At 39.1% G+C, this 54,024-nt stretch overlaps 3 protein-coding genes across 4 annotated transcripts; 2 read left to right on the plus strand and 1 right to left on the minus strand.

The window, feature by feature from the left end:
• Window positions 1–4,689: 4,689 nt before the first annotated feature.
• Window positions 4,690–22,986, plus strand: LOC307126214 (scavenger receptor cysteine-rich domain-containing protein DMBT1-like). Its single transcript, XM_079816643.1, has 7 exons — window positions 4,690–4,727; window positions 5,114–5,163; window positions 5,269–5,610; window positions 5,706–6,014; window positions 20,921–21,022; window positions 22,077–22,213; window positions 22,306–22,986. Exons 1-7 carry the CDS (start codon window positions 4,711–4,713, stop codon window positions 22,414–22,416), a joined length of 1,068 nt encoding a protein of 355 aa, XP_079672769.1. The 5' UTR covers window positions 4,690–4,710; the 3' UTR covers window positions 22,417–22,986.
• Window positions 22,987–29,616: 6,630 nt separating this feature from the next.
• On the plus strand, window positions 29,617–34,026 carry smkr1 (small lysine rich protein 1; the record flags this gene model as incomplete). Its single annotated transcript, XM_079818377.1, has 2 exons — window positions 29,617–29,694; window positions 33,769–34,026. The coding sequence occupies 2 exons, from the start codon at window positions 29,617–29,619 to the stop codon at window positions 34,024–34,026; spliced, it is 336 nt and encodes a 111-aa protein (XP_079674503.1).
• A 4,671-nt stretch (window positions 34,027–38,697) lies between these two features.
• cd9b (CD9 molecule b) lies at window positions 38,698–50,728 on the minus strand. 2 transcript variants are annotated; one of them, XM_079817975.1, is made up of 8 exons: window positions 50,285–50,728; window positions 44,494–44,596; window positions 42,732–42,829; window positions 41,538–41,612; window positions 41,359–41,460; window positions 39,402–39,491; window positions 39,225–39,308; window positions 38,698–39,145 (listed from the first exon to the last, which is right to left on the minus strand). In XM_079817975.1, exons 1-8 carry the CDS (start codon window positions 50,360–50,362, stop codon window positions 39,080–39,082), a joined length of 696 nt encoding a protein of 231 aa, XP_079674101.1. In that variant the 5' UTR covers window positions 50,363–50,728; the 3' UTR covers window positions 38,698–39,079. The 2 variants fall into 2 exon arrangements, with proteins under 2 accessions (XP_079674101.1, XP_079674102.1); XM_079817976.1 differs by lacking the exon at window positions 50,285–50,728 and adding an exon at window positions 46,139–46,640.
• Window positions 50,729–54,024: the final 3,296 nt, after the last annotated feature.

Consider the following 54,024-nt stretch of genomic DNA (forward strand, 5'->3'; position numbering starts at 1 on the left):
TTGGATGTGTGAACTGTACTGGCTCATTCCCTGGGATAAAGGTTTCAATGGGCCATTTGTGTGTACAATAAAAGGATAAATGTGAAATTTGTGCATTCATGATTTCCATCTGATCTTGGCTCCAAACATCAACACCTGTTCCATAAAATCAGTTGTTCTGTCAGCTTTTCAAATGAGGCCCTCAGGCCCACAGTTGTTAATTTTGCACAAGCTGGCCTGGGACTGATTTGTAACTTTATTGCAAAGATAAAGTAGTTCTTGTCATTAGAAATCCACTTTATTAAAGTTCATATCTGAATGGCTATAATGTGAATGTTTCATCACTAAGAAACCCCTTCAAGGGTGTGTCTTCCTAGAGGAAGGTGGGCAGCATCTGAGTTCCATCTGTGTGGTGATTGGACAAGAAGGGGAGTGGCCATATATTTGGTCAAGATGAAAGGGGGTGTGGCCATATCTGGGCAAGATGAAAGGGGGTCTGGCCAAATAGGGGGTGTGGCTATATCTGGTGAAGAAGAAAAGGGGAGTTGGCAAAAACAGACTACGTTTTTCTGGAAAATTTCCAAGTAATTTTTCAAAAATTTGGCTCCTGCTGTATAACCGCTGCTGGATCTTGTCCCGGAAGCCCCGGGGGGAGCTGTATGGATTTCCACTCCCCCCTTTGTGTCCTGCCGTCTCTTGTCCCACCCATGATCTGATCTGCTCAGAGCTTGTCACAGCTCATGATGGGACTACTGTCACGCAACTGTGCTTTGGTGACCAGGCTGGGGTTTGAACCCAGGATCTTCCCGTACAGGGAGGACACACTCAGACCGCTGAGCCACTGGCACTTGCACACCTACTTCTTACTTTTTGGTAATTTTATCTTTTTTTTTTCATTGAAAAACCAGTGAAACTAAACAAATTTTCCACCAGAAGAGAGATTTGAACCTGGATCATCCACACCAAGATCTGATGTGTAGACCACTGACCCACTGGGGCTTCTACACCTACAACTCACTTTTTGGTAATTTTATCTTTTTTATTAATTGAAAAACCAGTGAAACTAAACAATTTTTCCACCACAAGACAGATTCGAACCCAGATCAACCACGCTAAGATTTGATGTGCAGACCACTGGGCCACTGGACCGCTTGTGCTTGCAGCTATTTAATTTTTTTGGGTGTTGTCTTTTCTCAATTGAAAACCCAGTGAAAATGTATCCCATTTTGAGTGAGATTCGAACCTGGATCGTCCACGCCAAGATCTGACGTTCATTAAACGTCTGGCTCATGCAGTCGTTTCTTTGTTTTGAGTTTTGTCTGATGTATTCAGTCAAAAACAAAGTAAACATGTTTACGAGTGAGATTCATATCACGAGTTTCCACATAACATGAGTGACATTCAAACCAAAGAGCCATTGGTCTTCTATCATGGGTGCTTTTTTTTGGTAGGAGTTTGTCTGAATCTTGTAAAAATTTAAGACTTGGACTGTCTTAAACCCACAACACCTTACAAACACAGAACACAACCACAGCTGACTGAAAGCCTCATGTGATCTTGGTCAGTCGACTAGTTAGTCTCTGTAACAACCAAAAATCCTCAAATAAAAACGTTTATCTGCTTTGAAACTCATGTTTGATGAGCCTTAAAGCTCATTATTTATTAATTGAAGATTCACACTAGACGATGCCATTATCTCAGAAAGACTTTATTCACAAGATGATATATTTGAGTTTCATGCCTTTAACAGTGACACACAAGATGGATATGAAAACAGTAAATAAATGGGAATTTCTTTCAAAAACATTTATGATTTTTCAAACTTTGTTAAATATTCATGATGAAACTGATGAAACATTCCAAAAACCTGAGTTACAGCTTTTAAAAGCACCAAGCATCCATTTAAAAGTATCAGACATATTTAATGACCGTTCTGATACTGAAACAGAAAAGTGAAATATCACAGATGTTTTGATTCTGGTGTGAAGTTCCACCACATATTGACGAGTGGAGCTAAAGGGCACATATAAACCTCAGTGTTTCGCCCTCTGTGGTGATTTTCATAAATTACACCATTACAAATCGAGTGGAATAAACCTCAGTGTTTCGTCCTCCTGTGGTGATTTTCGTAAATTACACCGTTACAAATCGAGTCTTATAAACCTCAGTGTTTCGCCCTCTGTGGTGATTTTCATAAATTACACCATTACAAATCGAGTGGAATAAACCTCAGTGTTTCGCCCTCCTGTGGTGATTTTTGTAAATTACACCGTTACAAATCGAGTCTAATAAACCTCAGTGTTTCGCCCTCCTGTGGGGATTTTTTTAAATTACACCGTTACAAATCGAGTCTAATAAACCTCAGTGTTTCGCCCTCCTGTGGTGATTTTCGTAAATTACACCGTTACAAATCGAGTCTAATAAACCTCAGTGTTTCGTCCTCCTGTGGTGATTTTCGTAAATTACACCATTACAAATCGAGTCTAATAAACCTCAGTGTTTCGTCCTCCTGTGGTGATTTTCGTAAATTACACCATTACAAATCGAGTCTTATAAACCTCAGTGTTTCGTCCTCCTGTGGTGATTTTCGTAAATTACACCATTACAAATCGAGTCTAATAAACCTCAGTGTTTCGTCCTCCTGTGGTGATTTTCGTAAATTACACCGTTACAAATCGAGTCTAATAAACCTGTGTTTCGCCCTCCTGTGGTGAGTTTTGTAAATTACATCGTTACAAATCGAGTCTAATAAACCTCAGCGTTTCGTCCTCCTGTGGTGATTTTCGTGAATTACACCATTACAAATCGAGTCTTATAAACCTCAGTGTTTCGTCCTCCTGTGGTGATTTTCGTAAATTACACCGTTACAAATCGAGTCTAATAAACCTGTGTTTCGCCCTCCTGTGGTGAGTTTTGTAAATTACACCATTACAAATCGAGTCTAATAAACCTCAGTGTTTCGTCCTCCTGTGGTGATTTTCGTAAATTACACCGTTACAAATCGAGTCTAATAAACCTGTGTTTCGCCCTCCTGTGGTGAGTTTTGTAAATTACACCATTACAAATCGAGTCTAATAAACCTCAGTGTTTCGTCCTCCTGTGGTGATTTTCGTAAATTACACCGTTACAAATCGAGTCTAATAAACCTGTGTTTCGCCCTCCTGTGGTGAGTTTTGTAAATTACACCATTACAAATCGAGTCTAATAAACCTGTGTTTCGCCCTCCTGTGGTGAGTTTTGCAAATTACACCATTACAAATCGAGTCTTATAAACCTCAGTGTTTCGTCCTCCTGTGGTGATTTTCGTAAATTACACCATTACAAATCGAGTCTTATAAACCTCAGTGTTTCGTCCTCCTGTGGTGATTTTCGTAAATTACACCGTTACAAATCGAGTCTAATAAACCTCAGTGTTTCGTCCTCCTGTGGTGATTTTCGTAAATTACACCATTACAAATCGAGTCTAATAAACCTCAGTGTTTCGTCCTCCTGTGGTGATTTTCGTAAATTACACCGTTACAAATCGAGTCTAATAAACCTCAGTGTTTCGTCCTCCTGTGGTGATTTTCGTAAATTACACCATTACAAATCGAGTCTAATAAACCTCAGTGTTTCGTCCTCCTGTGGTGATTTTCGTAAATTACACCATTACAAATCGAGTCTAATAAACCTGTGTTTCGCCCTCCTGTGGTGAGTTTTGTAAATTACATCGTTACAAATCGAGTCTAATAAACCTCTGTGTTTCGTCCTCCTGTGGTGATTTTCGTAAATTACATCGTTACAAATCGAGTCTAATAAACCTCAGTGTTTCGCCCTCCTGTGGTGAGTTTTGTAAATTACATTGTTACAAATCGAGTGGAATAAATCTCAGTGTTTCGCCCTCCTGTGGTGATTGCTCAATTACAGAAACCAGACTTTCATTTGAGAGATGGCTTCAGAAGACATGTAATAAAGCACACAAGTCATATTATGGTACTTCTTTATTGTCCCTTTTGGAGTTTTACAGATTGCAGAATAATTTCTGAAAGGTACAGTTGTGCTCAAAAGTTAAATATGTAAAAGATTTTTACACATAGTTCACAAGACAATTTTTTTTTTTTTACCTACCCTTGATTCTTAATACTGTATGTTGTTACCTGGATAATCCATGGCTGTTTTTTGTTTTTTGATGGTTGTCTCGTGTAAACTTTTAAGCATGAGTGTAAATATTCAAAATCTTCACCGTTTGCATCCTGTTAATGGGGCCTGTCAGAGTAATTATGGAGGAACAACTCAATTAAACATCCAAACAAAATGCAAACAGCCTTCTGTGTTATTAGTTTGCAAGAGCACAAGTTTAAACAATTTCTGGGAACACCAAACAATGCAGAAAGTTCCAAAGAATGACCCCTTAAAACCAACATAATGAAAGAGAGAGAAAAAAATGGTAGAATGCAGTTAGTGATAATATCTGAAAGTGATTGTAACTATTGTGATCAACACCTCAGTTTCTTTTATGTCTAACCTGTTTTGCATCCTTAGGTCAGTGTTTCCTCCCGAGTACAAATTGCTAACTACTACACCTGCTCAGTATATGCTGTAATTTACAAATATATGTAAAATAATACACAGAATAGGTGTGATTGTCTGAGTCGTCTGAAGGGAGGAGACATATGCGCTCTAGATAAATGCACTATAAATCGTCAACATACAGACTTATCTTTCAGAGGCAGAAAGAAGACAGAAGCACACATGGGACACGTCAAAAGGTTTAAACCTTTAGTCATATTTTAATCTTTCTGACTTTATTCTGCTGTCTCTAATTGTCTCCTACTCCTAAAGGAATAAATGTTGATGTTTATTAATTTGTCCTATTTTAAAGTGTGATTGATTCTCTTTAAAATATATATCTAGTAGTAATACTAATAATCTTCATTTAGACAATAGAATTAGAGAATGGTTTAAGTATTGAGCTGTCAGTTTAATATGCTTTTTATTTATTTAATTCAGGTCAAAAAGTGGTTCAATTCATAGGCTTTATATTTAGCCATTAGGAAGTCTAGAATAAGAAACTATTACATTATTCAGTGCAAATCCAATGAAGTTATTCATTGTTCTCGGTTACTCTAATATATCTTGTTTTAATTTTTCTTAGTTTCTTTTCAGGAGCAATGCTGTGCGCCATATGGCTCATTTTACTTCAAGGTTAGAGCTCAAACACAACTCATACACACAAACTACCTTTTTGCCTTACATACTGCATAACATATTTGTGATTCTCTTTGTTTTTTTTTCTCTCTTGACAAGCAGTTCTGGGAAATGCCACGTCAAGCGAGGCTGCCGCTTCAGTGAGACTAGTTAATGGCAGCAACTCCTGTTCTGGGAAAGTGCAAGTTCTCTATCTGGGACAATGGTTAACAGTGTGTAACAGATCATGGGGTTTTTTAGAAGCAAATGTGGTGTGTAGAGAATTGGGCTGTGGGGAAGCTGAAGTAGTAGCATATTCTGGGCAGAACTTTGAACTACCATGGATAAAAAGGCCAAATTGTTTAGGCAATGAATCCTCACTTTTAGACTGCCCAATGACTTTACCGGAAAGTTTCACAGAACTCTTATGTCTACAAAATGTTTATGCCGGAGTCATCTGTCAGTGTGAGTACAAAACCTTTTACAGTATGTTTAACCGCATATCTTATCCTGTGCTCAAAGTTATCACACTTTATTTGTTTATTGTTCATGTGTCTTAGACTGGACAACTAGACTGGTGAATGGCAACAGCTCTTGTTCTGGAAGAGTGGAGGTTCTTTATAATGGAATATGGGGAACAGTGTCGGATGATGGCTGGGATCTGTCAGATGCTGCAGTGGTGTGTAGAGAGATTGGCTGTGGAGATGCCGTAGAGGCAAAGACTGCTGCTTATTTTGGACAGGGATCTGGTCCAGTATTAATGAATCTTGTTGACTGTTTTGGGAATGAGACTACACTGAAACAATGTAAGTTAGATCGCCAGGAGCAGAACAATCTCACGCACCTGCAAGATGCTGGAGTCGTCTGCGGTGAGTGCCAATCAAATATATACATGTATGTGTGTGTGTGATATATATTTGTGTTTTATATATCACTGGCATGCTGTGGTTTTCTAAAATGAGGAGATCCGCACAGTTCTTTTTTAATATAAATCATATGTAAATTCATGTCCCACTTAATGGGCCATATTTGAACGATCTGAGTGCAAGAGAGACGCCGCAATTCACTACTCTTCTGAAGATTGAGAGATCGTTTTGAAAATGATCATGTGATTAAATGCGTTTACAAAGCAGGAATAAAAACTGATGCAGCAGAGAAAGTTTGAGAAGGCAGCTGAAAGAATATCTGACTATATCAATGCATGATGTGGATCAATATGCCTAATAATTATAGGTTCACAAAGAGCTCAAATGAATACACGTTGTTTAAAAGAATTATGTGTTATCCAGCTCCTGGGTCAGACCTTACAACCCAGTGTTTGGGTAGTTTATGTGTTACCCAGATCCTGGAATGCATGTATTATATTTATATTAATGTTAGGCTACTTGTCAATTAATATAATAATTATATGAATATATTATATGAATTCAAAGTAATTATAATTCATATCATGTAAATATAATAAATAATTAGCACCAAAAGACAAGCAATTTTGTCACAACATTTTTTCACTATAAACTGCTTTAATTTGGAACGAGAGATACAGGGGGTGTGGTTTTAGTGCATCTTTCCTTGCAGCTGATTGGTCCAGTTTGGGTTTGCAATCTCTAACCCCTAAAAACTCTGCCGTGTAGTCTAAGTTACCATGGTGATGAACACCGCTAAAAAACTCCACATTCTTGAGCCCGAAAAACCAGAGTTTGCTCAAACTAATCTCGAACTTACCTGGGTAGCAACTGAAACCAGGGCTGCAATCAGCCCCGACAAAACGTTTTATAAACAGAAACGGTGGTGCGTTGAACACCCTGTTCTGATGATGCAAGAGTTGCAATTACGGCAGCTGAGAAGGCCATTCTTTGTGTTCTTTTTGAATAATTTTCTGAGCCTGAAGAAATCTATATTTACGTGTTTAATTCTGCAAAACACGCTCGATGCAATCACTGCCCTTGCCATCCAGAATAAAAGAGAACATCCGCATCCCATTGATTTAACTTTTTATTAACTCCTGGTAATCAATTCTAATTTAAATCATTTTATTTCTAGTTCTTACTTTTTTAATACCTTGTATTTTCTTTCTCATTTTTATGTAAAGCACTTAATTACCATTATGTGTAAAATTTCTAAATAAATAAACTTGCCTTGAAATTAAGCTAAAAATATAAACAACTACATCATCATGTTGATATGCTATATTTTTACTATAAAATCGACAATCACGTCTTCTAATATCTTCAATTGTTGCATATACCGACACATTTGTAAACAACTTCACTTGGACCCATTGTACGAGCTGTCTCTTTAACACTGCGTGGTTTATATACATGTTGCTGCTGATTGGGCTGACATATTTGACACACCCAGTCACCCACCAAACGAGATAAAATGCATCTCAAACCCGTTGCACACCGTTTCCAGGAAACATGACGTTCAACCGGAAATCGTAGCAAAACGTTGTGCACCGGTTTGAGCTTTGAAAGTGCCCTAGCTTTGTGCAACAGGCCACCTGTGTGTGTAATAAGCAGAGTGTATGCGCGTTGTCCACCGCCTATCGGCTTATTACTTACGCTCCCTTTAAATAACACTAAAAACACTGCGTCGTTTCAGTTCCTCAAAATAGCAACATGCCAACAATGCGCCTGAACACACCTGGTTTTCAGACCCACACGCCCATGGGCGAACAGACAGGCGCGAGTGTATTTGCCATTACCTTTAATTTCACCAAGCTGATCGCACACTACCAGGGCCGTTTGAAGAAATTTGGGGGCCCCAAGCAAAATGGACATGGAGGCCCCCCCAATACCCGCCCCCACCCCCACCCGCACGCACGCACGCACGCAAAGCCTACAGGAACCGCAGCATAGCCATACAGTTTAAGTTCACCCACACTTTATATAAATAAAAAGGTTTACAGTGCAAATACTGTTGTTGCATATACTGTGCATAGAATTTGAAAACATTTGCAAAAAAAACCACTGTATCATAAAAAAAAAATTGTAAACCTTTAAGTAACCATTTTCTAAACATCTATAAACATTACATTTACATAGATAGACAGACCAGATATTCCTAACACTTTGGGAATATTTAAGGGTTACTAGTTGGTTTGTAAACTGTCTATAACCATTATCTAGATGGTTATTATAAATTTGCAACAGATGACTATAATACCTTGATAAATAGTTAATAAACAGTACCAGTAAAACATGTGGGTTGTCCTGATACTGTACTTCAAAATGTAACAGTGTAAAAATTGCCACAGAATAAAGTAATTGTTCAAGATCCATTGGTAACTTATAAAAAATAATGTCATATTTGCTAACTGTCACTACCGTATATCCCGACACTAGCACATTAAGATAAGCTATGAAAAAAATCATGTTCCTCTGCCTCTTTCTGGTTAAATAATGTTTATAATAATTGTTAATATAGCATGCTATATTAACTATTCCAGGTTATTTACGCATAGCATAAATAATAGTTAGTATAGCATGCTATGCCACTTTCATCAAAACCTATTACAAAGCTATAGCAATCTCATGTCATTCCGTCTGTTCGGGAAAAAAAAGTTGCACTAACTGTTCGTTACAAGCAGCATTTGCAGTCAGGCAGGTAACGATAGCTAACATAAACATATTTTTGCTAGCCTACCTGCTGCAAACTTACACCATTTTTGTACAAGACAAGTAGAGCTATTTTATCCAGTGTCATTTATCACATACCACTATCTTGTTTTTTCTTATCATCCTCTTCCTTTCTCTTTTTTCTTTTCTGGCTTCCTGAAGCATAAAATTCCGCTTCAAATCCGAGGAGGTTTTGTATTTTGCCGGCAGCAGAGATCGCGTGGTTGGCTGGCTGCTGTCAGCGACTACTGAGAGGGGCCCCCTTAAGGGGGATCCCGATAACAGTGTCATTGCACTTTACTGCATTGACTATCAATGGGGCGCTCGCACAGTTTGTCGTTTCATTTTATTCTTAACCTGTTGTTGTCTTGGGGCCCCAGGCCAGCTCGGGGCCCCAAGCAATTGCTTGGTTTGCCTGCCTTGTCGCGACGGGCCTGCACACTACAAAATCCCTACAGTCATATTGTGCGGCCATTTTAAGTTTGATTTTGATGTGACAAAGCGGTGATATCTGAGAGGCTGAGCTATTTTAGTTCCCTTACGAGAGTACTCTCGTATTGCGTTTTGCTAAAATGCTTATGGGGGGAATTCCTTTCCTCGAGATATTGAAGCAAATTTTTATCCAAAAATACCTTTTACACGCAGTGCAGCTGCACAACTCTCAGCAGGAAGCAGCTGCGTGCTGATTGGCTGTGCCGCTGCAACTGCAGCAACCTATAGCGAGACCGCGGGGCGGGACGGACCAATCAGGTCCTTCTAAATTCCCGCCACAAGGGGCAACAGAATTTGCATAGCCAAGGGTATATAAGATCCCGTCTCGCAAGGTTAGTCAGATTAATTCTTCTTCAGCGACTGCTATCGCTGAGCTCCGGATCGAAGCCTGCCGTCGACACGCACCCAGCGGAACTCTGCAGCCTGAGGACGTCGGATTCTCCGCCTTCAGCCTGCCTTCCAGCTGCGCCATCCGGCACATATCCTTTTAAATACCTTCTGTTTTTTACACATTCAAAAAGAGCCGAGACGGTGTTCCAAAGGTCTCATTCCTGCGCCTCGTGCAGAGGTTTTATCGCGGACGAGGATCGGCACATCATCTGTGTGTCATGTCTCGGACGAGACCACACGCAGGCTGCACTCAACCAGGGCGGCTGCCCGGAGTGCGACGAACTGACGCTGCAGACCCTTCGGGCTCGGCTCGCCAGTTTCGACTCGAATCCCGTCCCTTGCTCTCAGCCTCTCGAGCCACGGAAGAAGAAACGTCGCGACCAGAGGCCCCCGGAGCGCTCTGACGAGCACACGCCGGGCATGTCCCCGCGTGCCTCGCCATCGCCCGTATTGTTCGGAGACCGCCTCGGAGCACACCACTTCGGCGCGGACGGCCAGCGGCGCCATAACCTCAGTCGACGCTGAGCTTATGCGTCTGCTCACGAAGGCCGTGGACGACCTCGGCATTGACTGGTCTCAACCCGAGGAGCCCACGAGAAGCCGACGGATGAGTGGTTTTTCGAGAACCGCCGTCAACCGACCGCTCAAAGACCCGCTCCCTTCTTCCCAGAAGTCCACGAGGAACTAACAAAGTCGTGGAAGGCGCCATTTTCTTCTCGCGCCAAATCCTCTTTTTCTTCAGCGCTCTCGGTGGTCGATGGCGCTCAGGAAAAAGGATACCAAGCCCTTCCTCCACTCGAGGAAGCCGTCGCTGCACACCTTTGCCCGCCCTCCGCCAGAGGATGGCAGTCAAAGGCTGTGCACCCTTCCAAGGCCTGCCGCACTACGTCCAGCCTCGCCGGTCGAGCATTCGCCTCCGCCGGCCAGGCGGCGTCAGCGCTACACTCAATGCCGGTGCTTCAGGTCTTCCAGGCCAAACTCCTCCGTTCCCTGGATGAGTCTGTTCCTGACAACGAGGCTCTGAAGGATCTGCGCGGTGCCACTGACTTGGCCCTGCGCGCCACCAAGGCCAACGCTCAGGCGATCGGCAGATGTATGGCCAGCTTGACGGTGTTGGAGCGCCATTTGTGGCTCAACCTGACCGAGATGAAGGACGCGGACAAGACCGCTTTCCTGGATGCGCCCATGTCGCCTTCAGGATTATTTGGTCCCGCCGTGGTTGGGTTCACAGAGCGCTTCACTGAGGCACAGAAGGCTTCGCAGGCAATGCGACATTTCCTGCCTAAGCGTTCCAGCTCCTCCGCTAGCCGTCATGCTAAATCTGGACCAGCCCAGCCCACCAAGGCGGCGCCATCAGCTCACCAGCCTCGCGCGGCTTCTAAGCCCGGACAGCGTTCCCGCTCTACGAGCCGCAGCAGACCGCCGGAGCGTCGAGGTCCCCGACCCAGCAATGTGTCGAAACCTGAGCCTCCGAAGCCGTCCTAGCCAGAGGTGTAAAGAGAAGGTGGACAGCGCCCGCTTCGGCCGGTGTACCACCTCGCTCTCTTCTAAAACGTTCCCTAGCTCCCTTCAAGGTGGCTGGGAACACCACATTTACAGCCAACGAGCCCGCAAGCAAGTGCGCTCGCCTGTGCACAAACGCCGTTTTCACGGCGACCCATATGAGTCACAAAAAGAGCTTTTTCTCTGTAGGCAGTGTGCCAGCATTAAAGCATGTACCCCTACACTCAAGCACTCCCCAATGTTCCCCAGCCCCCTGTACTCAGGTGGCTGGAAACATTATTCTCACAGTCAACGAGCCCATACTAAAACGCGCTCGCCTGTACACAAGCACCAATATTCTATGCCCCCCGGCCCCCTGCACACAGGCGGCGGGAAACATGCCCCTCATAAGCGCCAACTTGGCGCAAAATTATCGGGCCACCGAGTCCCTGTTACTCAGCGACTCGCCCCCCAGATTAATTCAGCCCCTGGCTGCGAAGGCCGAGGCCTGGCAGGCTATTCCCGGCATTTCGAGATGGGTGTTGAACATAATAGAACAAGGTTACTCGCTACACTTTGCTCGCAGACCACCACGCTTCACGCTGTGGAAGAGACAACGGTGAGAAGCGACACAAGTCACATGCTTCGAACCGAGATATCAAAACTGTTAATAAAGGGAGCGGTGGAAGCCGTACACCCCTCACAGAGCGAGTCGGGCTTTTACAGTCGTTACTTCCTTGTACCAAAAAAGGACGGTGGTCTCAGACCCATCCTAGATCTCAGACATCTGAACAAAGCCCTTATGAAGCACCCATTCAGAATGTTGAGAACAAAACAAATCCTCGCGCACATTCGCCCGGGAGATTGGTTTTTCACTGTGGATCTAGAGGATGCCTATTTCCACATTCAAATAGCCCCTCATCACAGGCCATTCTTGAGATTCGCCTTCGGGGAATGAGAATTCTCAACTATCTCGACGACTGGCTCATAATAGCTCAGTCAGAGATACAGTTATTAAACCACAGATCTTGGCTTCTCAACCATTTACAATGCTTGGGACTCAGAATCAACGTGGCAAAGAGTTCATTGTCTCCCACACAGAAAGTTTTGTTTCTGGGAACAGTATTGGACTCACTGCAGATGAGCGCGCGGCTGACGTCACAGCGCGCGCTCTCTGATCAGAACCGAGCGGTTTCCCTCAGGTCCGGTGCATGCATTCCGCTCAAACACTTTCAGAGGATGCTGGGTCTCATGGCCTCGGCGGCGCCAGTTCTCAGACTAGGTCTGTTACACATGCGCCCCCTACAGCACTGGCTGAGTTGCCGCGTTCCAGCTCACGCATGGCTCTCGGGCCGATTGCAAATCAAGGTAGACCACAGCTGTGTGTTGGCTCTGGCTCCTTAGAAAAATCCCGTCTGGTACAAGACGGGCATGAGTTTGGGCACTGTTACGAAGTGGAAAGTTATCTCGACAGATGCATCCAACCTAGGTTGGGGAGCCCTTCACGAGGGCAGGCCAATCTCCGGTCTCTGGTCAGACTCGGAGAAGAGCCTTCACATAAACTGTCTAGAGATGAAAGCGGTCATGCTATCGCTAAGAGCTTTCCTTCCGTACATAAAGCACCACCATGTCCTGGTCCGAATGGACAGCAGGTCGGTGGTAGCCTATATAAATCGCCAAGGCGGTCTGAAATCTATCGATCTGCACACAATGGCGGAAGAAGTCCTAATATGGGCAGAGCACAATCTGAGCTCGCTGAGAGCGACTCACGTGCCAGGCATTCTGAATTTGGGTCCGGACATGCTGTCCAGGGGCAAAGTGTCCCCTGCAGAGTGGTCTCTTCACCCACATACAATTCAGACAATTTGGGGCAGGTTTGGAGAGGCAAAAGTGGATCTTTTCGCCTCACAAGACAATGCTCAATGCCGAATATATTTCTCCAAGCACAAGGATACGTTGGCCCACGAATGGCCCAACCTTCCTCTTTATGCTTTTCCCCCAATCTCAATGTTACCTCAGGTCATAGAGAGGATCAGGGAGAGCGAATCCGCTGTGCTTTTAATAGCCCCGCTTTGGAGAAATCAACCTTGGTTCTCACTACTGAGTCAGATGGCAGATGCAGCTCCTTGGCCGATCCCGCTGAGGAGAGACCTCCTCATGCAGGCGGAACGGCAGATCTGGCATCCCCGTCCCGATCTATGGGCGCTTCATGTCTGGCCCATCAACGGGTACATGAGAACCTCTCTGAAAATGTATTGAATACTATTACTGAAGCTAGAGCCCCCGCGACCAGGCGGCTCTATTCAGGCAAATGGTCAGTCTTTTCGGACTGGTGTAAAGCGCGAAGTCTGACCCCACATGATTGTGAAGTGTCAGAAGTGCTTACATTTTTACAAGAGCTTCTGGACGCGGGTCGTTCCCCCTCCACGCTCAAAGTTTATGTGGCTGCTATAGCAGCGTATAACATTCAAGTGAACGGACTGTCACTGGGAAAGAACGATCTTATTGTTCGCTTCCTTAAAGGGGCTAGAAGGCTTCACCCACCTCGCCCCCCTTCAGTCCCTATATGGGACCTGTCCACGGTCCTGGATGCCATGAAGAGCTCTGCATTTGAGCCTCTGCATTCGGTGAGCTCCTGTCACTAAAGACCGCTTTTCTGTTGGCGATCGCGTCAGTTAAGCGAGTGGGTGATCTGCACACGCTCTCTGTGAGTGCCTCGTGTCTGGAATTTGGGCCAAACGACTCCAAAGCCGTCCTCAAACCAAGACATGGATATGTACCTAAAGTGCTTTCAACTCCGTTCAGCGCACAGGTCATTTCACTCTCAGCACTTTCATCACCGATAGATGAAGAAGATGCTAATTTGCTCTGTCCTGTCAGAGCGCTGAGGATATACATAGAGCGTTCCGCTGCTTACAGGCAAACTGAACAGCTCTTTGTATGCTTTGGTGGCCGCACCCGAGGGTGCGCGGTTACAAAGCAGACCTTGTCACGTTGGATAGTGGATGCTATCTCACTGGCCTATGAGTCTAAAGATCTCAGCTGCCCTTTAGGCATTAAAGCCCATTCTACTAGAGGCATGGCCTCTTCGTGGGCTTGGTCTACTGGCATTTCTCTGAATGATACCTGTGCGCAGGGCCGGTTCTAGCTCTTTGGTTGCCCTAGGCGAGATTGAGTTTTGCGCCCCCCCCCCCTTAATTGTTAAGCCCACCGGCAACTATAGTTGCCAGTGTATAGTTGTCATTTTCCTTCTGTAAGTATTTTTCTAGATATTATCCATGTTTTATATCTTAATGACACACAAGCAGACAACCAAATAAAGGATTTCAAGAAAAATTTTTTTTTTAATTTCCTTCCTGTCACATGAGATTGCCCACTTCCTACCCCTACTTCCAGGGAGCACAAAGAAGGCAAACCCTCCCAAAGAAAGGATTTTTTCATGTTACTAATAAGTATTTTTTGTTGACATATATCAACATAATCATGAAGGTCTCTAGAATCATCCAAACATAACAAATCTTACAACAGATCTATAGTTTTTAGTATACTTAGTCAAACATAACAAATTTGATTATGAATACAGATTGATCTGTTGAAAGCAGTTATTTTGAGTTAGATGCTAAATGTTCTCCTCTTATACATATTTGACATTGAAGGGGTGCATAGGCTACAACATATTTGCCCACCGGCAACTATAGTTGCCACAGATTCAAATACGATTTTCAAGAAAAAATACAAAAACCTGGGGAAAATAAATGCAGGACATGCCATTCAGAAAAAAATTGGGCACAAATGGGTTAAGTATTTATAAAAACTATACAAACAAAAATGCTCCTATAGTTACTCCAAGACTTAAAAAGCTAATTATGACTTAAATGATACACTCTAATAAATTGCACATACAAAAATGTTACAAAGAACGTTGGAGGATATTTAACAAATTATGACTCAAACTATGGATGAACAAACGAAAAGGCTTTTATAGTCACTCCAACACTTAGTCAAGAAAATTAAGACTTGAAGGATCAACTGCAATAAATTGTTCATACACAAATGCTAGAAAGAATGTTCAAGGATATTTACCAAATATTAACTCCATAAACTGTGCAAAAACTCTCTTAAGCACCTGTAAAGACACTTAAGCAAATTATGACCCATAAACTGGATTAACTATACCCTCTACAAACAAAAGTGCTATTATGGATACACTGTACTTACCACTACAAAATTAAAATATATAAGTTCTTGTAGCTCTATCCCTATCTTAAATAATAAAAGATGAACAGTTGTTTCTGGCATTTCTATTCACCTTCAAAATTGACGCAGCATTAAAATTTGGCTCGTCTGGATTTCCTTATTGTCAGTGAAATGCGTAGAAATATGTAGATAACTAGCTAGCTAGTGATAGCTTAGTGACAGCAATAAAACGTCCAATGCCGTCCAATATTAGTTGATAATATCGATAATACGAAGTAAATTTATTTCGTTTGACACCTTTATGGCTGAGATGAGAAGACTTACCTCTATACTGGGCTTTCTTGTGATCGTCTGCCTTTCTCTTTTTCCGTCCCTGTGCACTCGAGGGTTTAGACCGCTTCATATTTGAAGAACGCGCCAGTGATGAGCACATGCCTGACCAACCGCCTGAACGCCTGTGCTCGACAATACTCACTATCAATTCAATCTAATAATCAGGTTAAGTAATTAAACGTGCGGCTGAGGGGGCGCCCAAGGGTGATCGTGTTTAATAAACAGTATGTTTTATTTCGCTTGTTTTAATTCTATGCTTAATGGGAAGTAAGTTTAAGGGCGCCACTAGAGGGCGCCTGGCTGCGCCCCCAACACATTTGTCGCCCTAGGCAACCGCCTAGCTCGCCTATAGCAAACGCCGGCCCTGCCTGTGCGGCGGCAGGCTGGGCCTCCCCATCCACTTTTATCAGATTCTATAATTTAGATGTTCCGGCCTTACAAGCTGGGCTTCTTGCTGTGTAAACAGATTTAACCCCTTAAGGCTCGAAAAGTCTGGTCTGGGTTAAATATTGTATAAGTCATATGCACATTCCTTATACGGCTCGAATTATCTGGCCACTCATTATTCCTGGCCCGACTATGTCTGGTCTATACTTTATATTATTACACGTATATCGTGTTCATTCTCATTTAGGGCCCGACTCAGGTCTGGCTCATTTGGGACTTATTGATATCATATTCGGGCACACCTAGGTTGGCCTGGGTTTGGTGTCGTCGGCTTAGAGCCGTTAAGCAAGCACGGCGTTTTGCATTGGTCCCCCATAAGCGTTTTAGCAAAACGCAATACGAGAGTACTCTCGTAAGGGAACGCTTCGGTTACTAACGTAACCTCGGTTCCCTAAGATGAGGGAACGAGTATTGCGTTTTGCTTGCCGTGCTTGCTTACTTGCTCAGGAGTCGCTTCAGTCGATTAACCTGACTAACCTTGCGAGACGGGGTCTTATATACCCGTAGCTATGCAAATTCTGTTGCCCTTGTGGCGGGAATTTAGAAGGACCTGATTGATCCGTCCCGCCCGCGGTCTCGCTGTTGGTTGCTGCAGTTGCAGCGGCACAGCCAATCAGCACGCAGCTGCTTCCTGCTGAGAGTTGTGCAGCTGCACTGCGTGTAAAAGGTATTTTTGGATAAAAATTTGCTTCAATATCTCGAGGAAAGGAATTCCCCCCATAAGCGTTTTAGCAAAACGCAATACTCGTTCCCTCATCTTAGGGAACCGAGGTTACGTTAGTAACCGAAGCGTTACCCTTCAATTTAACGCAATCATTTTAAATCTTTTTAAATAGTAATTATGGATGCTCTTGAAATGGGCCATACATAGCCCAGCAGTAAATGCGATTTAATAAATAAACAGGATAGCACATTATTCAAGGTTGTACATTTATTTCATGCTTAAAACTACATGACATGTCTAAAATGCATGTGCACAGTTAAGATAAATGACAAAGTTTACTTAAGTGCTTTTGCACAGAATGTACGGGGCAAAATAACCACAATATTAACAAAAAAAATTATATAAGACTACGCATTTTATTAGTCAATCAGATTACTATAGCAACAGTAGGCTCTCGGCCATTAATCTGTGCTCTAGGTGCATTTTCTTTCAGAATTATCATAGGATTATAGAAAGAAAAAAACAGCATTTTATTTCAAGTGAAAATAAGACCCTCACATCTCCATCTGTAATCGTAGACCAAGCAGCGATCAAAACCTACCGTTGTGTGGACAACATAACCGTTTCACGATTTAATCTAAAATTATGTTTTTGGGTAAAATGTGAACTTGTCCAAGATGCAGGATCACAGAAGGAAACAATGACAATAAACACCATTAACCCAATTGGATGAAAGGTAGGCTAATAATCAACGATATGCGTTTATTTGCATGTTTCAGCGAGGCATTCCATAAAACTAAGCAGTTAGAAGAATTACATTCTAGTGACGTCATTACGCGATGACGCAAAAGAACCACTGTATTGCTTTATTTTTAATTGGTTCATTTCTACTGTCCGAAAGAACCTTTTGCAGAAACAGGGTTTCACCAAGTCAAATTTAAGACTTTTTAAGACCTTTTAAATACTATTATTAGGGCTGTCAAAAGATTAATCGCGATTAATTGCATCCAAAATAAAAGTTTGTGTTTACATAATATATGTGTGTGTACTCTGTTAATTATTATTTATATATAAATACACACACAAGCATGTATATATTTAAGAAAAAAATATTATTTTTATATATAAAACATTTATATTTATATATATTATAGATTATATAAATGTATATACAGTATATACATGCAAATATTTCTTAAATATATACATGAATGTGTGTGTATTTATATATAAATAATAATTAACAGAGTACACACACACACACATATATTATGTAAACACAAACTTTTATTTTGGATGCGATTAATCGCGATTAATCTTTTGACAGCCCTAACTACTATGAATTAAATTTAAGCCCTATTTAAAGAAAATGCAGTCACGAAATGACTTGCAGAGTAAATTAATTTATTCAAATTGAACAAATCGATAAACTTGCATCGATAAACTTGCACTTCCCCATAGCTCAATCCCACCAGGATTTCGCTGTTTTTTGTGATTTTTGAGATCAAAATGACTGAATTTGTGGTGGTAATTTCCAGAAATTTGCATAATTAGGATACCACATTTACTATATTATGTATTATATTAGATGCACAATAGTCACACATGACAATAGAACAAAAAAAAAAATTTGTTGGTATCTTGCCATTATTTTGCGGTGAAATTACAAATGATGCAGGACCTCAAAAAATGCATTGTTGATTTTTCATTGTTTTTAGTAATCACGGAAATGTGAAAAACTGAAGGACTTTTAGCTGAAGAATAAAATCCATTTTATGTGTCTGTGGTACAATCCGAAAGAGACTCGCGCCAATAACACAAAAGCTGATTAGCTGCAATATAAGTTACATATTGGTCTCATTTGTAGTCATAATACAGCGAATTATACTTGGACTAGCGAAAGAAAGAACTACAACACCACGGAATTAAAAAACAAAACCTTCTAGAGCGCTGCGGGAGCATTTCAATGAGCATTAGAGGTAGCGTTACATGGACAATTAAGACCTGTTTAAAATTATTTAAGACCTAGAACAGAGTAATCCCACGAATGTAAGACTTTTTCAGGCCTAAAATTTTGATTTTGAAATTCTAGACTTTTTTAGACTTTTTAAGACCCAGCGGAAACCCTGAGAAATTAAATTGACTTCCAATCATTATTAGTGAGCGAGAGACAAATGAATGCTAAACTCTGTTGAACTGAAAAGGGATCTTAAAGAGGAGACGATTCCCCTCGATGGACTCTCAATTCCCAACACCTTGGAATCAAGGAATCGATTCTTTTTGGAATCGATTCCCAGCCCTACTCGTTCAGCCATGCGCTCGGCTCGGCTCAGCCCTTTAACACGCCTCTTTGACGCGTTGTTCATTTTAAACGGTTGATGGGTAAAGTATTCCTAAAATGCATTTTTCAAATATTATTTACAGATTTAGTAAAACAAAGCAGGACGTACTGCACACAAATCACCGCGAGAGCTTTCTAATATGCGCGCCACTGAGTGACGTCTGTAGTGTACATCAAAAGCTCACTATCCAACCAGAGCAGATCACTGTTAAGCCCGCCCCCACAAGAGGTTTGTGTCAAAACCATAGGCTGTAAAAAACGTAAAGTAGGGCCGAGCTGGCCGTTGCCATCTTCTGTATTGGCTTCAAGAGAAACTGGGGGAGGTTGCCCCGCATTTTCTCTTGAAGCCAATCAAAACCAAGCGGCAACCTCACGCATTTTCTCTTGAAGCCAATACAGAAGTGACTTAAACTGCAATTCCTCGACTGGCCACTAGGGACAGACTCCAGAAGGAGCAGAATCTCATTGAGCCTCATGTTAAAATGCCCAACTTTACAGCAGAATAAAACATGTTTACAGCATGGTACAAATTGTGGTTTTGGTCTATACGGCTAATTTTGCCCTTCATGACAACTGTGAGGGGGGTTAATTTTTTTACAACTCATTCGTTTACATTATATAAAGCCTTAAAGTTCTGCATAATTAAGGGCGTGGCCACTTTGAGTGACAGGTGGATTGTCGTTTGTCTGCTGTCTGTTAAGCCCCGTTCACACCGCCAGCGACAAAGCGACACGATCCACTTCATTTCAATGGAGCGCTCGCGACTTTCGGCGACACGAGCGACAGTGACCGTTGGCGACAGAATGTGGGCGTGTCAAGCGACACGAGTCAAGCGACAAAAGTTCAGAAATTTCAACTTTATGCAAATGAGAAGCGATTTTCGCGAGCGACAACCTATAGGAGTGAAGTCAGTGGAGTGCACGTGATCCATCTGCTGTACTGCTACTGCGGTGTCGTGTTAAGATGGAGGAGAAGTTGATTTTAGCTGTTAGCAATTTCCCTGTTCTTTACTATATGTCTCTGTGTACATACAGAGACACATTTAAAACAAAATGATGCATGGAAGGACGAGGGTGATCTGCTAATGACGTTTATAGGCAACCCGTAGTGGGAACACCCACTAGCGACATGAATCTCTGGCGCTGGCGACATGCAGCGACATCATCGCTGGCGGTGTGAACGGGGCTTAAGTCATCGCGTCACCTCAGCTCCACCCACGTCCCGCCTCTTTGCCCATTTTCTGTTATCCGGGAGTGACGCGCGATAAAGCGCTGACTTTTTTACAGTCTATGGTCAAAACACCAAACGAAAAACTGCGAAGCGCAAGCGAAATCTGTGGCAATGCATTCAGAATCCACGATTTGCGAAAGCGAATCTTTGAAAGACATTAACAAAGATTGAAGCATAATAAGAGCCTGTGAAATTTGTGCGACTGAGTTAATTTTTTTTTTTCATTTTCATTGTGTTTTTCTTCTTTTGTAATGGCATATTTTTGATAGTTTATGAAAAGGTTACGTTCAGTTTTTTGAGACAAATATAATTCCACAAGCTCTTGTTGCATGTGTGACAGTATGACAGTAAGCCCCGCCTTCTTTGATCTGATTGGCCATCTCAATCATTTTGACATTGACCCAGCGCTGTTAGACCACAGATCAGAGCAGCCTAAAAAAATTAGTCAGCCTAAAAATTGAACTTTTAACATTTTTTGTCATCCTAAAAACAATCAGCTTTACTCATTCTACACTAAAAGGATACGATAAGACAAATAAAATGAGATAATATTAATTATAATATTTTTTTTATTCATAGCTCCGACAAAATTATTGGCTCGGGAACCCCCAAACCCATCCCCCAACCGCACCACCAGACTCCGCCCATGCATGGACGAGCAAGATGCTGGAGTCGTCTGCGGTGAGTGCCAATCAAATATATACATGTATGTGTGTGTGTGATATATATTTGTGTTTTATATATCACTGGCATGCTGTGGTTTTCTAAAATGAGGAGATCCACAAATTTTTTTTATTATATAAATCATATGTAAATTCATGTCCCACTTAATGGGCCATATTTGAACGATATGAGCGCATGGCACTGGGGCACTTAGGGTGTGTCCGAGTCCACTTTTACTAGTTTAACGACGGAAAAAAACATGATCCAAAAGGGTTGTACCTATAGTCTCTTAATGGGTCATGGGTGTGTTTTGGGCGTAAGGTGCAACAAACCAATCAGAGCCTCATCTCCCATTCCCTTTAAAAGCCAGTTGGCGGATTCGCTATTTACCTGACGGAATTTGCAAGCGGAAAGACTGAACGCTTCTCCCGAGAGGAATCCTTTTATTTTTAATATTTAAAAATGTTTGTGTGCTGCTACGTGTATCTGTGTGTATAATAAGCAGAGTGTACGCACGTTGTGCACCGCCTATAGGCATATATTACTAATACGCCCTTTAAATAACACTAAAAATACTGCACTATTGACTTTAGAGCAGGTTTTTGTTGGTCAATGGCTCAGTCGTTTTCAGTTCCTCAAAATAGCAACACGCCAACAATGCGCCTGAACACACCTGGTTTTCAGACCCGCACGCCCATGGGCGAACAGACGGGCGCGAGTGCATTTGCTATTTAAACAGCGTTACCTTTAATTTCACCAAGCTGATCACACACTACAAAATCCCTACAGTCATATTTTCAGGCCATTTCAAGTTTGATTATGATGTGACATAAAGCGGTGATTTCTGAGAGTCTGTTTTAGTTAGCCTTCACATAAACGCAATCATTTTGATCTCATTTGAGGAGGCTCTGCCATACATTGAATTCTATAAATCTACATCAGTAAATCAAAATTATGTGATTTTTGCTCCTTTTGGAATTGTATTCTTGAAGAAATGGTCTAAAAACTAAACTAAAGTAATATAATTTTATATAATAATATATGTTCATATATCTTTCACACGGCTCTTTAGAATTCACCTCCACATTAGGAGAAGGCCCTGACGAATCACCTTCAGGCCCTGTTAAAATGCTGTTGAGGATTGAGGTGAAAACTGACTCCAGAACCAACCCAAATGATCCTATAATCATGAGAAAACTCTCGGAGGAGGTGAGAGCTGCATCTTTCGCTACTGTTTGCTGTCATCTACTGGCTGCTCATGTTATTATTGTTCTCTATTTTCATTCATTTCAATCTCATAGATGAAGAAGCTACAAATAAGCGGACATTTCAAATGGAGAACTCAGCCAGATGGAAAAGTGTTCCAGAAAGTCCCTCAGAAAAAAGACGCTCCAAAAACTCCATGTCACTGACATGCATCATAACGCAATATTATTTTTAATTAAATTGCATTTGTATAATTTCAAATGTACAATATTTTAGTTTTTCTACAATAACAATGTCAGACTTACAGTGGTGATTGTCCCAAGGGTTATTGGTGGAATAAACAAAAGAAAACAAACTTCACAGTTTGGTTGCAGAATGCAAATTAGACATTTCATATAATACATATTTTCTTTGAATACTTTTCATGTTTTAAAATGTTGATATTAATGTTACTAATGTAGTTCACTGTGCACTCAATCAATAAAAGTCAGCAATAATAATCACCCAATTCATTCTTAAGTCATTAAAATGGAAAAGGATGTCAGCCTTATGTTGTGTATATTCACGTGTAGCAAAACATCCAGCAAACATCTCTTTTTTAAAATAAATATCTATCTGTAAACTGAAAAAAATTCCTTCAATATTAACTAATAACTATAATAAAATTATATTTAGTGTTTGTATGGACAACATTTTCTTGTGCATTCCCATGATTTGTTGTGTTCTATCTCATGATGTTAAAATACATATATTATTAAACTACTTTGCATTGATTTAATATTATTTCAAAAGTTTTCTATTACCATATGAAGCCATTAAAATATCTGACAATGCAAGGTGACAAGCTGACAAGCTCTTTTGGTTACTGGAAATACATCAGATCTGTAATATCCATTAAAACATTTCAGTCAATTGAGCAACGCCCTCCTGTGGCGAATTGTGCGAATTACATTGCAGCCAGAAAACTTTGAATTATATTATTTTGCATTGATTACAAATTATTTCATAAACTATTTATTATCATTTGCGGAATTTATTTTGATATTTTAGTAAAGAAAAATATTTAGTCTTATATGGATTATATCATTCTCTTTATTTTTGTATTGTTGCCTGCCAATTTATATTGAGAGATCTATTTATATTTCAGCTGCATACTGCCCTCATGTGGTGAATTACCATTGGTAATTATTTAAAAAAAAAATATTATTTTACATTGATTCAATATTATGTAATAGACGGTTGATTATCATGTGGTTTGCCGGATGTTTATTTATTCTACCAAACTGCCTTTTATGGTTAGAAATATATTCTTAGATCTGCGCTGTATATATATATATATATATATATATATATATATATATATATATATATATAGTCGCCAGAAATCTAAGTAACGCCCTCCTGTGGTGAATTGTGTGAATTACAATGCGAGTCGACGGATAATTATAAAATTTTACATTGACGTAATTATTAAATAACTTTTAATTTCAACAAAATGTCATTAATTGGCTGCAGCTTGTTTTACCAATAACTCAAGCCAGTTGGAAAATACATTTGCCAAATGACCGTTTGCTGAGCAGAAAGGCCTTTTTTTATTAGACAAACTTACGCAACTGAGCGCCCTCCTGTGGTGAAATGAGTGAATTACACCAGAGCCCCTCCCTTCAGAGGGAGACTCCCAAGTTTAGCTAAAAGATGCAGTTTTCAGTCACGTGACTGACGCGGAGCCTTGGCGGGCAAACCCGCCATAGAACGGCAGCACAGCCTGTCAAATGTCCATCTTAAAACAAAAATATGTGAAGAAGATGCACGTTTTGGGCACTTATGATCCATATACAGCACCTGCTGCAGTATTTCAATCACTGAAAACAGCGGGACGTTTTTGAAAATATGACATGTTTTTGGTGAGTTTATAATGTAAGAATTTTCGAAATGTAAAAAAAAATTTTTTTTACATTATGAACATTTTATTATAATAATAATGTACCTAATACTAATTACATTATGTGCCGTTTTTACATTATGCACAGTTATTACATTATGAGTTGCTACAGACGTAAGTCGAGATGGCAAAGAAATGTAAATGTAAAGGCTGCACTTCCACACTACTGCTCACTTTTTTGGTAACTTTATCTTTTTTATTAATTGAAAAACAAGCAGAGCTAAACAAATTCTCCACCAGAAGAGAGATTTGAACCCAGATCGTCCACACCAAGATCAGATGTGCGGACCACTTTTGGAGTTACGTCTTTTTTATTAATTGAAAACCCAGTGAAAACTTATTCCATCTTGAGCGAGATTCAAACCTGCATCGTACACATCAAGATCTGACGTTCACTAAAGGTCTGGCTCTTGCACTCGTTTCTTTGTTTTGAGTTTTGTCTGATGTATTCAGTCAAAAACAAAGTAAAAATGTCCAAAGACTTGGACCGTCTTAAAGGATTAGTTCACCCAAAAATGAAAATTCTGTCATTAATTATTTACCCTCATGTCGTTCGACACCCGTAAGACCTCCGTTCATCTTCAGAACACAAATTAATATATTTTAGCTGAAATCTGATGGCTCTGAAAGGCCTCCATTGACACAATGCACGGTTCACTCTCAAGACCATTAAAAGGTACTAAAGACGTCGTTACAAAGTCCATCTCACTACAGTGGTTCTACAATAACTTTATGGAGTGACAAGAATAGTTTTTGTGTGCAAAAAAAACCCCTAAATAACGACTTATATAGTGATGACGATTTCAAAACACGGCATCATGAAGCTTCGAAGCGTTATGAATCAGTGAGTCGAATCATGTTTCGGATCACGTGTCAAACCGCCAAACTGCTGAAATTTGGCGATCCAAACTGCTGAATCGACTCACTGATTCATAACGCTTCGCAGCTTCATGATGCCGTGTTTTGAAATCGTCATCACTATATAAGTCGTTGTTTAGGGTTTTTTTGCGCACAAAAACTATTCTCGTCACTCCATAAAGTTATTTTAGAACCACTGTAGTGAGATGGACTTTGTAACGACGTCTTTAGTACCTTTTAAGGGTCTTGACAGTGAACCGTGCCCTTGTGCCAATGGAGGCCTTTCAGAGTCATCAGATTTACAATAAAATATCTTCATTTGTGTTCCGAAGATGAACGGAGGTCTTAAGGGTGTTGAACGACATGAGGGTAAGTAATTCATGACAGAATTTTCATTTTGGGGTGAACTAACCCTTTAAACCCACAACACCTTACAAACACAGAACACAACCACAGCTGACTGAAAGCCTCATGTGATCTTGCTCAGTCGACTAGTTAGTCTCTGTAACAACCAACAATCCTCAAACTCCTCAGAGTCTCATGAACTCCTGACTGAGGAGTTTATCTGCTTTAAAACTCGTGTTTGATGAGCCTTAAAGCTCATTTATTTATTCATTGAAGATTCACTAGAAGATCATTCTCAGAGAGACTTTATTGACAAGATGATATATTTGAGTTTCAAGCCTTAAAAAAATGCAATGAAATCAACACAAAAGGTTGTTTGTAGGTTCCTGGTGGCTCAGTGGTCTAGCTGTTGGTAATTGGCCTGGAGAAATGTCTGTCTCAGTTCATTAACCATAGTTAATGAACTGAGACATGAACATGTGCATGCATTTAACAGGAAAAGCAACCTATTCCCATTCAAAAAAGGGTAAACATCACGCTCAATTACAGAAACCAGACTTTTATCTGAGACATGGCTTCAGAAGACATATTATGGAGCTTCTTTATCGTCCCTTTTGGAGTTTTACAGATCACAGAATTATTTCTGAAAGGTCCAGTTTTGTGCTCAAAAGTTTACATACCGCCTGCAGACTCTGCAAAAAGTTAATTATTTTAATAAAATAAGAGGGATCAGACAAAATGCCTGTTATTTTTTATTTAGAACTGTCTTGAATACGATATTTTACATAAAATATGTTTACATATAGTTCACAAGACAAAACAAATATTTGACATACCCTTGATTCTTAAAACTGTGTTATTACCTGGATGATCCATGACTGATTTTGTTTTTTGTTCTCGAGTCCCTTGTGTAAACGTGTGTAAATATTCAAAATCTTCAGTTTGCATCCTGCTAATGAGGCCTGTCAGAGTAATTCTAACAACGCAAACTGCATTCTGTGTAGTGCAGAGCAAGTGTTATTAGTTTGCAAGAGCACAAGTTTGAACAGACTTACAATTTCTGGGAGCACCAAACAATGCAGACCGTTCCAAAAAATGACCCAGCATTATGAAAGATAGAGAGAGCAAAATGTGAATATCTGAGAGACGGAGAGTGATTGTAAATATTGTGATCAACACCTCAATTTCTTTTTTGTCTAACCTGTTTTGCATCCTTAGGTCAGTGTTTCCTCCCGAGTACAAAAAAACGTACACACCTGCTCATTATATGCTCAAACTAACAAATATATGTAAAATAATACACAGAATAGGTGTGATTGTCTGAGTCGTCTGAAGAGAGGAGACATATGCGCTCTAGATAAATGTACTATAAATCGTCAACATACAGACTCATCTTTCAGAGGCAGAAAGAAGACAGAAGCACACATGGGACACGTCAAAAGGTTTAAACCTTTAGTCATATTTTAATCTTTCTGGATTTATTCTGCTGTCTCTATTTGTCTCCTAATCCTAAAGGAATAAATGTTGATGTTTATTAATTTGTCCTATTTTAAAGTGTGATTGATTCTCTTTAAAATATATATCTAGTAGTAATACTAATAATCTTCATTTAGAAAATAGAATTAGAGAATGGTTTAAGTATTGAGCTGTCAGTTTAATATGCTTTTTATTTATTTAATTCAGGTCAAAAAGTGGTTCAATTCATAGGCTTTATATTTAGCCATTAGGAAGTCTAGAATAAGAAACTACCCATTATATTATTCAGTGCAAATCCAATGAAGTTATTCATTGTTCTCGGTTACTCTTATATATCTTTTAGTGTTATAATTGTTCTTAAGTTTATTTTCAGGAGCAATGCTGTGCGCCATATGGCTCATTTTACTTCAAGGTTAGAGCTCAAACACAACTCATACACACAAACTACCTTTTTGCCGTACATACTGCATAACATATTTGTGATTCTCTTTGTTTTTTACTCTCATGACAAGCAGTTCTGGGAAATGCCACGTCAAGCGAGGAAAAATATAAACAATAAAATCAGAAAGTTAGCGTTCGCATCTCCTGCAATATTGACTAATGGATCGGCAGAGAATCGTCTTTCTACTCATTAAGAACTCACTTTACGCTTCTGACTATCGCTTGTCACACAGATGAAGAAGAGAGACAGTATTTACGTGCTTGCCAAAACCATAGATATAATATGTCTAGGGCCAAAACCATTCACACACTTTTTGCTAACTGGCAAGCAGCATTAGCAGTTCATCTTCTTCTTTGTCTACTTACTACTTCTTCGTCGTATCAATGTGTGCTCGGCAAGACCGTTTTGTGCTTGAGCGCCACCAAGTCGTGTTTTACTGTCACTTCAGCAGCTCCAGGCATGTGAACAAAAACGCGGATCTCATTGGTCGGCCAGTTTTTAACGCACCGCGTCAAAATAAAAAAACAAACCGATGCGTTTTTTTTTTTAAATGACGCCTTTACGTCTGCCGTTTTGCACGTCGGTGTGCACACTCACATTGGCGCCCCTTGTTTAGTAAAGAGGCATTAAACGTTTTGGCGCAAGTTTAACGCCTCATGACTAAACAAAGGGCGCAAAAACGGCCGGGTTAGTTTTTTTATTTTGACGTGGCGCGTTAAAAACTGGCCGACCAATGAGATCCGCGCTTTTGTTTATGTGCCTGGAGCTTCTGAAGTGACAGTAAAACAGGACTTGGTGGCGCTCAAGCACAAAACGGTCTTGCCGAGCACACATTGATACGACGAAGAAGTAGTAAGTAGACAAAGAAGAAGATGAGCTCTTAATGCTGCTTGCCAGTTAGCAGAAAGTGTGTGAATGGGGTTGCCATAGACCTAATATGTCTATGGTATTGGCAAGCACGTAAATACTGTGTGACAAGCGAGTGTCAGAAGCGTAAAGTGCCGCAGCACCACCTTGTGTACCGGGAGCGCATCTACTGAATGTGCACGTTCATTCGGCGCATCGCCAGTGAAAATCGCTTGGGTGTGAACACTCAAGACGCGCCGAAAAACGTCACGGACAACGCTGGCGAAAAGCGCGTGCGATATTCATCCCGGTGTGTACAGGCCTTAACGCTGCATTCACATGGGGCATCGGCGTTAACGCTTCTCATTTACTTTGAATGGGTGATGTCATACGTTGCCATGCTGCATTCACACGGGGCGTCGGCATTAACGCTTGGCGTTAGTGTTGGTGTGCCTCCAGGATCGTGGTTGGGAAACACTGCTCTAGGGTATTTGCATAGGGCGATCTGATTGGATGACACCTGCGTTGGCGCTTGAAAAGTTGAAACATCTTCAACTTATGCCGCTTGCAACGCGAGTGAAGCGCGGACACAATTCAGTTCGGCAACGCATGACGTCACCCATTCAAAGTAAATGAGAAGCGTTAACGCAGTGTGAACGCAGCGTTGAGGGTTCGGTCGCGTCGCTTCACTCGCGTTGCAAGCGGCAGAAGATTTCTCAACTTTTCAAGCGCCAGCGCAGGCGTCATCCAATCAGATCGCCCTATGCAAATACCCTAGAGCAGACGCTAGCCAATTGCGTTCATGCAACCCTAGAGCAGACGCGACAAGTAATATGATTGGCTGTTGTCACTATGACGGTCGCACAAGCCGCCCCATGTGAATGCAGCGTAAGCGCAATCTGGAGAATCCACGATTTGCGAAAACGAATTAATAAAAAACATTAACAAAAAATGAAGCATATTTAAAGAGCCTGATAAATTAGAGTTTTTTTCATTTTCATTGTGTTTTTCTTCTTTTGTAATGGCATATTTTTGATAGTTTATGAAAAAGTTACGTTCAGTTTTATAAAGTTACGTTCCTTTTTTTGAGACACATATAATTTCATATACATCTTCCACAAGCCCTCGTTGCATGTGTGACAGTATGACAGTAAGCCCCGCCTTCTTTGATCTGATTGGAGAACTTTGATCTCAATCATTTTGACATTGAGTTATACCACTGAGTTAGAGCAGCCTAAGAAAACTAATCAGCCTAAAAATCTAACTTTTAACATTTTTTGTCATCTTAAAAAATATCAGCTATACTCGTTCTACACTAAAAGGATACGATAAGAAACATAAAATGAGAAAATATTAATTATATTATTTTTATTCATAGCTCCGACAAAATCATTGGCTGTGGCCAGGCCATTTTCGGTGGGGGGGATTTCCTCATCCCTCTTCCTCGACCAAGCCCCAGCCCCAGCCCCATCCCCTGACGAACCATCGAGTGTTAAAATGTTGAGGATTGAGGTGAAAACTGATCCCAATATCAACCCAAATGATCCTGAAATCATGAGCAAACTCTTGGAGGAGGTGAGAGCTGCATCTTTCGCTACTGTTTGCTGTCATCTACTGGCTGCTCATGTTATTATTGTTCTCATAGATGGCGAAGTTACAAATAAGCGGACATTTCACATGGAGAACTCAGCCAGATGGAAAAGTGTTCCAGAGAGTCACTCCGAAAAAGGACGCTCCAAGAACTCCATGTCACTGACATGCATCATAATGCAATATTATTTTTTTATTTAATTGCAATTGTCAAATTTTAAAATGTACAATATTTAAATTCTTCTACAATAACAATGTCACACTTTACAGTGGTGATTGTTCCACTTCGCAGTTTGGTTGCAGAGTGAAATTTATTTGAAAATAAATAAATATATGCCATAACTATTTCATATAATACATATTTTCTTTGAATATTTTTCATGTTATATGTTTTAAAATGTTGATATTAATGTTACTAATGTAGTTCACTGTGCACTCAATCAATAAAAGTCAGCAATAATATCACCCAATTCATTATAAGAAGTCATTATTTAAGTCATTCAGATGGCAAAGGATGTCAGCCTTATGTTGTGTATATTCACGTGCAGCAACATTCAGCAAACATCTCTTTTTTAAAATAAATATATATCTGAAAACTGAAAAAGACACAAATCCTTCAATATTAACTAATAATAAAATGAAGTGTTTGTACGGATAACATAATTTTCCTGTGCATTCTCATGTTTTGTTGTGTTCTATGATTTGTTAAAATACATTGTATGTACATTTATAACACTAATACTTTGTATTTTATTACTTTTGCATCAAATTACAAAAAAAAAACAACAACAAAAAAACTGAGGGTGTTTCTAATAGAGCGTCTGTGGGAGTGATGGTAAAACATCTTTCCCTCTTTTCACAGCCGTTATCAATCTCTAACTCTATTTTCCCCTCTTTTTGAAAGTTGTGAAATCACTATTGTGGCGTTTTTCGTTTGCTATTTAAACAAATGGGCACACACACAAAAATATTTAATGTATTCTATCATTTACATCTATATAGCTAACCCAACTATAACGACTTCCGTTCTGAGAAACCCGGATATGTGAGAAAGGTCTAATAGATATATATAGATCATAAATAAGATTATATATATATATATATATATATATATATATATAGTCGTCAGAAATTTAAGTAACGCCCTCCTGTGGTGAATTGTGTGAATTACAATACGAGTCGATTGTACATTGACGTAATTATTAAATAACTTTTAATTTCAACAAAATGTCATTAACTAAATTAATATTAATTGTGTGAATTACTTTGCTGCAGCTTGTTGACCGTTTGCTGAGCAGAAATAGGCCTGTTTTATTAGACATGTAATACAAACCTACACAACTGTGCGCGCTCCTGTGGTGAAATGAGTGAATTACACCAGAGCCCCTCCCTCTAGGGAAGAGATGCCTGATCACGCTGTATAAACCGCTTTTTTAATGGAAATAGATTAGCACATCATACATTAATTGCCTGGGTGCTAACTTAATAACGCAGAGGGGAAAAAATGCATAGGTCACCCATCAGTGTGAAAACGCCCACACATTAAGAAACGCCCACTTTTGTTTCCGCAGAGATAGCATACCCCACAAATGGCCTTACATTTATTTAAAATTATTTCTTGCCGCTATAACTGGAGCCAGAAGAAACGCCTTCATTACATTAAATTGAATTGATTTAAAAAATAATAATGCTTTAATAAATTGTTGATTACATTCGCCACCTCGAAAAACCAACGCAACTGAACGCTCTCCTGTGGTGAAATGAGTGAATTACACCAGAGCCCCTCCCTTTAGGGGGAGACTCCCAACTTTAGCTAAAAAAATACGTAATGCGTTAATAGATATGCCTGTCTCAATACGCTGTATTCTCCGAGTAGGGCTCTTACAAACCGCTTTTTGTATGGAAAAATAGATCATCGGATTCGGCACATCATACATTTACTGCCTGGGTGTTCACTTTTGACATATTTGCATGACATAGTTGTGAGCTGGAATCCGCGTTGATTACATCGCTGAGACTAAATGAACCATGGTTTTGCTACACTAACCAGTTTAACCATGTTATGTGTTTTAACGATACGGAAATGGTAATCAATCCGCCAAAAATCATTCATTTTTTGTAAGGGCGATGACAGTTATACATGTATATTACCTTCATATCTTCTTCGATTGTCATAGATGTTGTTCCTCTTGAGCTGTGTGGTTTGAATCTTGTAGGCCTATGCATAAATATTTATCCGATTTGAAATCGTTTTTGCTTCATTTAAGACGCACCTGTACGACTGTTCACGTGGTACCTGTTTCTTTTCTCAGTGCACGGTCAGGATGGACCAACAACCATGTGATGTGTCCATATCATATCATGTGTGTGTGTGTGTGTGTGTGTGTGTGTGTGTGTGTGTGTGTGTGTGTGTGTGTGTGTGTAAATTATTATATCATCCTGGGACCAACTAATTCTAGACTTTTGTCCACTGTAGTGGACGTTATATTTTAGGGAATTTTTCTGACATCATACATGTCACAGTCTGGGTCTGGATGTCCTGTAAAGAGCACATTCGGGGCTTTGCAGAGATAGCCTACCAAATGTTTGGAGGTTTCATCAGGAGAACAACTTCTTCTTAGTCTTTAAAAACAGCTGACATTAATGTTTTGCACTCTTATGGAAATATGATCATATTTTTTAATTATAATTTAAATCGGATTATTTTTTAAATTGTTTGTTATAAATCAACATCTCAGGAAAATGTTATGGGGTTTCTTATCAAAATATGACTTTCTGTTACAAAACAGGGCATTGATTTCATAAATGTCCACTGTAGTGGAAGCCAAGACTTAAATCATGTTTATCAGGAGAGATAACAAGTGAATAGGGAAAAAAGTTAGGCCTACATACCAATATTTCTATGAAATATATATTATTATGAAAATGTTGCCAATCATTATTACACTTCTTTTTTCATTACATGTTGCACCAAGAACACATCAATATGCAAATTAGATGCAGCGTATAGATACATTGTATTGAATGGAAAAATCCAAGTATGGCCATTTTACCCACATATTTCATAAAGGAAAATGGTATATCAATGCATTCTGTTATATCTTTCATAACATAGTTCAGAATAATCATTAAACAAAGTTTGTTTAAAAAAAAAATCCTGAAACCTAAAAAATGGTTGGTGAATGAAAAATAAATCCCATTGTTTTTGCCTATACATGCAATTTCATGTCATTTTATTTTTTTTAAATATTTTTATTCTCTTTAGTCTTGGTGTCAACTACAGAGGACATATCATAACATATGAATAAAATATAATTTTTCAAAAATGTTTTTTTTCCCCCCCATTTGTTTCTTATACTCTAAAAAATGTAATGACATGGAAAAATACTAAATTTAAAACACTTTCTTTTTCTGGGTCCCAGGAGGATATAGGCTATACAATTAGCCTAATATAGTTAAAATATAATAGTTATAAGCTACTCTGTGTTTAAATGTTTTATTTTAATTCATTTAATAGTCTAATTATTAGACTATTTATCCTTTAAATTCAGGGAAGTTTCCTATAACTCGTATCTGAATGTCACTCTAAATGATCAGGCATCATGTACTGAAACAGTGCAGATTCATGTGGGGGGTCACAGCAAAAAGATCCCGGACCGACCTGAAAAGCCAGTTGGTGGATGAGTCCCATGTAAAAGCTCCCATGACCCGTCACTAGGACAACCCCAGATAAACAACAGCTCACAACAAAAGAGGGACACATTGGGGAGGAACGGCAACTCACTGGTAGGACAGCCTTTGGGAAGAATTTCTCTTAAAGCGGATTACAAAATCATGTTAAAATCAAGGAAAACTTAAAGCTTTTTCTTACATGCATTGACAATGGTCAGTTCACAGTATTGCTGAAAACAAATGGGTTTTTTGAGTGCATTCAAGCTTCCAGCTATTGTGTGAGAGAAAGGCACTCAACGATGGTAAGAAATGTTTAACTTCTATCGATGTTTTACGCTTTCAAGATTTCTTTCATTTTTTCCCTAAAATCTCATATGACCTTTATAGCCTTCAGGCACCAAGAAGTCAAAATCTCAAAGTGCCAGACCTGCCAAAAAGAGCAAAAGAACGCGCTCCTCCAAAAAGAGGTCAGTCAGTGCCAAATCCACAAAGACAGGTGTGGATATTCTGAGTCCAGCTGCCATGGAGAACGTCTACTACATCTCCCATAATGCAGTGGACTGCTTGGAGTTCAGAGGATTTGGCTGGCCTGGGGCAACCAAGAAGAAAGGAAAAAAGGGCAAAAAACAAAAAAGCAAAAAATGAAATGTTGATTTGTGCCAATTAAACCATAATGTGCATATATGCATACACTACCGTTCAAAAGTTTTAGATCAGACTTTTAGAATTTTTTTTATTATTTTGCTCACCAAGGCTGCCTTCATTTGACCCAGAATACAGCAAAAACTGATATTGTCATATATTATGACATTTTAAAACAAGAGATGTTTTTTATTTTTTACAAAAGCTTTCCATTTCAGATCAATGCTGTTGATTGAACTTTCTATTCATCAAGAATCCTAAAAAAATATGTGCACAACTGTTTTCAACATTTATAATAATCATAAATGTTTCTTGAGCAGCATATCATCATATTAGAATGATTTCTGAAGGATCTCATGACTGAAGACTGGAGTAATGATGCTGAAAATACAGCTTTGATCACAGAAATAAATAACATTTTAAAATATATTTAGAAAGACATTTATTTTAAATTGTACTAATATTTCACAATATCACTGTTTTTGCTGTATTCTGGATCAAATAAATTCAGCCTAGGTGAGCATGAGAGACTTTAAGAAAAAAAAGACAAAGAAATGTTTTTTTTTTTTTTTTAAATCTTACCGACCAAAAACCTTTGAACGGTAGTGTATAATATATATATAAAAAGATCATTTCACTTCTTTAAATTGTCAGTTGTAATAAAACAGCAGAATGTTATATTTATCTCAGCTGACTTTCATTTAGGATTATATATAAATCCAATAAATGTTGGTTGAATGAAACTCTATTAAAGGTGTTTTAACACAAATTACACTCAGGCTCTGTTTACTCCTGGTATTAAGATCATTTTGGTCGATCAGATCACAAGTAGATGAGGGAGACACGTTCTCGTTTGCACCTGGTGTTTTAAAGGTCCTGTTCTTCGTGATCCCATTTTTCAAACTTTAGTTAGTGAGTAATGTTGCTGTTAGAGCATAAATAATACCTGTAAAATTATAAAGCTCAAAGTTCAATGCCAAGCGAGATATTTTATTTGACAGAAGTTCCCTTTCAAAGCCTACAGCGAACGGCCGGTTTGGACTACATCCATGTACATCCTGCTTTAATTACGTCAGTAGAGCAGTTTGTCGACTAACCTCCGCCCACAAGAATACGCGAAAAAGGGGGCGTGGTCTTGTTGCTCCCTCGTGGAGAAAGGAAGTGTTGCGTTCGGTTCGGTTCGGTTCGGTTGCGTTTGTCGCCATGTCGTTCAGACGCTGTTATTTTCATCCCGGAGTCAAATCACCTTTGTTTGGCCTTCAGGGGCTGTAGTTTGAGTGCGTTCATCTCCCCGTTATGGTAAGAGGTGTGACCTTCCCGGGCAACGTGGGCTAAGCTGCTGTCGAATCACAACACGGGAACCGCTGGCACAATCAGAACTCGTTACGTGTTTCTGAAGGAGGGACTTCAGAGAACGAGGAAATTCTCAGGCCGTTTTGAGGACAGTGAAAACAGCAGTATACAGATAAGTAAATTGTGTGAAAAATACTGTGTTTTTTTACACATGAAACATGAACACATGTTATATTGCACACTGTAAACACAATCAAAGCTTCAAAAAAACACGAAAAACGGGACCTTTAATCCAACTTATTTGTCCACTTTCAACCACTTCTGTCCTGGTTTCTTTGAGGGGAGGGTCTATGTATGCATACATGTCAGAGACTGTAAAAAAAGATGGACGATGCACCTTCACTACCTTGCATTGAAGAAAAGTGAAGCTGCCAATGTCGGAATATGGTTCCGATATCTTGCACTGATTTGGGACCTGCGTCTGTGCAGTAGAGAGCAGGAAGTAGAGCCGCCATATCAAAACCCCGCCCACACTCCCACAGTATCTGTTAGTACAGTTTACTGCAGAGCTCATTATGTCTGTGTGAAATAAACAGTTATGGAAATGTAGAAATTAAAGCTAAAGCCTCAATCTCGAAAATCCCAAAAAACGTCCGTTGGTGCTTCAGTGACAACTTTGTTTAGATAAGCCGTCAATCACAGCTGTCAATCATGGCTTCACACCACATTTTTAGAGCATCAATAACTACAAACCAAACATATTTAAAAAAAACTAACACTTGAACATACGTCAGTGTGATAAAAACTACTTAAAAAGACTGTTAGGGGATAACAGTTTAGGAGCCAAGACCAGTTGTGAAGAACGAAAGAGTCAGGAGTGCAATTAATTTAAGAAAAAATGACTGAATAGTTTGCAGTTTCATCAGCAGAAGCCAGCTTCTAGTCTCTCACGGAGTTCATAGGCTGCGCTCTCCCTCTACCTTTTTTACGTACATACAATTTTTCAACACTTATGCTCTTTTCAAGGTCTAGCTACGTCATTACTGCAGGTTAAATGATTCTGGTTGGCTAAGAGAAAACAGATAGCCATAGTAAATTGTCAGTTAATCAGATGCATGTCTCCATAGATCACTTGTTGACGCTTTCACCCTGGAATTAGGCACGTGGTGACCTTCCAGGTCTGGAGCAGGCACCAGCTTACTCAGAAAACACGTCCACCCATCTCTTAGGATGCCCGTAATCAACCTCCAATACTGATCTGTAACACAGAATACTGCGCACATGCACAGAGACACAGTCTCTCCAAGGTTGGAGTTGGTGGAGTGTCAACTGAAAACAACCTAGCTCTCCAAAACATACAGATAACGTCTCCTCAGAGAGAAGTGCAGGCAATAAAATCTTATTATTTAGTGTTTCAGTAAAAGGAAATAACATCAAATGAATTAAAGGGTTAGTTCACCCAAAAATGAAAATTCTGTCATTAATGACTTACCCTCATGTCGTCCGACACCCGTAAAACCTCTGTTCATCTTGGGAACACAAATTAAGATATTTTTTGTTGAAATCCGATGGCTCAGAAAGGCCTCCATTGGCACAATGCACTTTACACTCTCAAGACCCATAAAAGGTACTAAAGACGTCGTTACAAAGTCCATCTCACTACAGTGGTTCTACAATAACTTTATGAAGCGACGAGAATAGTTTTTGTGCACAAAAAAACAAACAAAATAACTTTATTCAACAAGTGCGAAGCACCACGACGCATGCGCGAGAATATGGCGTTGCGCCGGTGTTCGGGCATCCAGGAAATTTTGACCACTACGCCAAGACCTAAAGCACAATCAATGTAGAATTCAACAGCTTAGATACGGCCCGTCTTCCTCTGCTTGTAAACGAAGGTCATCGCTCGCGGGTCATGTGTCAGAACGTAGTAGTGCTTCATGAGTTCACGTCAAAGGCCTAGACGGAAGACAAGCACTTGTTGAATAAAGTCATTATTTTGTTAGTTTTTTTGCACACAAAAACTATTCTCGTCACTTCATAAAGTTATTGTAGGACCACTGTAGTGAGATGGACTTTGTAACGACGTCTTTAGTACCTTTTATGGGTCTTGTGAGAGGAAATGTCATTGCTGCCAATGGAGGCCTTTCTGAGCAATCGGATTTTAACAAACATATCTTAATTTGTGTTCTGAAGATGAACGGAGGTCTTACGGGTTTCGAACGACATGAGGGTAAGTAATAAATGACAGAATTTTCATTTTTGGGTGAACTAACCCTTTAATATAAAAAAAATATATATGAATAAAAACATAATTTAGTAAAAATGGATGAAACCAATGCGTTTACATGCGTGCATGTATGTATATTGAAGCGGCAGTGGATTTCAGAATCCACCCCTTCAAGACAAACCATCTTTGATTTTTTTTTATTTGAATAATTTGATTATTCAATGTAATTTGATTGTTTAGTTTGTCTTGCATGCATTAGAATACATGGAGGGGGCTGAGTTTATGAGCTATACTGGGACCGACCAACTGGGGGCGATCGAGACACGTAGGCTTCCCTTTTCAGGATGTGTGCAGCACGCTTGGTCAATGTATGCGCTTTTTCAGATCTTTCAATCTAATGGACAGAAAAACAGAGAGCAGTGTTCGTTTCTGCTCTGAAAGACAGAAGACCATGCCGAACGCTGCGTGTGTGTGTTAGAAATCAGGAATAGTGAGAAAACATTGTGCTTGCTACGTTTTTCACCTTCAAACCAAAACTTGGGTCTTCAGCCGACAAAGTTTAAAGGCAGCATCCAAAAATCGAATGCCTTCCTACTATATAGTAGGCAAAAATTAGGGCGACAGAATACACAGTACTCATAAAAGAGAAGGCAAAAAGTACCCGGATGACCTACTACTTCTGGTGAGATTCTGAAGTGTGCATATGATGGACACTTTGCTATCCCATGAGGCCACGGGAGAGAATTTTGTAAATGTCAGTGAAGTGACGTAATGGACGCTGATAGGTCACATGATCATGACAACATGTCGCATGTAGTATGTCCAGAACATACTACATAGAACATACTTTTGTAGCGGTCGTGAAGTAATTATTTACTCAAAATAAATACCTACTTAAGAGAGTATGCAATTTCAGATGCAGCCAAAGTCCTGCCTGTCTGTAGCGTGCATCCCATATTTACGCATTAGGTTAGTAGAGGCTTGTCGACCACATGAGCGTCTACACTACAAAAGCAATCTGTTTTCGACTACCTCTGGAAACCTAAAAAAAACGTTTTAGATCCTGTATTTAGCGTCAAAAGCATCAGGTGCAAACGACCTTAAATGCAAATCATCGGGTTTTCTTAAACATAAATAAATACACTACCATTCAATCAATTAGTTATCAACTTTATTGGTAATTTACTAGGTTTTACTACGCCGTCTTTCCAGACACCATATAGGTACATAAAATAAGCCACATAAAATGTTACAAAAGAATATCTGAAGCTTGCAAGTGCATTCAAAGAGGCAAATAAACGTTAGCCTTAACACCAAAAAAATTAAAAACAGCCTCTAGTGCACTTCATTGTTCCACTTACTCAGTGTATTAACGACATGTAACAGTTTTGGAGTGGATGACTAATGCTGGGCTTTGTTAGAAGTTTATCAGTGATTTTGTACGCGCGCGCACACACACACACACACGCACACACACACACACAAACTCAGATAAATACAGAGCAGAAAGCAGGCTGTTGCAGTAAGGACAGCTCATACGATGTCCCGGGTTCGTCGGATGGCGCAGCACAGCAGCATGCTGAAGATCATGCCAAAGACCTGACAACGAAAGAGACACAGGTTAATATCTGACACCAGATATTAACCATGGTTAACATGCACAGAAGCACCTACTCACCATGATCACCCCGATGCCAATCCCAACTCCTCCGATCACTTGAAGCCTAGAGGTGAAGATTTCCTCAATAGCACCCGGGCAGCTCTGGAGCAGAAACAAAAGAGGTAACTATGGTACGGGGGGGGGGGGGCAACTGAAGATAACTGAAGAGACTGTTAATTATTGAGTTTCTTGTACCGTTGTGACAAGGATTTGAAGTCCCTCCTTTTTGGGACATATGTCAGATTCTCCATCCACAATCGTCCCTGTTGTTCCACAGCAGTTCAACTAAAGAACAGCACACAGAAAACCATCAGTCAGATTAACATTCACAGGGTTTCGGCAGGTTTAATGAAGGTAACTTTTTCAGTAAAGTTTTGTGTGGTGTGCCCCAGGGATCCATTTTAGGACCTTTATTGTTTTCCCTTTATATGCTTTCCTTGATCCTCATTTTTCAGAAATACAACATTTCATGTCACTGCTATGCAGACGATTCCCAGTTTTACCTACCAGTAAGGCTGGACACCACTGGTGCATCGGATGTGTTATTGAAATGTGTAAATTGTATTAAGATAGATAAATATTTTTTTGCAGCTAAATGAGGATAAAACAGAGGTTTTAATTCTGATTTGTCCTGCAAATTCATCTCCTGCTCTGGAAGCCCAGTTAGGTCTCTTTACACAAACAAATCTCTGAACCAAATTTTTTTTTGATAAACAAATTAGTGCTGTTATTAAAGGAAGCTTTTTCCATTTAAGATCTATTGCAAAGTTGAAGCATCTTTCAAGATAAGATTTAGAAGTTGTGATTCATGCTCTTGTAACATCACTATTTGATTACTACAACTCTCTTTATTCCGGTCTCCCTCAGTCTTCGTCATCACGGTTGCAAGTTGTTCAAAATGCGGCTGCAAGACTTCTGACTAGGTCTAAAAAGAGGGACCACATCTCCCGCATTTTAGCGTCTCTTCACTGGCTTCCCATTAAATTTAGAGTTGATTTTAAAATCCTTATGTTTGTATATAAGGCGTTGTCTGGCCGTGCACCAAGGTATACAGGTGAGCTTCTTGTGCCATACTGTCCCGCTAGGGCACTTAGATCTTCTACTCACTTGCTCTTAACTGTGCCTGGGTGTCACTATAAGTTAAAGGGTGATCGGGCATTTTCTGTGGCTGGGCCCAAGCTTTGGAACGGTCTCCCCCATCATGTGAGGTCTGCTTTGTACAGCACTTTGGATCAACCCATATTGTGTTTAAAGTTGCACTATAAATACATTTTGTTTTTGTTGTAAAATGTAAACATTTTTTTTATTTAATTAAAATAATAAATTGAAGGAAGGATAACACATCAATATGTTCTCTAAATGTAAATGTCTAGGGAGCACACAATGAGTTGTATTAGCAATGCTTAAAAAAGTAAAAAAAAAAAAATACAATTTCCAACAGATCTCCATTACTCTTTAACTTGTTTTACAAAGAAATAGCTTAAAGTTTGAGATAAGATATATTGTGAAAGTGATTTTATAATTAAAAGAAGAACAAACATCTGCCAATGGATTCATAAAAATCCACTTAATTCAAATGCAAGTTAGTTATTTTCATACCCAAGGACAGATGTATATGTATATGTATATTTTGAAGCATAAACTCACTTAATTTAATAATTTTGCATCTCAAGTAGATGTTTTTTGATTTAAGGATGTTAGATATTTGTACTTGAATAAAAATTTAATTAAATTGAATTCTTTTTAGAGTTTATTCTGTTTTAATTTTTCTGGGCTTTGTTTTATTGGTTAATCAAAAAGCATGTCTGATTGAAATCATGAAACAGACAATTTAACAGCAAGTTATTAAAAGTTTAACAAAAAATACATTTTTAGGACCCTATGAAATATGTTATTTTTTCTCAAATTCCATCTTTTATTCAATTTTTATAAATGGAATCTGCAGTTCCGTCCATGTTTTCTACATCATGGAGCCCTAATTTAATGCCATGATATTGAATTGACTTTCTGCACCAATTTAAGAAATTCAATTGTGAAAGGTCAAACTAAGACTTTTTTAAGACCCGCGGAAACCCTGATTTTGTTTTTTGTCCTCCATTCATAGAATGTTTTTGCTCTTATGGCTTAACGAACCATAAAAATTAACACTCACTCCATAGTGAATTAATCGCAGAGTTTCCTTCAGCGCTTCCTGTTTACTGGTTTTGTAGTTGTTGAAGGTCTCCGTGTAGAACTGCTGGACATCCTTCACGACCTTGAGAACGAAAGAAGAGGACCCACTGTGAGAAAATGAACGGGTAACAGGAGAAAGAGAGTATGAACATCACCCACCTTTTCCCTATTGGACAATCCCCAGATTCCAGCGGCCACCTCTGCAGCAAAAATGATAAACAGGAACACGAAGAACTGGAGGCAGCGAGAAAAAGGGAGAGGACATCAGCAAAAATTTTAGATTTCTTGGCAAAAGATGCTCTAAAAGGTGATCTAAAGTGCATGTGAATTTTCATTTAGTCTGTTCAAAATGATCCGGACACATAAATAAAAAAACAAATAAAAATAAATACACTTTTTTTTTTTTTTTACTCGGGTAACATTGCTGATGGGTTCAACATTTCTTGTGTTCTTTAGTTACCTTGAACAAGACCTTTGTCTCAATCTGTTCAGCAATTTAATATTAGTAAAATAATTAAATATTACATCAAATTAGTGCATTACGTTGCTCAAGGATCAGCCAAATTTCCATAATGAAACATGGATGTTTAGGAAAGTTTTGCGGTGAGTTTGTGCCATCTACTGGTTTATATGAGAATAAAATCAAATGCCATTTTTACCCCTTCACTTCTTTTTACGCGTACATGAGGGTCAGCGTACAGTGCAAATGCCGCGAATTTCGTCATCAGAAGAGTACGTGCGTACTGTACACGCACTGCTAGATTTTTGTAACATATGCGCATTTACTTTTTTTGCAGTATTTACATGGGTGATAACGGTGGCGAGAGATTGCTCAAAACTGTGCATGCGCACAAGCCAAAAGAAGTATACTTTGCAAGGCTGTGCGTCCAACTGCGTGTGTACACACTAAAAAAAAACAAAGTATACTGTAGGCTTTAGGGTACGTTTACACGACAACGATGAACTAAACATAGAAATGTTTTTCCATTTGTGTTTCGAATACAGATGACAAAGTTGCCAAAACGACCCCCGTTCACACACATCCGCGAAAACGACTAAAAACGCTGTATTCTGCTGCCAGGCCAGTAGTTGGCGATGTCACTTGTTAAGAAACACTACGAGCCTATAGACTGAATAGATGTGCATGACGTCACAGTTTTCAGAAATTAGTTAGACAATAACAGTGTTTAAAAAAAAATTAAAACACTTTTTTTTTTTAAGTTTGCGTTTCCAGACCCGCAAAACACCTTAGTTGTGTAAATGAAAGGCCAAATTGCCTTAAAAAGTTTAATTTTTTTTGTTGAAAACGGTGTTGTGTAATTTTGTGCAGTAGTTGAATATGGGAAGACTCACCAGTCCTAGCATGCATGACGATTCTTTTATTGCTCCACAGCAGCCGAGGAACCCGACCACCATCATGATGGCCCCTGCCACAATGAGGATGTAGACCCCTGAGGACAGAAAAGAACAGAACATTCGTCTCATTTCTTTGGCTTCTCATCTGAAAAAAATACTTGAAATCAAGGGCATTTACTGCAAATGTTATTATCCTCAGATTCAGTTCATTACAGACACACATTTAGCTTGATGTATAAATGATAACCTTTTCCTTTAGCTACCATAATGGTTTATCAGAATGAGCTATTGCAAAGCAAAATATGCAAAACAAAATTCCATGCAAGTGTACAGTGATGTATCCATAAGGCCAATTCACACCGCACAGACAAACGGCAACAAACAAGTCGGCCGTTGGATGTAGAATTTTATGAAAAAATGACGGTCATGTTCACACTGCCCCAACAAACACTGACTGAACATGTTCAGTCGGGTGAAAACAAACACAGACAGGGGTAACACAGTGATCTGTCAAAACCTAACAAACATGTGGCCTATAGAAACGCCTGTCATTAGAATGTTTCGCAATGCAGGATCACTTAAAGTGCTTTCGAAACCTCTGGCAGGCACTTGGAAACTTTCCCGCTAAGTTTATCACGTTTTTAGATCGATGGAGGTGAGCATTCTTCTGAAAACTGTTGAGAAAAGAAAAATAAACCAGGCAAAACAAAAGGAGGTGGGAAGCGAGCAAACAATGCGGGTTCTGTTGGGGAGGAGGAGAAAGGCATCTCTGTGAGGGATGATGGCAAGGGGCAGAGAGCTGGCATCGTGTGGACCAATGCCAGCCTCCTCCAAAACAGCACTGCCATTATAACTCAACCAACCTACCTCTTAAAAAACAAACACGCAGACAGAAACCCGACATCCAGCTCTCTATATTTAGGTGGTTTTCGCCCTTCAAAAACTGAGCCATGATTTATAAGAGGGTTGGTTTTACGGTTTAAAGTTAAATTCCCTGGTTGCTGCAAGCCTCCAAAACTGGCGAGGAATTCAGTCTTTGTGCCTTTCATAAAAACAAACAAAGCATAGAAGAATAGATGGAGTGCTTTGAATTTTGGACGTGTTTTGTAGTCGTCATGCCATTTGCGTTGCTTTAAGAACGTGATTGTTCAGTGAGTGTTCAATGACCAAGTCAGGGACAACTGTTCAAAAGTTTGGAATAAAGATTAAAAAAAATGTTTTTTTTTGGGATCAAAAATACAGAACATGATATTAGAATGATTTCTGAAGGATCATGTGACACTGAAGACTAGAGTAATGATGCTGAAAGTTAGCTTTGTGTCACAGGAATAAATTACATTTGAAAATAAATTTAAATAGAAAACAGTTCTTTTAAATTGTAATATTTCATAAATGTACTGTTTTTACTCTTTGGTGAGACACACACACATACACACACTATATAAATTCTGATAATCTGTAGAGAAGCCAAAACAATTAGTCTCATTTCACGCTCCTGAATGGCCTTTCATTCGTTTCATGTTATAATACTAGCATTCATGACGCACCATTCACATGACAGATCGTCTGATGTCGGGAAATAGGTGTGGCTGGTTTCCATGACTACTATTATACCTCATACCCAAACACCAACTTACAAAGACCAGATCATGTAGGTGATAAAAGGAGCATGTGCGATGGTATTGCGAGATAAAGGTGGATACTTGATCCACTGAGAAGATAATTAGAGGAATCTAGCTCAGGAATGGCCAAATCTCACCTGTGAGGAACACAGAAGGGGAATTTTCTGCAGTAAAGAATCCTTTAGTTCTTTCATCGAAACGCAGCCAGAGGCCAACAGCTAAAACTCCTGTCCCTGCGAGCTGTGGAAACAAACAAAACATTGATATATCCAATTAAAAGTTTAGTTTGAACAATGGCCAGACCAAAAAAAAAAAAAAAAACAGTCTGCATGGTACCACCTGACAACACAGACATTGGCAAACCACATAGAGGAAATATAGCTGCAGGCCAAGCATGGCATTATTTACAAGGGCGGAGAGTACAGGAAGTCAGGCTCCAAACAACGTATTTTACTCTTTTTCCCTGAGAGAATGAAGTTCAACAGGGCTTATGAAACCAAAGGCACTCAAAAGAGTAGACCAACCTGATAATCTTGTTAGACTGCTTCCAAATGCACCGAGAAAGAGATATGCAAAACTATGCTGAACAAACTCTAATTTCTCTTGACCAACTCCAGCGTTTCCCAGGACACTGTAATGTGGCTTCCATGAATGAGTAACATGTAAGAACAAGAACGATTACGATCTTGTACATGTTCTCACAGCCAAAAGTTAATCAACAGCCCACACATACACTTAAGAGTCAAAACAGATAAAGATTTAAATGCACCACACCCATGTCGTTCATATTTAATTGTTGTGCACATGGGAAAGTAGGTCAGATTTTTAATTCTCCTTCAACCTTCTATGAATTTGCACAAACGGTGGATGAGTGCAGTTCCCTCCTGTGCTTTGATCAATGACGCAATGAATACCTAGAAACAAACCATACTAGCTAAACCAGATCACACTCAAAGAACCCCCAACACACCCACACACACGCGCATCTCTGGTACTCAACAAATTGAGTTTCAATCCTCCACATTTCTTCTGTTTTGGAAAAATGCAGCCACAAATATAAGCTCTGAGTCACAGTGAGTCACTGCCAGGGGTGTGGAGGCTTGTCCCTCAAAGATTCCCAAACTGATCCTGTCTTTTTCCACCCTTACACAATGGGAGTTTCTGATGGGTGGATTTAGTGTTTGCTAGTTTACTCACTTACCACAAAGCCAGCTTAAGGCCAGGCCCAAATACCAAAGCCACTTTAAGACGAGATAAATGCTACTGACCAAACATTATGTTTTGCTGTTATGTGTAGAATCATATATTCTAGAGGTCCGCATCTACATGTGTGCAATGTTAAAGATTGTACATTCAAGGTTTTCAGTGTTCAACAGGCTCAAATAAAAGTCACTAAATATTTCAAACCAAAGAGTGGTTAATGATTGACAACATTGCACATTAGAAACTAGAATTAACTAGATAGTATGAAATGAACAGTCTAACCACCACAGCTTCTGTTTTATAAACAGGCCTGTGAACAAGGAACTCATTTTTCTTGTTCACGGTTGAATATTGTAGAGAAAATAACGCAGCATGTTAAGGGTCAAAGTTTGTCAAACACTACATCCATTTTAGGCAAGCAAACAAAGTATGTAAACAAAGCAACTAACAAACTTTCATATCCTCACCACACCACATTCAAGCCACATTTACATTTCTGTGTCAGTATGTTGCCATTTTACTCTACAAACATTCATTTAAAATAGCATGTACTCGAGTAATGACGAAAAAAATACCTACCCAGAAGATGAAGTTGAAAATAAAGAGCAAGTATTTGACACACTGAAGTCCACCTCCGGCCATGGCTAAAAATTAAGTCTAGTTTTAAGAGTAAAAACCCGATACTGAGCACCTGAAATGTGCTTCTTTCCCACCTAAAAACAGGGCGAGTGAACAAAAAAAAAATTCCAGCAGGCCACACCCTCCTACCTGGTCTTTGTCAGAGGGAAAAGAAGGAGGGGCAAAACCATTTTAGATGTACTGTGTCGCAGGGGAATTGAGGAAGAACACAGATAAAAGGTTACCTGCTGCTCAGTCCTGCACAAAAAAAAACGAACTAACACAATTCAGTAGCGTAAATAGGGTTTAAAAAAAGTATACAAGATCTATATTGTGGTTTAGTTGCCAAAATGGCATCAACACAAGCTGATCAGGTTTTACTTTTCATGTAACTCGAGCTGTCCCTCTGGAACACTGGGAAGTCAGAACACAGCTATTGTACCTTTGCTCGACACCTTTAAGTGGAGGGACGGGTTAGAAACAGAGACTAAGGGCTCTCAAATCAAAGCATTGCTGAAAAACCTGTTGCATATCTTTGGCATACCTTCTGCATCCTGTTTGATAGTTTATACTTTTATAGTAAAGGTCTTTCCTAAAAATTTCTTTTTTTGCTGTGAAATCTTTATTGATCTTTATAACGTAAACATAAGATTTACTTTTATATTGGTAGTTATATTTTTTTAAGCTGCTCATTTGTTGGATGTCTTAGATTGACTTGATTATCCATAGATATATTTCCCCCCTGAAAAATCATGTTAAAATGTAATTACGAAATATGACACGACATGCTTCTGAGGAGAGTTTATTTGTTCATCTCTCAATCATCATTGTGTTGCATTATATGCTTTGCCTCCACAATGAAACCTACAGGCCTTGATCATAAAACTAAGCATTTAAATATCATATTACTAAGATATGTTATTGGGATACGCCCATCAGGCATAACATTATGACCAGAGAAGTGAATAACACTGATTGTCTCTTCATCATGGCACCTGTTAAGTGGGTGGGATATATTAGGCAGCAAGTGAACATGTTGTCCTCAAAGTTGATGTGGGTAAAAAATGGGTAAGAGTAAGGATTTGAGCAAGTTTGACAAGGGCCAAATTGTGATGGCTAGATGACTGGGTCAGAGCATCTCCAAAACTGCAGTTTGTGTGTTCCCGGTCTGCAGTGGCCATTATCTATCAAGTGTGGGCCAAGGAAGGAACAGTGGTGACAGGGTTACTGATGCACGTGGGGAGCGAAGGCTGGCCCGTGTGGTCCGATCAAACAGACGAGCTACTGTAGCTCAGATTGCTCTAGAAGTTAATGCTGGTTCTGATAGAAAGGTGTCAGAATACACAGTGCATCGCAGTTTGTTTTGCATCTGGGGAAGATCAGTCACGGTGCCCATGCTAACCCCTGTTCACCACCAAAAGTGCCAACAGCGGGCACGTGAGCATCAGAACATGGACCACGGCCTCCAAATTCCCCAGATCTCAATCCAATCGAGCATCTGTGGGATGTGCTGAACAAACGATCCATGGAGGCCCCACCTAGCAAATTACAGGACTTAAAGGATCTGCTGCTAACATCTTGGTGCCAGATACCACAGCACACCTTCAGGTGTCTAGTGGAGTCCATGCCTCGACAGGTCAGGGCAAAAGGGGGACCAACACACTATTAGGAAGGTGGTCATATCTTATGCCTGATCGGTGTAGAGTGACAACTGATATACTGCATTTTTTGTAATGTCACTGATTTACATTACAAGCTAGTAGAATTTCGGCATACTTTTTGGCCATATAAACAACAACATCTGCAACAAATAGCATATTTTTGATCAGTTTGGGCCTCTGAATAAAATTGGTGTTTTTTCCTCCTCAGTATGAGTTCCATATTCTCACTATATCATATTATATGAGCCATAAAAGTCTGATATATCAATCAAATAATTATAAAAACACACATATGCAACATATTTTAACACAATATTTTGCCTACAGGTTCCATAAACTGTTCCATTGAAGAAAAACATTTATTTTCTGACTATTATTTCATTTGTCAGGCTTTACAGGGTTCAGGATGAATGTGGTAGGTGAGGACAAATCTTAATAGTCCCTAAAATAAGATAAACCCATGGGGATTAGATTACTTGAATCAAATAAGCAAAATCATTATGTAGGTAGCCTAATATTTGGTTGCTGTCCTTCTTTCATTATTTGTGAGAAGATCATTTCTGGGGCTAAATTTACAATAATTTATGGGATGGATTAGTGATGGGGTTGCCTAGCAACAGGTATGCAAAACTTTGACTTGTTCGTCTTCTCATGAATAATTACCATCTTGAACATTGCATATAGTAACTCTTCTAAAAACGTGTCTACTCGTGAACTACTCAACCAATATCAAAAAAAAATAAAAATAAAATAAAAACAGTTAAAGGAACAAACAATGGCAGAAAGTGAAATGTTTAGTCTATAGGTTCTAAACATGTTTTGCTTACCAGCTGCCCCATAACACTCAATTTTGAATCACACTATTGCGAAGAGTTAGCTCATGAATATTAATTACGTTGTTAACCTTCCTGGAGATGACACACGGTCACGTAATCTAATGAATAGTTACCGATTAGCATTTTTTTATTTTGAGAAACAAACACGTAAGAGGTTTTTCATTAAGTTAGCTATGGGAATATTATGAAGACATGTATTCGCCGCAATCTGCGATCATATAACAACTTAATGTTTTCAAGATGCCGAACATCACGTTACGTAGCCTAATCAATATTAATAAGTTAGCCTTCTCAGGCCCAGTTCCAGAATCAAATCACTGAGGTTGCTTCTGAAATTACTGAGGGTGCTCTAGTAAATGTGCTCCGCCACAGCAGGGTACAGTGAGAAATTTATGATCATTTATTTACAAGTCATTTACCAATAATTGGAATTTCAAAAATATTTTGCTGCAAATTGTCTATTAATCTATTAGTCTGCCTATACATTGCTTTAATGCGTTACTAGCATTTTAACATGTCATCTTCCTAAGAACCAGAAAAAAAGATTTTGTTTTTTTCAGCCATTTGTTTAAAATTCCTGTTATATGCTATATCCACTGCTCTGTAGAGGACACCAGAACACATTTATTGAGAAAATTAAAAGACATGAATAGACAAACAATGGGATTTTTTTTTAAATTCACCAATCAATTTTTATGCTTCCAGTTTTTTTCAATTTAAACTTTGTATAAAGATGATTCTCAATGTTATGAAAGATACAGAATAATTTGATATAGCTACCATTCCCATTCTAGGCAATGCATACACTGTATCTAATTAGCATATTAATGTTTTGGGACAATATGTCATGTAAAAAGACGTGTAATAATATTTTCATATGTCTTGTATTTCATAAGAATATCCAGACTTAAAACTGTGTATGTTGTCAGATAAATTCGCTAAATAATGTCCTCTACAGAGGTAAAACTTATATTCTGGGTCTCATGAGGATATTTCTGTCTCGTGCAGAGTGGCTTTTAGATGGTCACTTCTGAAACTCTGCTGCATGCAATTTAGCAACAATAGTTCCGTAATAAAAATGAAGTTGTCAACAAAAAATATCTTACTTACTGAATTTGAGAGGTTTCGCAAGCCTGCATTAACTCAGCACTGAATAGGCTAAAAACGCGTTTTGAGCGGTGAGATTCTGATCGCGTTCGAGAGATTAATATCTGTGATTGGCTACATTACTCACAAACACACTGTAAATATGCATGTGACGCTCTCCAGAGCTCGGAGACAAATGTGCAAATCTGCCTAATCTGTTTCGCCAATATTATTTTAATTATTTGCTTTTGCTTGCGTTTGACCCTCTAGTACCCCCGTAGTCATATTTCTAGTAGCCTAAAGCTTTCACGGCTTTTCGAAATTACATATAAATTCAGCACAAACAAATATCATCCTTTAACATATCTTTGTTACATAGCTTTTTATGTTTAATAACCCAAAAACGTAGCTTATTTATTTAGGCTATGGAGCATAAGACTAGGCTACTGGTTATAATAACAAGTCTATATTAGACTTTTTTTGTTATATAAATAAACATTTAGGAGTAAAGTGTATTAACTCACCCAAAATATGAAATTAAAGGCGAATAGGATGTATTTGATGCACTGCTCTCCACCGGACAGACCTGACTTTCCCATCATGTAAATCCAGGTTAAGCAGCAACAGATATTGTTGTTGTTCTCGGATGTTTCAATACCCAAAGGTCTGTGTCTGTCCTGTTGCTCGTCTGTTACTCAATGCTGCTGCCCTGAGGGGAAGTCACTGTTTATAACGGTAAACTCCCACCTCTAGTCTGAGAAGGGAAAAGCTCTTTAGTCTGTCACATTCACTTGTCTCTCTTTCTTTCTGTCTTTACTTGATGATCAACTTATGTTTTAAAATAATTAGCAAGTAATGCATTTGTATATGCTCAAACTATGCACTATGGCATTTGTAGAACATGTCAAAATTGTCCTCTCGTGACCTCTCTTTCTTGTCTTCTAGACTGTGGAGCTCTTTCACAGACTGCACCAGGAGTTGTCTTGTCTTGTGATCAGAGTATTAAAATAGCACTTTGCACCTTTCTGTGACATTTTTCTGTGTGTTTTCAATTTTAGGCTGGTAATAAATCACTTTCATCTTTATTAGCACAACAAAGAACTACCTACCTACCAACAAAGAACAATAATAGTTATTCTAATGTAAACTATCGTGATGCTATGTAGCAGATCTGCGGGCACAATGTAATCTGTGCATTTGATAAAAAGTGTGTATGTTTTCCGAAAAAGCCAGCAATGCACTGCAAAAACTATTTTCCAACTCAGAACTTTTGTTTAGGTCTTGTTTTCTAGTACAAATATCTCATTTTAAAATCAAGATACACTTACTTGAGAAGCAAAGGAATTCATTATTTTTGCCTTTAGAAATTGATCAAAATGAAGTGAGAAAATTATCTGGGGAAATTGAACCCATTGGAAGATATTTCTTGTTTTAAGCAAAAACTTTCAATTCAATCAATTATTCAGAATTATTATTATTATTATTATTATTATTATTATTATTATTATTATTATTATTATTATTATTATTATTATTATTATTATTATTATTTTGCTTCTAAATTTCTGTATGCAAGTAATGAGTTCTACTGTGTTTTTTAATTTTATGTTTGTTACTATTGCCATCTTGATTTCAGTAAAGTGTGTTTTTGTCATTTTTTTTTTTTTAAAAATCATTGTTTTATGTATGTTTTTTTCTTGAAATATGTGTAATTTTTATTAATTTGTATTGTTTTTTATTTTTTTAATCAAGTTAAACTAAATGGAAATGGGAAATGTTGCCTTGGCAACTAGCTGAAATAAGTTGGTAACACTTTACAATATGGGTGCACGCATTAATTCATGCTTAATTTGCAAAGGTGTGCCTTTATTTATTTATTTATTTATTTATTTATTTATTTATTTATTTATTTATTTATTTATTTATTTATTTATTTATTTATTTATTTATTTATTTATTTATTTATTTATTTATTTTTATTTATTTATTTATTTATTTATTTATGACTTTACTTGTTGAGGCACTATTAACCTATTCAAAATTAATTCAAAAGCCATAACCACAATGACATAGTACTTAACAATTATTTAATAGCCTCAACAAGTAAAGTCATAACATAATGTTACCTTTGCAAATCGTTAGCTAATGATTATTTTAAGCAGACAAGTTGAAATGCATGGCTTTGACCCATTGTGGTAATCAGCGCATTAATTTACATTATTAGTTAATGTAATATGTTATTAGGGAATTAATACTTGATGTCATATTTAATTAATATCATAGAATGTTCATTAGTTGCTGATGCAGTAATCATTAATAAATGGTTTAGTTCTTCATGAGTCATACATTAACTCGTGATTATCTGTGCATTAGTTAAAGGGTTAGTTCACCCAAAAATGAAATTTCTTCCATTAATGACTCACCCCAATGTTGTTCCACACCCGTAAGACCTCCATTCATCCTCGGAACACAGTTTAAGATATTTTAGATTTAGTCCGAGGGCTTTCAGTCCTTTGAATGTAAGTATAAGCACACTTTGCTGTCCACGTCCAGAAAGGTAATGAAAACATCATCAAAGTAGACTATCGCACCCCTGCAATCGCACCAGATAACACGTCACAGCGTCTTACGTCAGCAGCGTCACTGTGGCGCGTGAGCGCGGATTCAAACTAAACCGGAAGAGAAGACAATGCTCAATAAAGTCTTAGTTTTTGTTATTTTTGGACCAAAATGTATTGTCGACGCTTCAAAAAAGTCTAACTAACCAAATGATGTCACATATGGACTACTTTGATGATGTTTTCATTACCTTTCTGGATGTGGACAGCAAAGTGTGCATACACTTACATTCAAAGGACTGAAAGCCCTCGGACTAAATCTAAAATATCTTAAACCGTGTTCCGAGGATGAACAGAGGTCTTACGGGTGTGGAACAACATTGGGGTGAGTCATTAATGGAAGAAATTTCATTTTTGGGTGACTAACCCTTTAAGCATGAATTAATGCAGTATTGTAAAGTGTTAGCAATAAGTTACCAATACGTTTTTTTATTTTTTATCTATTTTATTTCAAGAAACGGAAATGTTTTTATGATGATAACCCTGATTACAACAGACTAAATTAGTCCAAAACCAACCTTAAGTTTCTCATGAACGCACAACACATAACACTACCCTTTCTTGGGTATGATCTAACCATTACAGGATGTCGCATCACATGACATTTTTTCAGTTGTGGTTTCCTGCTCAAAAACTGTACTAAACCCTCAACACCCAATTTGTTAAAGCATTGCGCACAACATGTGGCATTTGCAGATGATAATTAACATGCACTGCTACCTTATGCAATGATTACTCATCATGGCTGCTTCCACACTGAACGCTTTCTGCTCTGTTTACAAAGTCTGTCCTCTGTCTAATTATAGAAGTTCTATGCTTTGATTGATTTTTCCTAAAGCTGCTGGTGCCGGCTCTGTGGAGAGGCGAGTACAGTGAGGAAGAGGAAGAATGGAGCCCATTGTCATGGTCAGAGCAGCGCTGTGTTGTGACACCCATCCATCTCCGTCTGTGCTGCACGTCACCCACAGCAACCACAAAACAATGACTGTCAATCACACTGCCATGTTCTCTTCGGAATATTTGAGCTGCAGTTTTGTAATGAAGTCAAGTGGCATGTCTATGTACTTCACAAAGCCCTTGTCAAGAAGGCAGATGGTGTGGAACTGAGTCACAATGTTTCTCACCTCAGCATCCCAGATGCTCATTAAATTCAATGGGTCAAATTCTCTGCACACACAAGACCTGTTTGACCTCAGAGCGACATTTCACCAGTAATTTCATTTCGAGTGAACAACGCCTGGTTTTGTCAACACTAAAATCGAATTGTTTTATATTTCATGGAATGCATATTGAGCAAAGACATGACCACATCTAATCTGCGTCAGAATAACCAAACATCCTCTTTTTGTTACTAAAGAAACCTATTGCGCACTTCTTAATCATAATCTGGGGTCTGGTATTGCATAATAACCTGTCACACATGTTGCGAAATCCATGGTTTTTCCACGGCTACTTTTACACTGTTGACATGGGTTGTTATATTTTAGTCCGTGGGTTGAAGCGACCCAACCCTTCTTCATGTTCCCCTTCCTCAATATCTCAGCTTCCAACACATGCTTTATATTTCTTAAAATGTATTTGAATGATGTTTTGTGCACTACACTAAATAAAGGTTCTTTGTCTGCATATGGTTCCTAATTTACCTT

This window comes from Gobio gobio (genome assembly GCF_949357685.1).
Source record: "Gobio gobio genome assembly, chromosome: 5".
Classification (NCBI taxonomy): domain Eukaryota; kingdom Metazoa; phylum Chordata; class Actinopteri; order Cypriniformes; family Gobionidae; genus Gobio; species Gobio gobio.

Excerpts from the sequence above, each read along its gene's own strand:
- cd9b (XM_079817975.1), bottom strand. The coding sequence starts at position 50,362 with ATGATGGGAAAGTCAGGTCTGTCCGGTGGAGAGCAGTGCATCAAATAC. Across the intron at positions 41,461-41,537 it reads GATTGTCCAATAGGGAAAAG|GTCGTGAAGGATGTCCAGCA; the intron begins GTGGGTGATGTT and ends TTCGTTCTCAAG. Across the intron at positions 39,146-39,224 it reads TTGGCATCGGGGTGATCATG|GTCTTTGGCATGATCTTCAG; the intron begins GTGAGTAGGTGC and ends TTTCGTTGTCAG.
- LOC307126214 (XM_079816643.1), top strand. Across the intron at positions 5,164-5,268 it reads ATGGCTCATTTTACTTCAAG|TTCTGGGAAATGCCACGTCA; the intron begins GTTAGAGCTCAA and ends CTTGACAAGCAG. Across the intron at positions 5,611-5,705 it reads TGCCGGAGTCATCTGTCAGT|ACTGGACAACTAGACTGGTG; the intron begins GTGAGTACAAAA and ends CATGTGTCTTAG.